Source organism: Mesoplodon mirus (genome assembly GCF_964341445.2).
Source record: "Mesoplodon mirus genome assembly, chromosome: 13".
Classification (NCBI taxonomy): domain Eukaryota; kingdom Metazoa; phylum Chordata; class Mammalia; order Artiodactyla; family Ziphiidae; genus Mesoplodon; species Mesoplodon mirus.
In genome coordinates this window covers 82,501,227-82,573,315 of record NC_138989.1, presented here as the reverse complement: position 1 = coordinate 82,573,315, position 72,089 = coordinate 82,501,227, and the positions used below count along the sequence as shown (strand labels likewise).

General features: G+C 40.9%; 1 protein-coding gene and 1 pseudogene across 5 annotated transcripts; one reads left to right on the top strand and one right to left on the bottom strand.

Moving 5' to 3' along the window:
• Positions 1-27,509: 27,509 nt before the first annotated feature.
• On the bottom strand, positions 27,510-62,044 carry SOCS6 (suppressor of cytokine signaling 6). 4 transcript variants are annotated; one of them, XM_082639989.1, is made up of 3 exons: positions 61,940-62,044; positions 56,773-56,961; positions 27,510-33,127 (listed from the first exon to the last, which is right to left on the bottom strand). In XM_082639989.1, the coding sequence occupies exon 3, from the start codon at positions 32,996-32,998 to the stop codon at positions 31,391-31,393; it is 1,608 nt and encodes a 535-aa protein (XP_082496115.1). In that variant the 5' UTR covers positions 32,999-33,127; positions 56,773-56,961; positions 61,940-62,044; the 3' UTR covers positions 27,510-31,390. The 4 variants fall into 4 exon arrangements, with proteins under 4 accessions (XP_082496115.1, XP_082496116.1, XP_082496117.1 ...); XM_082639990.1 differs by lacking the exon at positions 61,940-62,044 and adding an exon at positions 61,276-61,472; XM_082639991.1 differs by lacking the exons at positions 56,773-56,961; positions 61,940-62,044 and adding exons at positions 47,769-47,942; positions 48,680-48,867.
• A 1,114-nt stretch (positions 62,045-63,158) lies between these two features.
• On the top strand, positions 63,159-63,328 carry LOC309814843 (large ribosomal subunit protein eL39-like; annotated as a pseudogene). The gene has a single exon. The product of its transcript is annotated as a large ribosomal subunit protein eL39-like (transcript).
• The last annotated feature ends 8,761 nt before the right edge of the window (positions 63,329-72,089 follow it).

Genomic DNA, 72,089 nt, shown 5'->3' with positions numbered 1-72,089 from the left:
CACACCGTGCATTCACTTCAGCTGCTCTTCATTCGTCTATGCCTGTTCCAAAACCGGTCCATTTTCCTGGCCCAGGTCCCACTGCATCCTCCACAAAGCCTTCCAGATTATCACGGCCCAGTGACGGAACCCATCTTTGCCTAAATAAAGTATCCCTTGCTAGTGTAATTACTGCCTTTGATTTTACTTGTTATGGAATTATGTGTGGTTTGTCTAAAGAAACCACTAGCTCCTCTAAGACAGGCCCATGTTTATACTCCTTTGTATCTGGACTATACCTGGGACAAAGGGTGGAGGGAGGAGTGTATAGTATACGCAAAATTCCTCGCAGCACTTTCCTCAAGCATTTTTCTCATTGTTACCATTTAATGAACATAAGATGCTTTCAAGTATCTTTTAGGAAGGGTGTAGCTATCATAAAATGAGGTGGTGAAGATAACTCGGGTTTTGCCTGTTGTTCTTTTAATGCCTCACTTGCCATTATTATATGTAAAAAGCAAAACAGATAAGCTAATGTACATTAGCTGTTGCAATAAAATAAGTTTTTAAAAAGCACATGTGCTGTGTGCTTTATATGTTTTTTGTACCTTTTCGTTTTATATTTTCCTTGAGCAATAATATTCATCTCATGTATTTCACTTCCACTTATGGCTAATTACATATCCTGGTTCCTGTAATCCAAATAATGTTGCTAATATATTTTTTGTTTCTGATTCTCTGATAATTTTTAAAGAATTTTAGAGATTTTTATTGACCTAACAGCTCCTTGGTGTTCCACTTTAATAATAAATCCTCAGTTAGGGGCTTCATAAATGTCTAACTTCTTAGTTTTGTGATAGAATAGAAACTTCCAATTTAAAGGCTTTTAGTGTCATAATGGGGAAAACACACTGCATATCACTATTTACCTAAGGGCTACTAGGGGACCAAATCTCTGTATTACAGTAAGAATTTTGGAGGAAGTTTTTATTGTATTAAAGGCTATAACGCAAAAGATGCCGTAAGATTTCTTTCTGGTCTAGTTTTTTCCCAGAGTTGATGTTTGTAATCTATTATACGTGAGTACCTATAAACTCCATGAGAACAGGAGTCGTATTTCCTTGTTCAGTGTTTTATCTTGTTCAGTGTCCAACTTGGAGCCCGCTCATGGTAGGTGTGCAGTGAATATTTGTTGAGTCGCTGTCAGGCATTGGTAGGTGAGAGCCCGGAGGAGAGAGGAACAGGAAGGAGTGTGTGATTATCTGAAGCACCAGCTACTTGCATTTTACAGGAACCAATTACAAACTGTTTTGGCCATCACTGTCTAGAATGTACTTGTATAATTGTGTGAACTTTGAAAGCTGAATATCATATGTAAAATGACAAATCTTGAGCCTAAGCACCTAACAATTAACTGTGCAGAGGAGAAAACTCTGTGTGTGTGTGTGTGTGTGTGTGTGTGTGTCTTGTGTTTTTCATCACTAGCCAGAGAGGACTATATTTGTTTAGTATGAAGAAGTTTTATGATGTGCAAACTTTGCCCAGAGAGCAGAGTTAAAACCATGAAAGAGAAGCACCCTGAGAGCTGACCTGCTCTGTATAAGAAAGGAAGAAGAATGTGGATGAGTTGAAGAGAAAGATGAAAGGGAGAGGGAGAGAGGGAGAACTGGTCAACCTGTCGAGGCTGGAGGAAGTTTACATGAGAAATTCCAAACAGTGGGAAGGCTAAAAGGCTTTCTAAGTAATGTCTAATATTCAGCTTTAATCTCCATGCTTTCTGTGCCAGAAGCCTCCACATTCACCCCCAAGCCCTCCGTCATCTACTACAACAACAAAACTAGGGCCTCCCTGGTGGCGCAGCGGTTGAGAGTCCGCCTGCCGATGCAGGGGATACGGGTTCGTGCCCCGGTCTGGGAGGATCCCATATGCCGCGGAGCAGCTGGGCCCGTGAGCCATGGCCGCTGGGCCTGCGCGTCCGGAGCCTGTGCTCCGCAACGGGAGAGGCCACAACAGTGAGAGGCCCGCATACCGCAAAAAGAAAAAAAAAAAAAAAAAAAAACAACAACAAAACTGGCCTAACTTGGGGCTTGTATCCACATGGAAATGAAACATTGCATCCAGGAGGGCAGGGTCAAAAAATAAAACAAAGAATAAAGACAGAGGCCACGTTCTATGGGCAGCGGGGAAAGACTGAAGAACAAAGAGCCTGGGAGCCAGAGGGGTCTTGATATGAAACCTTCAGGACTTGGCAGAAAACTTGGGAAAGGCTGTTAACAAACTAAGATAGGGAGTCTCAGCTTGTTTATTAATATCACGAAGGCAGCAAGGTGACTTCAAATGACATCTGGGTTCCATTTCTTTGGCCCCCAGCTCTGAGGGCCTCCAAGTGTCACACACAGAGCCATGACGTTAGAAATGGAAGGTCAGCATCCCCTCATGCATATTATGAGGCCTGGACATTTAATACCAAAGTTTCTTTTGTCACCTCATGGAGTGTTTTGAAGTTCTGTGCAACTCTGAACAAATGTTTTCTGCTCCCCTTTTTATCCAGTTTGTTAGTGAATAAAATAGAAGGGCTTCTCCAGAGTCTTAGATCTTTCTATCATGATCCTCAATGTACTTAGCATTGACAATGGGCCAGACACTGTTCAAATTACAAGTAATGAACTAAAAACAGTGCTTGCTTAAATCCAGAGCAATAGTTCCAAAATCTGGCTTCTTTCAGAACTATCAGGTAAGTTTTATAAAAAGGAAGATTCACTTTGTTATAAAGCAGAAACTAACACACCATTGTAAAGCAATTATACTCCAATAAAGATGTTAAAAAAAAAAAAAAAGATCCCAAAGAACCCACTCTAGACCTACTATATCAATAATTTCCTTTATGACAACACAGATGGACCTTGAGGGCACTATGCTAAGTGTATTATGTCTGAGAGAGAAAGATAAATACTGTAAGATCTCACTTATATGTAGAATCTAAAAAACAAAACTAAAAAATAAACTAAAAAAAAAATCAATTTCACAGATACAGAGAACAGATTGGTGGTTGTCAGAAGAAGGCGCTGGGGTGCAAAATGGGGGAAGGGAGTCAAAAGGTACAAACTTCCAGTTATAAAATAAATAAGTCATGGGGATGTAATATACAGCAGGGTGACTATAGTTAATAATACTATATTGCATATATGAAAGTTGCTAAGTTAGTAAATCTTAAAAGATCTCTTCACAAGAAAAAGAAATTCTGTAACTATGTATGGGGATGAATGTTAACTAGACGTATTGTGGTGATAATTTCACAATACATACAAATATCGAATCATTATGTTGTACACCTAAAACTAATATAGTGTTGTATGTTAATTATACCTGAAAAAGGAATGACGGACTGAGACATGCCATAACATGAATGAACCTTGAAAACATTATGCCAAGTGAAAGAAGGCAATCACCAAAGGCCACATATTATGAGTCCACTTATATGGAGTATCCAGAACATATAGAGAAAGAAAGGAGATGAGTGGCTGCCAGGCTTGAGGGGAAGATGGATGGGAATACGGGGTTTCTGGGGATACAGGGTCTCTTTGGGGGCTGATGAAAAGGTTCTGAAATTAGACAGCAATGATTGCAGAACCTTGTGAATATACAAAAGCCACTGAATTGCTCATCTTAAAAGGGCAAATATTATGGCATGTGAACTATATCTCAATTCAAAATATATATTTAAAAAATTTTAACGGTATCACAAAAGAATAGTTCTGCCTATTGCATTACAAGGAGGAAAAAATTAAATGGGGGAAAGAAGGTTTTTGAATTATGAATTCCTGAATTTTTTTTTAGATTCACCAATTATTAATATTTAGCTTTATTTGCTTTGGCATTCACTGTCTCTCCATATATACATATTTTTTTCTCCTGAACCCCTTAAAGGTAAGGAGACATTGTGCCCTTTTCCCTGTAAATAGTGATTACTTCCTAAGAGCAAGAACATTTTCTTAGCAAACCACAGCACAGTGGTCTAAGTCAGAAATATAACATTGATACTGTTGACTGATCTACTGTCCATAGTCAAATTTTGCCACTTATTCCAGTAACATCCTTAATGGCTAATTTTTTCAGCCCAGGAACCAGTCTACAATCATGCGTTACACTTAGTTCTCATGTCACTTTGGTCTAAATATGAAATAATTCTTCAGTCTCTTTTGAACTCCTGAATTTTAAGGGAAAGGATTTTATCTTATCCATCAGTGTAAGGCCAGGAGCTATTATGCTTCTTAGCCTGTATACTACACCCTCTGCACAAGTTAAGATGTTTCCCATTATCAGGTAAGGAAAATTCAAACTCATCTAAATAATGAGGACTTATTGGCCCATTTGACTGAAAAGTGCAAATTTAGACTTCAGGTAAGGCTTGGTCATCAAGGATCCAATTTCTTTCTATATCTCATTTCTGCGCTTTGTACAACTTTGACCTCTGACCATATTTCTTCTTCCTCCTAAGATGGCACCTGGTAGTTTCTAGAGCTACAAGCTTCCTCATTTAAGTTCCTGGCAGCTTACTGAAAGTCCAGATGGTCTTTATCAGGCTGACTTAGGTCTTGCACCATAACAAAAGGAATCCCTGAATTCAGCAGGACAGTGTCAGAGAATAAAGGAAGGAGGCCCAGAGCAAGAAGCAAAGCTAAGTTCATTTTCTTCCTGAGAAGAAGAGAGCCTCTCACTCAGAAACCAACTAAAAGAAAAAGGGATAGACATGTAGGAATACAGAGGCATTTATTCCATATTAGCAGGGATTCTAGGCTTTGAGTGCTGATTATTTTAAGGAGGGAGGGAGGCTGAAAATTCCTCCTTTTGGTGGATAATTTTTTAAGTTTATGAGACAAAGTGCAGGCATGGTTTTCCAAGAGATCCCAAGTGAGATACTTGAGGCTCCATCCGGCTCTTGCAGCAGGCACTTTATGGGCAAGCATAGGGCTTGGCAATTATGTATTTTTTACAAAACAATGGTAAAATGGCATTTTTCACAGAACTAGAACAAAAAAATTCACAATTTGTATGGAAACACAAAAGACCCCGAATAGCCAAAGCAATCTTGAGAAAGAAAAACAGAGCTGGAGGAATCAGGCCCCCAGACTTCAGACTATACTACAAACCTGCAATAATCAAGACAGTATGGTACTGGCACAAAAACAGAAATACAGATCAGTGGAACAGGATAGAAAGCTCAGAGATAAACCCATGCACATATGGTCACCTTATCTATGATAAACGAGGCAAGAATATACAATGGAGAAAAGACAGCCTCTTCAATAAGTGGTGCTGGGAATACTGGACAGCTACATGTAAAAGAATGAAATTAGAATACTTCCTAACACCATACACAAAAATAAACTCAAAATGGATTAAAGACCTAAATGTAAGGCCAGACACTATTAAACTCTTAAGAGGAAAACATAGGCAGAACACTCTATGACATAAATCACAGCAAGATCCTTTTTGGCCCACCTCCTAGAGAAATGGAAATAAAAACAAAAATAAACAAATGGGACCTAATGAAACTTAAAAGCTTTTGCATAGCAAAGGAAACCATAAACAAGACGAAAAGACCACCCTCGGAATGGGAGAAAATATTTGCAAACGAAGTAACTGACAAAGGATTAATCTCCAAAATTTACAAGCAGCTCATGCAGCTCAATATCAAAAAAACAAACAACCCAATCCAAAAATGGGCAGAAGACCTAAATAGACATTTCTCCAAAGAAGATACACAGATCGCTAACAAACACATGAAAGGATGCTCAACATCACTAATCTAATTAGAGAAAGGCAAATCAAAACTACAATGAGGTATCACCTCACATTGGTCTGAATGGCCATCATCAAAAAATCTACAAACAACAAATGCTGGAGAGGGTGTGGAGAAAAGAGAACCCTCCTGCACTGTTGGTGGGAATGTAAATTGATACTGCCACTGTGGAGAACAGTATGGAGATTCCTTAAAAAACGAAAAATAGAACTAACATATGACCCAGCAATCCCACTACTGGGCATATACCCTGAGAAAACCATAATTCAAAAGAGTCATGTACCACAATGTTCATTGCAGCTCTATTTATAATAGCCAGGACATGGAAGCAACCTAAGTGTCCATCAACAGATGAACGGATAAAGAAGATATGGCACATATATACAATGGAATATTACTCAGCCATAAAAGGAAACGAAATTGAGTTATCTGCAGTGAGGTGGATGGACCTAGAGACTGTCACACAGAGTGAAGTAAGTCAGAAAGAGAAAAACAAATACCGTATGCTAACACATATATATGGAATCTAAAAAAAAAAAATGGTTCTGAAGAACCTAGGGGCAGGACAGGAATAAAGACGCAGACGTAGAGAATGGACTTGAGGACACAGGGAGGGCGAAGGGTAAGCTGGGTTGAAGCGAGAGAGTGGCATGGACATATATAGAGTACCAAATGTAAAATAGATAGCTAGTGGGAAGCAGCTGCATAGCACAGGGAGATCAGCTCTGTGCTTTGTGTCCCCCTAGAGGAGTGGGATAGGTAGGGTGGGAGGGAGACGCAAGAGGGAGGAGATATGGGGATATATGTATATGTATAGCTGAGTCACTTTGTTATACAGCAGAAACTAACACACCATCATAAAGGAATTATACTCCAATAAAGATGTTAAAAGAAAAAAAAAAAAAAAAAAACAATGGTAAGGAAATTCCCTGGCAGTCCAGTGGTAAGGACTCCATGCTTTCACTGCTGAGGGCTTGGGTTCCATCTCTGGTGGAGGAACTAAGATCCCTTGGCCAAAAACAAACAAACAAACAAACAAAAAATGGTAAGCACTTATTATTTGAAACCAGTGAGGGTCCATCCCTGGGTGTTGGGTGGGCTCAATACCACCAACGTGAATGAAGAGACGATTGTTGAAGAGGAAATCAGGTGCCCAGTACTCTCTGAATTCACTCACTGAATGAATAAGAAAGACAACAAGACAGTAAGGATGACCTTGACAGCTGTGCACAAAGGAAGACAAGTACACAAAGGTAGGACTGGGGTTGTGTAGGGATCCCTAGACCTCTTGGAGACGGTTTTCTGGACAAGAGACAACCAAAAAATGTGCCAATGTTACCTTAAGTAATTTATCCACTCAGGTTCCTCCCCACCCTTTCTACATTTACAGATTTGCAAGTTAAAAAAATTTATTGAAATGCCGTCAGGCAGTGAGATATTTCTTTATTTGCTAACGGGGGTAATTGGGAGTTTATTTTCATCAGATTCTTTGTGTTGGCAACAGCATAAGAAACCCCAGAGCAAGAGACTTTCTGAAGGAAAATTGCAGAGTAAATTCCAAATGACTGAAAGTTCACCAGCAAAAGGGGCATAAACAACCAACATTTTCTCTCTTCATTCTGTAAAGCTATCTTGCTTCCTGTTCCTAAAATGTTTCCAAATTTAAAACTGATTTCTCAATCATTGAATTTTTTAAAGCACGTGGGCAAACACATTGAGTTAACAAGTGTGTACTCAGATAGTAAGAGAAGGCCACTCAGCAAACTTCGGGATTCACGCTTCAGAGTCAAAGAGAATGTAGCCTGTCTCTGCTGTCCATTGGCTACGTGACCTGGAACACACTGCTTAAACTCTCTGTCTTGTCCCCTTAAAATAACTGGGACAATATCTCCCTAATAGGGTTGCACTGGAGACCGATGGAAATAATGCCCATAAACCACTTAGGCCAGTGCCTAGAAAAATCACTCAGTATTTGCTATGTTATAATTATCATAATTCATGGGAAATCTGTTCCAAACACCTGAAATGCAACTATTTACTTAAATGTTATTTAATATCCCTCATGTGACTCTAAAATGTAGACATCTGAGAAATGAGGTAGCGCTTTCCTCATCCATCAGTTGCAAAAACTGAGGATAGAAGACAACATACCAATAAATCTGTAGCAAAATCAAAATTTCCTCCTGTCAATCATCCGTACAAGTGAAAACGGCCAATGCACAGAGACATTAACCCTCAGAACCAGAAGAGGATGCATTGACTAACCCCGTGTTTATCTGATAGAACTACCCAGGCCTAGGCAGTCAAGTAGGGCAAAAATCGGCCAAATAACTATTTAATGATCTAATTAATTAAAATAGATCTCATGGCCTCCTCATAAAAGTAATAATAATAACAAGCTTATATATATGTATATATATATATGTGATATTTCCAGGTATTGTTCTAAGTACTTTCCATATATTGATTCATTTTCATATAGTGACTCTTTCCATATGTTGGCACAATACATGACTTTCCATATATTGACCCCATCTATTGACTCATGGTCTTCACGACAGCTCTGACAGACGGGGACACCGTGGAACTGAGCAGTGCAGCGACCAGCAGGGGCAAGGTTGGGATGCACACCCTGGCCACGTGCCTCAGTGTCTGCATCCTACCATTACACTCTATGCCCTACACAGCCCAATATGTGCGGCAGCCATATTTAAATTTTAAATTAACCTAATTATGCCAAGGGGGAGGGATGGATTGGGAGTTTGGAATTAGCAGATACAAACTATTATATATAGAATGGATAAACAACAAGGTCCTACTGTATACCACCGGGAACTATATTCAACATCCTCTGATACACTATAATGGAAAAGAACATGAAAAGGAATGTATTTATATGTATAACTGAATCACTGTGCTGTACAGCAGAAATTAACACAACATGTAAAACACCTATGCTTCAATAAAATAAATTTTTAAAAATAAATTAATTAATTAACCTAATTAAAATTAAATAATATTACAAATTCAGTTCTTCAATGGGGCTAGCCACAGTTCAAGTGCTCAACAGCCACACGTGGCTCATGGCTTCCATTGGACAGAGCAGATGGAGAACATTTCCATCATCACAGATACTTCTCTTACAGCCCTGTGCTCCTGACCATGACACTGCACTGCGGCGTGGACTCCAGCAGTCCGTCCGCTCTACCCACCCATCGTAATGGTTACACTTGAATTCAAAACATATTTAGGTTATCTCATTCTCTTATTGAGAAAACAGCTTACTCAGGGCCTACATTTCACACGGCTACTCAATATAACACATCCAAGGGTGCAAAGCAACCTTCTGAGACAATAATTTTGCATCCGTGTAATCCAAAACTTAAGCTCAGATAGGACTCAAGAAAAACAAGTCACACGCAGAGGGTGAGGTGGAGTGCTGTTGCTGCGAATCTTGCAGTGGAATCACATTGCACCATGTCTGTACTTGTCTGTTCCTAACCGAAGTCAAGAGCCCCCAAAGCAGAAATGACTGATGACCATCAGTTGTTTTCCATCAACATCTTTTCTTTCTACTCTTCTTTCCTTCTCTCATCCTCCTACTTCATTTCTGCTTTTCTTCTAACTCCCTCTGAAAGTACCACAGTCTTTTCAGGATCCAAGTCTTTCACAATGTATTATGAGAATTAGGGAATGTGTTCTTCCTTTAAAACCCCTCCTCCTTCTCTTTCTCCACCTCCTCTTCTTGCTTTTCACTGATAGCAGCTGCCATAACAGCGAACCTATTATATGCCAGAGCACTGTGCAATGCACCTTATTCTATTATCTCATTTAACCTCAGAACAGCCTCATCTGGTAGGATTACAAAATCTATTTACAGAGAGAAAACCAAGGTGTAACCTACCCAGGCCGCATAATAAGAGGTGAAGTCTGGATGTGGATTCAGGTCTGCATGCCTCCAAGGATTGTGCTCTTTATTGATGTAGTAGGCTGTCCTCGGCATCCTCAAAACAGGATCACCTGGAATAGTGGAAAGAGCTTTTTACTAAGGGAATAAAAAAACCTTGGTTTTGAGCCTATTCCAGAATAAATTCAACTGTTATTGTGGGGAAATTACTTAATGTCTCTGGATTTCAGTTTCTTATTTGTCAGATGAGGAGCTGAGGGAGAGGATTTTTGAAGCCCCTTCCAGCTCAAAACTAGAATCCTATTCTACCGATATAAATATATTTTAATTTTTCTCCTAAGTATATGACTTTTACCACATTTTAACTGATGACAACTAGTATTTACTGGTTGTCACTATGCGCCAGGCATTTTACACACAGTATCTCATTTCATCTTTATCACAACCTTGAGAGGTAATTTCATTGTGGATTAAATTAATTCCATGGTACAGAAATTGAGACTCAGGGCAGCTAAGTAACTTGCCCCAACTATGAAGGATGGAGGCTGAACCCAAACTCAAGGCATCTGGCTCTGTACTCAAAGGCTGCACTGACTCTCAGTTGTACGCACAAGTCCTCCCCTGGCCATATGCTAGACTTTTCACAGCACACAGATATCTAGCAGTAGAGAATAAGAGTACAGAAATATATTAACTCTCCAGACAAAATTCAGAACAGAGGAAAAACCAAGCAAACATATTTTGATGACAAGCCTCTTACCAGTCTGTGATGCAGGAGGCATATTCAACTTTTACCTGCCTCATTCCTCCTACAGAATAAACTTTCATTTGTGAATTAAGCTGACTTTCATGGAATCTTCAAAAAAATCATATGAAGAACACTGTACTAGCTCCATTAAGCTTAAAATCTCATATAGTTTTTTAAAATTGGCATTTCTCCCCACACGTTTAATAATAATCTTTTTTCAGTGTGGGTAAATCCTGGCTCAATAATACTATCGAGGGCTTCCCTGGTGGCGCAGTGGTTGAGAGTCTGCCTGCCGATGCAGGGGACACGGGTTTGTGCCCCGGTCCGGGAAGATCCCACATGCCGCGGAGCGGCTGGGCCCGTGAGCCATGGCCGCTGAGCCTGCGCGTCCGGAGCCTGTGCTCCGCAGCGGGAGAGGCCACAACAGTGAGAGGCCCGGGTACTGCAAAAGATAATAATAATAATAATACTATCGACAAATGAACCTGTAGCACTCTAACTGCCTAAAGTTGGTGGACACTAAAAGCCTCATACGGGATCTGAGCCCCTCCCATGTTTGGGAAAAAACAGTGGTTTATAAGGGCAATTAAGACATTTCTGGAACCATCGCTCAACATTCTCTTGGGACTAGGATCTCTACTCACCTAAGTATGTAAGGCTATAAACTGTTTTCTTTTTAGCTTAATCAAATGTGTCATAGGAAAATCCCTCTTGTGGAGCAAATATATGGATAGATATGTGATGAAGCAAATATAGTAACATTTTAATTATGGAATCTAGGTGGTGGCAATATGGACACGTACCGTACAACTCTTTCAACTTTTATATTTGAAAATTTTACAATTAAATGTGGGGAGAAAAGTCCCTCTTATAAAATATGTATTGTATATTCTACAAATACTTATTGACTCCCTACTGTATACCAGGCACTGGTATATGCTGAACAAGAGGCTTAGGGTTTAATGCAACAGTCCTGCAGCACTGGCTTAGGCTAGACTTGGAGCCCAAAGCCAAGGACCAGATATTCTTTCAGTTGAAACAGGAAAACCCCCATGGCCTACCCAGCCTGAGAAGGCCCCAGTTATGTGCCTGCTGACTGTGACCCAATCAAAGACTGTCACATACATTTGCAAGTCAATCAGAAAACTCCTGGCCCACAGCACACTCCTACCACCTCCATACCACTTCCCCAAATCCCACCCTAAAGGGAAAAAAATCCCTCCCAAATTGGACATGGACCAAAAGCTGTTTGAATTTCCTCCTTTTGCTCTATAAAACTATCCTTTCAAATCCCTTTGTGTCTCCAGCAAAAGGAGTGAAATAATAGCTGACTCCCTCACTACAGGAAACTCTGAATAAACAGACTTTGATGAAGTCTACAGTGGTCTTCAACCATTTGATAGTCCTCAACTACCATCATCGATATGCTTCGTTAAAATCAGTTGTGACAACCCTCTAAAAACCCATAGGGCACCCGTATTTGTTTCCCCCTGTGTTTCCACTCTCCTTGGATTGCAGTCTGCTGTTAAGAGAGATGGTGACATAGTTACAGGTCACTTGCCCAGAGTGGCACATAACCCAAGGTAACTCCTTGAGAGCCTGTCACTTGAGAAGGTCATCTGCCTCTTGGGGAAACTTGTTGAAAATAGCTGAGTATTCATCAGTGTGCTCCTAAATGCTTTGCCCTCCCCAAAGTAAAGCATAAGGAAGTGTCAACACTGAGGGCTGCCTGTGGGCTGCATATTTACTTTGTGAAACAGTGGCTTGAATAATCATGACTGAGTCACTCTAGGAGACTCAATAAAAAGCATGGCATTGGTCCACATGTTTTGATTCAATATCTCCCATCCCATCTGACCAAACACTCAAATAACTCACTCCTGATGTCTCTTCTCATGATTTCAAACCAAAGTGATTAAGCTCTCCTCCTTGAAACGCTCACAGTTATAAGCCCTGGAAAGAAGGCATGAAGGAAAGGAAGACAGGGAGGGAGGGAGGGAGGAAGGAAAGAAGGAAGAAGATAGCCCTGTTTTACCATCTCTCCGAACATGGAGAGGAATATGATCAAAGTTCCTTGCAAGGATATATCCTCAACATTTTAATTTTAAAGATGCCAGTCACAAGGGCAAATAACACCATTTGTTTCTTTCTGTTTTATACTGCATCACATTTTTCAGAATTATTGCTGTGCTTCATAAATAGTTCCCCTCCAAATTTTTTGAGAGACTTACTATCGCTCACTTCTGAATCAACAAAGCCTAACGCAAAAGGGAAGACCTAGCAGTGTAATACCCAGTCAGTGCAATAGTCCTTTTTGTCATTTTATCCAATAGGATTCTGGAGTTTCACTGTTAGTATGATAGTTTGAAATCTGATAGGAGCCATCCACCTAAGACAATCAACACCCTTCGGACACGCTCTTCAGAACTGGCTGACTTGTGAAATGATGTGTGTGTGTCTGTAGATGTCTTCACAAAGAACTAGGTGAGGTCCTCTGAGATTCCTACAGGTGGGAAATTAGAAAAGTGACTTCTAGATTCTTCTAAAGAGGTTTCTATTAGTATAATGTTCTGATTAGTATCATGGCTGCAAAAGGCTAACCCCATGAGTCCATCGGCTTGGAACGCCTGTCACACTTTAGGTCCCTAGGGAAAGATCCCCACTTATGATGCAGTCAGGCTGTGCATGCAGCAGCCTCCGGCTCCGTTTAAATACACTGTTGACCTACTGCCTGACACTGGTGGCAGCGTTCCCACAGACCCAGCTGGCCAGCCAGGTCAGCACAGCACAAAATGAGCCACCTTGGGACCCAGCAGCTGCTCCTCAGCCTTTAGCTCAGATCCTCTGCAGGTCGGGCAGGGTTGAGGGGGCCCTGGTTCCAAAGGGGAGGCCAGGTGCCCAGGCGCCATACAGGGGGCCCAGAAGTGACCGGATGAGGCCCAGACCCATCTGACAACTGAATGAATTTGCCCCTCCAAGATTCACTTTATCATCCAAATGAACCTTCACTTCCTCACCAAAATTGGGAATATATGTAAAACGACACACATAAAACTAGAAAACAAACTTCCACTCTGCACAGAAGTAAACACGCATAGGAAGGCTACTATTGCTTACTTGAAAAAGAAAAGAAAATGGTAGCTTCATTTTTGACATCTAATCGTTTCGACTTACGTTAGCTATGGCAATAGAGATTGAGAATAATGACCAACAAACGAAACACAGATACCATAACCTGCCTGACTCTGATGGGTGTGGTGTCCACCGCGAGTTGCTGAGGCAATATCACTTCCCTGTTTCATCCTCATTTAGAGAATTTCAATTCTGACAGGAATGGCACTGGGCCCAGAGAACAAAACAGTCATCAGACCCTATTGCAGCTGAAGGTCACTGTGGGACACAGTTCAGGGCAAGAAGATGTACATTTACTAGGGTGTCTGGAAATGTTCCAAGTCCTGATCTAGCCACTTATTCTTCCTCATTCATCTTCCTTCTTTGTTTCTGGAATGCTAACATGATTCTTAGATGCTCAGCCATTATGCATGAAGGACAGTGAAGTAAAAGGGTGAAATGAGCCCGGCCGCAGAACAGCTGCACTGGACCCTGAAATGACCACCTCCATACTTTTTGCAAGAAAAATGAAACTCCTTATTTGTTTAAGCAGTATCAAAGTTCCTGCCCCTCTCAGCTAAATCTATCCCAAGTAAAGAGTGTGGATCAAGAAACACCAACATTTCCCAAAATTCTTTGGGTTTTATTCACACCAAGTGGTTCTCTTTATTTTCAGATCAAGGAGATCACCTTCAGAAAGATGTGCTCATTGTCTCCAACCTGACCTCACTAGGAGGAAGACAGGTTTGGGGTCCTGGCATTTTGGCAATTAAGGTGAAACTAAAGGAGAGTCCAACTCCATCACACTTCTCTTCCAAGGTGAGCTACTGAAGTCAATATTTTATTGAATACAATAAAAACAAAGAGAAATGTCCAGGATAATGATGCCCATGTATGTTTCCTACATTCCTATCAATGGGAAGCTATTCTAGAATTAACACATAGAGTTGACTGTATTGTATACTGCCTAACGACAAGGTCATCCTATGCATTCTCCGACTATTTAGGGCAAACAAAATACAAATTTCAATGTAAAAGTATGGAATTCAGAGAAACAATGATTTAAAAGGAGAGAGCCATGAATTTCAGATGAATTCCAGCTGTCAGTAGATATATATCAAACATGTTTTGGACAGAAAACTTATTGTGCTGGTACCTTTGGTCATTCAGAGCCTAGAAATGAAATTGTTCACGCTTAGTTCCTAGATTTCAAACTGCTACCCCTTTAATTGTTCATCCTCATTTATAAAATCAGTAGGATTAATGGTCATCTGTCTCCTTCCAAGGCAGTTATGAGAAACAGATCAATGCCAGTACAACTTTCCCCCTCAATTCTTCAGCTTGCACAGATTTGTGGTGCTTTACTAGGTAAACTTCAAAGTGATTTAAATGGACCTGTTCCATCCACTCATGTACAGGAGCCGATTACCTTTCAAAAATACTGTAACAAAGTTCGGAACCCCATTCTTCCATGCTCGATGGGAAGTGTCAGCTGCCTCGGTGTTAAGTTTGTCAGAGTCCATTTCCAAGAGTGAGGGAGGCTGTTGGCAGACACTGCTGTCCGTAAATGGAGTAGAAGGGAAAGAAAGAAAAGGAGCTTGTTAGTTGCAACACACACTTTGGTTGGCGATTCCTCATCCTTTCTCCTTGCCCACCTCCTAATGTAGATGCTAAAAAAGCGAGATCCTTCCTTTTCTAGCCACTTTTGTAGCTCAGAGAGGCCATGAGACTCCCTTCTGCCCAAAGAGATGTAAGGTAGAGGGACTTCTGGGAAAGACTTTTGTTCCTGGATAAAAGGAAACAGGTACGTGAGAGGAGCTGCCTCTTGCCACCTTGACAGCTCTCCTCCTCCTGCCCTCATACACGGCCACATAAAGACTTGCTGTCTGTAGGTGTGGCAATCACCTGGTGACCATGAAGCCTGACACCTAAGGATAAAAACTTAATAGGCTACAGATGTTGAAGCATAGGAAAGAAAGAACATGGGACCCCCATGATACTAAGTCACAAACCAATCTGGAAACACCTCCCTCTAAATATTTTATTAAGTTTGCAATAAATGTCCTTTTTTAATAGGACACCTAAAAGAACAATACTGACTCGGATTCAGCATTGGGACCTACAAAATTATAGGGGTTCTAAAAACATAACACAAAAATAACTCAAGAACTGGCAACAGTTACGGCCGAATCCATGAATAATCAATTTAAACAGCTTGTTAGTTCATGGAAATATTTACCTGGTAGAGGAAGAACCAGCTGGAACAATTCCAGGGTTCCTGAGCCTCCATGGCAATTTAGAATGAGTGCCAGACTTCTCTGGAAGGAATTTCACCACTCCCTCTTCATTGACAACGTGCTTATTTACCCTACAGGCACAGGTATAAAGATCAAGGAAATCATGAGAATCATTTCTTAGATTTATATAGCAAATTATCTCTTGATAATTTTGTTTTTAATAATAATTAATCTTTGCAATATCCTTGTGTGGGGGAGAAGGGATAAAGAATAATTACTGCCATTTTAGAGGGAAAAGATACAAAGAACAGGAAGTTAAGTGATCACCCATACATCACAGTCAACATGTAGCCCCACGTAAAGACAGCCAGTAGGCCAGCAGAGATTAGATTCCAGTTATCTTAAATCCCAGGCCTCTGTCCCTCAGGCACTCTTTCCTGATGACAGCAGATGATCCAAATGAATCACTCAGTTCCTTACACCTCCCAGAAACTAGGACAGGATTCAGAGGGGACACAGACAAAAAGGCAAGTCAAACCAGCTCATTGAAATCATTGTAATTAAGGCACCATAGTCATTTTTTGTCTCCTAATCATTTGGAATAAAAAAAAGAAAAAACAATATAAGGAAAGCACTGATACAAAGTAATGCTTAAAAGTCACAGATATTTGCAAATATTGTCTACAAAATAAGCAAAAATAGAGCAACTAGTAGTAGCAGAGAGGGAAGAGATAGTTTAGATATATATTAAGCACTATTTGAGAGGTAACTGAGGTTAAGTGAGCATTGTGTTTTCATGTGTTAATAAGGCATGCCACAACTCTTTCAAAATAATGTGAGGTGGCTGGGAATAAAGTCTACATGAACCATAGGGCCTTCAGAATATCAATAGTACTGCCTGAGTGCAAACCCTTGCCTTGTCACATACTAGCCACGTGATTTAACTGCTCACTGCCTTAAGCTAACTGATCGAGTTTACTGTGGGAGCAGTAAGAGCACCAACCTCAAAGCATTCTTACCTCATCTAAGTTAATTTATCTGAGGAAGCTCAGAGAACACCAAGCAGGATAAATGCCAAAAAAACTACACCTAGGTATATCATTTTCAAATTACAGAAAATCACAGATTAAGAAAAACCAAGGAAGTCCTGAAAGCAGCCAGAAGGGAAAAACACCTCACCTACAGGGAAACAAAGATAAGAATTACATCTAACTTCTCCTCAGAAACCATGCAAACAAGGAGAAAGTGGAGTGAAATATTTAAAGGGTTTAGAGGAAAAAACCTCACCAACCCAGAATTCTGTACCCTATGAAATTATCCTTTAAAAGTAAAGGAGAAACAAAGTACTTCTCAGACAAACAGATATTGAGAGAATTTGTTGTCAGCAGACTATCCTTATAAGAAATGTTAAAAGAAGTTCTTTAGAGAGAAGGAATATGATATAGGTCAAAAACTTGTACCTACATAAAGAAAGGAAGAGCATGGAAGAAGGAAGAACTGGCTGTTTTGTCACAGTTGCTTAGACTGATTCATGAAACTTTTAAGAGGAATTTTCAAGGTGAATTAATGTGCCACTCAAGATCAGTCTTACGTCTTTAGGTTCGATTATTTTAATGCTGGTGATAATCACATGCATGAGCCTCCCTACCGTGATCCAGCAGGTCTGGGGTGAGGTCTGGCCATGGGACTTACAGCTCCCCAGGTAACTGTGCTGTGCAGCCAGAGCTGGGGGCCATGGCCCTCAACCATTTTTGGAAACTGGCAGGACCTACATGCCATCTTAGGCAGTAAACCTTACCCAGATCTTTGCAACACCAAAGGCTGTTCCCAACTTCTAGGGGCTGCCCATATTCCTAGAGTCATGGCCCCCTCCCTTCATCTTCAAAGCCAGAAATGATTGGTCAGGCCCCTCTCATGTCTTGCATCTCTCCCACATCCACTGTGGTCACATCTCTCTCCCTCTCTCTCTTTCTCTCTCCTCCCTCTGACTTCAGCCAGGAACAGTTCTCTGTTGTCAGAGGTTCATATGATTAGACTGGATCCACTTAGATAATCAAGGATAATGTCCCAATCTCAAAACCCTTAATTGAAACACATCTGCAGGGACTTCCCTGGTGGTCCAGTGGGTAAGACTCCATGCTCCCAAAGCAGGGGGCCCGGGTTCGATCCCTGGTCGGGGAACCAGATCCTGCATGCATGCCGCAACTAAGAGTTGCATACCACAACTAAGAAGTCTGCACTTGCAACTAAAGATCCCGCATGTTGCAATGAAGATCCCACGTGCCGCAACTAAGACTAGGTACAACCTAAATAAATAAATAAATAAATAAATAAATAAATAAATAAATAAATAAACAGAGCTTTCCCCAAAGCATAAAAAAAAAAGGAAGAAAGAAAAGAAAAGAAACACATCTGGAAAGTCCCTCTTGTCATGTTACTTAACATATTCACATGTCCTGGGGATTCGGACCTGGACATCTTTGGGGCATCTACCTATCACACTCACTACTCCCCATCCCAATTCCAAAGTCTTTTTAAAATTATTTTACTAGTGTATATTATTATTTCTGAATTTCTTGTTTGAGCCTTAACAGATAAAGATTTCACTCTTTTATGTGCCCAAACATTCACATACATACACCCTCCTCCTATCCCCATTCTACAAATTTCCCAATTAGTTAACCAAATATTCTCTCCAATTTTTGGTTAAGTCATTATCCAGGTGTTTACATTATTATAAGCATGCAAATATTTTTATAACTAAAATAGATATTATGCTATGATTACTTTTTCTTTTTTACATATATGTCATTTCTTTCATTCACTTAATTTTCCATGTATCAATCATCTTTGAGGTTCTCATCAAAATTGGGAATCATTTCTCAGTACATTCAAACACAGCAGAAAATCTAGTAATTTTTTTTCTTTTCTTGAAAATACCTCTCCTTGCCCTTATGCCCTTTCATTTAAACTTAGATTGATTGTTCTCGAATCTATTATAGCTAATGACCTGGAGATATTCTTTTGGTATCACTTCCAGGATTCCCTTCACATTTCTCTTATGTTGATGATTAACTGTCCCTTTTACTCCCTCTTTTTTGTTGGAGCACATGCTCCAGTACCTCTCTGAGAAAAGGTGCATGATTTTGTTTAGCTTGCATGTCTTAAAATATTTTTATTCTACCCTCATATTTATTTAGTGTTTGCACTCTATATAGTATACTGGGTTGTAAATCTTCCTCCCTGTCTCCAAAATGACATTGAGATTTGAGAGACAATCATGTGGAGAGTGGTCTATATGGCATCTTGTAGTTATGGAGTAACAGAGAAGGACAGTTTTGAAGGAGTTACCCAGAATGACACCTCCACCACAGCATGCTCTCAAGATCAGTTTTAGAAAACAACAGACATAGTACTTGACAATCTGGGAAATGACTCCCTGAAATATCTATGCTTCCATATTTTAAAATAGTTTTCATGTACTTAACCTCTAGACTTTTATATACTTAACCCCATTTGAGGACTACTGTTTTAAAGAATTAACTCTTTCTGGAAATGTGGGACCCAAAATGTAGGGAGAAATAAAAACCCTAGCTTTCTCTCTCCTTATTTTTTACTTTTCACCCTTTATTTACTTTTTATAGAAACAAAGAGCTTTAGCTATTTCTTTCTCCTGTAACACCTCCTGCTTCCACCTAATAGAACAGTAGGAAAAGTGGTTCAATGGCCTCTTTGTGATTCTGATGTTCAATAACCTAAATTTCTCTAGATTCTAGAATACTCAAATATAATCATCAATGATTACAATTTTCCTTTCTTATTTTTCATTTTAAAATTTATGTTGGAAACATATATGGTCCTGTTTGCAAGATATGAAATTTTAAGATTTATATGTACATTATAGATAGAAAAGATTCATGATATTTAAGGATTTTAAGATAAAGATGATTTTAAGGATTCAAGATAATGAAGAAAAGAAAGACTACAATAATTTTCTAATCACCCTTCTCTTTATTGTGAACAATTTTGGCATACATGTCTACTAAAGAAAATTATTATTAATTTTAGTAAAATTTTAATGAAAGTCATCATGTCCTACATGCTGAATATTATGGCAATGTTATAACCTTAATTTCTGGGTTTTTATAATCTCTTTGTGGAGCCCAGACAGCTATACAGAGAACAGTTAAGCAGTCTATGATTAATTGCTAAAATAAGAGCTATGAACATATAATATCTGATTCAGTATGATGTAAGACCTAGACTATTAGGAAATTTGCTCCAGAACTTTATGCTGTAATTTATTTAGATGAAAAAAAAATTTACTAATCTGTAAATTGCTGAGAAATGCAACTGAAAAATTTATACTAAAATTCAAACAGATTACCTTAATATATATTCAACCTCTGGGTCTAAGCATATTCATTTCTACCACAAGCTCTGAATAGGAACAAACATTATGATACTAAAACTGAATTTTTAGCCTAAGGCTAACATGGAAATGAAAACTGAGAAACATAAGTACAGTACATTTATTTCTTTTACCCAGAGTTTTACTAAGAGTTTTGAGTTATTTGAACATTTAGACCTCTTACACTTCAACTTCCTCTGAAAACAATAGAAATATATTCCCACCCTGTTACAGTTTTATCACCCAGTTCCTATAGAGAAATCCTTTCAACTGAAGCAGTTTAACAAAAAGGTTAAATCCAAGATGCTATCAATTAATGATGAAGGTTAGCAATTTAGTAGTTGATAAATGTTACATCTTTAATGTACTTAGATGAACTCTTTCGTACCCTTGAGCTAATAACTCATATTAATTAAATTATTAATTTAGTTAAACACAGAATTAACATTTAATCTTCTCATCCCACGGCAAATGTATCTTCCCATCACATGGCAAATGCACATAGCTTGAAAAGGCACAAATGAATAGAAATAATATAAATGTGTAAGTATTTCAATATGTAAAGAGGAAAAAAAATCAATATCTGGTTCAAATTGTTCTAAAAACTCAAGTTCAGACTTCCCTTTCTAGTTGGCATTTGCCAAATTTCTGGATTCCACCAATTGTCTTTAAGTTCTAAACAGTGAAAAACTACTTCCTCAGAAGCAGACCAAAAAAAGAAAGAAAATGAAATCACTTTTAAAGCAATCAAGACCAACCATCAACCATCATTACTGGGGAAATAAGTAGTCAGGATTTGAGTGAGACCTTTAAGGGATAAATATAAACTTCTACATACCACGCCTTAGCTATGCTTCTCAACTGAAGGCTCTAAAAATTACATGGTTTCCAATAAATGAATTACATTCGTATTTTTTCCATAATCAAAGGATATAGATCAAAGTTTGGTTTCTCAACCTTGTTACTTCTTGAAGAAGCATTCTCATGTGAAAATGCATCGCCTGAAATCAAGAAACCAGTTCAGAAAGTGATCAAAGCCGTGAAAAAATCATTTTGAAAGTTACTGAGGGACATACAAATACACTTTATCGAGAGCCCCGAGGTCACAGCAGAGAAAAGTATTGATGTATATTTTTGCCTTGTGCTTTGTCATATTTTTTTCATTAAAATGGCTTCGCTTGGAGACCTATAAGGAAAGGCAGTGCTGTACCAAAAGAAGAAAAAGAGGGTGTAGATTTTAACCTTTCATGGAATCATTTCAGAAACTGAGATTTCCTTTTATGTTTAATCTTTTCACATGGAGGAAATATTTTTAAAATGAATCTCTACCTCTCCCCCAAAATCAATTCTCATTTTCAAAAGGGAATTTTGTTAGATAATGTACATCATGCACAAGTCAATACAGAATGAATAAAAATGCTGTTTCTGGAAAGGCAAAAAGGCTGAGTTAGGGTTAGAAGACACCAGGGATGGGGGTGGCAAGAGCAGAGTAAAAGCAAATTAATCCCAGGATGTTTTCCATCCAGAGCAAATTCATCTACTGACGATGAAAGGCGGAAAAAGTTCTCTTGGTTATGGATTGGGTTTGTCTAGAACTTTTAAACAACCAAAAACACCATTATAGGTCATATAGGTCACGAGAACTATCATTATAACCAAATATCTAACTAAATGGGAAAGAAATTAATTTCTGCCAGTTAGGCAATACTAAGTTCTTAACCTTGTTATAATAAAAGCTGTCCCTTTAAACAGTTCAGTAAGACAAAGACTTTTCTTTATTTCCATAGATGGGTCAAAAGGTGCATGCAATACCTGATGTTCTATGGAGTAAATGCTTTGGGCACAGCAGAGTCTTCATACCATGGCACACTATTTGTTAGGAAAAAAAAGAAAATGAGAAATGTAGGGAATGCAGGAAATTTCATGCCCAGGGAATCTTGTATCTACTCTGCAATTCATATATCTGAAAATTATTAACTATCAATGGGCTTCCCAGGTGGCACACTGGTTAAAAATCCACCTGCCAATGCAGGGGACACGGGTTCGAGCCCTGGTCTGGGAAGATCCCACATGCCATGAAGCAACTAAGTCTGTGTGCCACAACTACTGAGCCTGCGCTCTAAAGCCCAAAAGCCACAACTACTGAAGCCCATGTGCCACAACTACTGAAGCCCACGCACCTAGAGCCCATGCTCTGCAACAAGAGAAGCCACCACAATGAGAAGTCCGTGTACCACATCGAAGAGTAGCCCCCGCTCATCGCAACTAGAGAAAGCCTGCGCGCAGCAATGAAGACCCAATGCAGCAAAAAATAAATAAATAAATTTATTTTAAAAAAATTATTAGCTATCAAAAGATTAAAGTTATTTTTAATTAAGATACTTTAGAATTTTTAAAGTGTTTTAGATTAGGCAATATTTATTAAAGTTAAAATGTAGCAAAACCAGTAGTAAGATTCTGATAACCTCCTCTCTGTTCTCATCTTAATGAGGTGACTTTATTCTGAGAGGATTTTCACATTTTCTTTGATCTCTATCAAAACTCAGTGTAGCTGAAAGCAACCTAAGTATCCATTGACAGATGAATGGATAAAGAAGATGTGGCACATATATACAATGGAATATTACTCAGCCGTAAAAAGAAATGACATTGAGTTAAAAGAAATGAAATTGAGTTACCTGCAGTGAGGTGGATGGACCTAGAGTCTGTCATACAGAGTGAAGTAAGTCAGAAAGAGAAAAACACATACCATATGCCAACACATATATATGGAATCTAAAAAAAAAAAAGGTTCGGACGAACCTAGGGGCAGGACAGGAATAAAGATGCAGATGTAGAAAGTGGACTTGAGGACACGGGGAGGGGGAAGGGTAAGCTGGGACGAAGTGAGAGAGTGACATGGGCATACATACACTACCAAATGTAAAATAGATAGCTAGTGGGAAGCAGCTGCATCGCACGGGGAGATCAGCTCGGTGCTTTGTGACCACCTAGACAGGTGGGATAGGGAAGGGGGGAGGGAGACGCAAGAGGGAGGGGATATGGGGATATATGTATACATATAGCTGATTCACTTTGTTATACAGCAGAAACTAACACACTGTAAAGCAATTATACTCCAATAAAGATGTTTAAAAAAAAAAACCACCTCAGTGTAGGGACTTCCCTGGTGGTCCAGTGGTTAAGACTCCACACACCCAATGCAGGGGGCCTGGGTTCAGTCCCTGGTCAGGGAACTAGATCCCACATGCTGCAGCAAAGATCCCGCATGCCACAACTGAGACCCGGCGCAGCCTAATAAATAAATGATGGGCTTAACAATAACCTGGAGATTGCAGATGTAAGGATTAATTAATTTAAAGCTCCATCAAGAGAAATTATACAATCTGAAGCACTGAGAGAAATATGGTTGAGCAAATAAAGAGCCTCAATGATATTTCGGAAAATATCAAGCAGTCTAACACACATGAAATTGGAATCCTACAGGGAGAGGACAGCAAGAAAGGGACAGAAAGTATTTAAATAAATAATTTAACAAAAATTTCCTAAAGTTGGTGAAAAACATGACTTAGAGATCCAAGAAGCACAATAAATCCTGAGCAGGATAAATACAAAGAGAAACAGACAACTCAGTACCTCGTAATCAGACTACAGAAAAATAAAGATACAGAGAAAAATCAAAAAGATAAAATAAAAAATAATAAAGAGAAAGAGAAAAATCTTAAAAGCTGCTGGGGGTGAGAGGATTACACAAAATTGACAGAGGATCAATAATACAAATGACGGCTAATTTCTCATCAGCAACACTGGGGCCCTGAAGACAATGGAATGGTATTTTTAAAGTGCATAAGGAGAAAAATACAGTCAGCCCAGAATTCTATATCTAGTGGAAATATCTTTCAAAAAAGGGGTAAAATAAAGGTATTTCAGTTAAACAAAAAATGAGAGAATTAATTGCTCTCAGACTTGCACTATGAGAAACAGTAAAATTCATTTAAATAGAATTTAGCTACTTTCAGTTTCACCTAATTATCTAAACTTTTCAGTCTAATCATATGTGCTGATAGAGTTTAGGACAACGATTCCAAGTCTATAATGAAAAGAGTATTTGTTTTAATGGTACTGACTGAGCTGTGTATAATATAAATCACTATTTCCCAGAAGTATGGAGGGGAATTTCCCTTAGATTGATCATAATTATCATATGAACACAGGTGGTTAATTTTTCTACTCATTTAGGTATGGGCAGAGAAGCTGAACATAGGGTGGAAGTATAGTTAGAACTTCTTTTGGAAGGAAGTTCTTGCTCAGGGTGTGGAAAAGAGTTGGCCAAGCATGGGTATAGGAAATGAAAGAGAAAGGGTGGAGTCTTTTTTCTGCTATAAAGCAAAAAAACATGGCTCCTAGTACAACAGGGCACAGTGAATGTCTCAGCAATCTGATCAAATTCATTAGCAAAAAAAAAAAACAGAATTAACACTTTTCCTCATGCACCAAACGTGGAGAAGTCCTCCGAAGAGTTCAATTTCACTGAATCTTGTTCCTATATTAGTACATTAGGTAGTTTTAAGAAAACTGACGAGGCCATACAAGGGAAAGCAGTGGTCCCCTTCCTCAGCAATAGAATATGAAGCCCCCCAGATACTCCACCAGTTAGGCCTCCGTAAGTTGTTTAAACTACAGAGTAGTCCCCTAGAGAAGATAGTAGGTCACTCACTTGCTTCTGCTACAGTTCTTTCCCTTGACAATCACAGATAGAAACGCTCTAAATAATAGAAAACCCTGAAGAAAGGCACATGGGATGAGGACATAGATTTCAGAGCCCGATCGTATGAGTTTAAAACTGGGTTCTTTGTGGCCTTGGGGAAGTTTACCTCTGCCTCAGTTTCCTTTTTATGACCCTCAGGTGCCTGCCTTGCATAGGGCTCTTATGAGGATATGAAATATATGTTAGGTATTAGCAGTAAATATATTTGCCCAACGTGTTTGCTATTATAATTAAGAAGTGAAAGGTGTAAAATCCAGCTCTCTGGTTTCATCTGTCGATTCTACTAAGTAGACTCCCGGAGAACCCCCGGTTTTTGCAGGGAAATGGATTCTTCTGCATTTAAAGATATACATCTATTGGTTTTCCAGGCAAGTGTCACACGGAATAGTCACTGTTAGCCTGGTAATACTTAGGGCCAAATGGCGCCCACCAGTTGCCAGCCACAAGAGAACAGTGTGTCAAGGACTACAGTGAGGAGAAGTGGGCTGTGACAAAGGCATTAGGTGAGCAGGTGGCTTCAGAGTGACAGTTCTCAATGGAGAGGACCAGAGACACCACTTCTTAAAGCTGTTGGGGTGGAACGGCGCCAGAGGCCAGATTATTTACACAAAGGAAGGGAGGTTCTCGTTAATGGGATCCTAGGATGGAATTCCATATATTTAAGAGAACATTATACAACTTCACTTGTGACCTAGGCTGGTGTTATCAAAAGCTAGTGTCTATTAGACTTACAGAACAAAGTGAGAGACCAGAAAAAGCTAGCTTCCTAAAAGAATCTGTGCTTCCTAAAACTTCCTTGGTGTGGCTCATGATCAAAAAGACTCTTCTTTGGGGGTCCAACTTAAGATGGACCCTTTATTTGTAAGCAAGTTACCAAGGACAGAATTTGCTGGCCCAAAATGACCTCTAGGCAAAGGCAACTGGCCCTGTTCATAAACCCTGTCAAAATAATCCCAGCTCTGGCCAGCTTCTCCTTGGCTTTTACAGTCTGAAGGAGCCTTTCCCAAGAGGACCCTCCTCCAACACTTCTGGAAGAGGTGGTGAGGCTGCCTGGTATTAAGTAGGGAAAATGCAATTTAAAACAAAACTCCAGGAGTCTGGCTACAAAATTCAGCTGTGCTCAGAAAGGGATGCTTAATGCAGACACCCACTCCTACTGTGTTCTTTGTCATTGTCAGGCCCTGGTGTTAACAGGAGGCCCTGGACTCTGGCAAGGAGGCTGGGGGAAGGGGGACGGGGATGGTGGGAACAAAGAAGCTGAGGCAGAAACATCCATTCGCAAGACAAGTCATGCAAAAAGAGCAGGAAGAACAAACACTAGTCAATTTTTTTAAAAAGATGTTTCAGAAGGTTGGGAAGCCCTTAAAACTGGAGACTGGAATACGAATAGGCTACAAGAATTAAAGGAAATTTTTTTTAAAATAATGAAGTTTAAATGAAGCTAAAGAGTTGAAAGAAAAAAAGAACACTAGATTGGAGGTTAAAATAGCAGACAATAAGGACTAAATTGAAGTGAAATAAAGGTTAAAATATTTTTGATTCAGAAAGCTGAAGGTCTAGTAAAAGAATAAGTAAAATCTGTGAGGTTAAAAAAAAAAAAAGAATTTAAAGGTGAGGTGGCAGGGAGTATGGTCAGCAGGATAATCAATTAGGACACTGAGGTGGAGCCAGTGCTCTCAGTACGTCATCTCATACTGGACAGCAAGTCTTGCTCTCTTGTTGAATGAGCAGGCATCTGTTTATTCGGCTAGGGTGTAAGTTTGTGAAGTCTATACTTCTACATAGTTCTTAAGGTCTGACCATTCCCTTTCCTTAATTTCATATTTCATTAGCACCTCCATCAGCAAAGTCTGACATTAGAATCAATGTTGTCAACTGATACCAGCTCTGGAAAATGTGGTTAGAACGTGACGTTATTTGGAGTCTACGGAAGTCAAAATTTGTGATATATTCCGAACAAGGTCATTTAAAAATGTATCTTTTGATCAGCTATGATAAAAGACTTGTTAAAAGGTAATAGAACAACAAAACGCAGAACATTTAACCCAATGTGGCGTTTAAGAACTTTAAAAGCATATAATGAAATTCAGCAGCTATGAGAAATCATTCTTGCCTATGAAGGGATTTCTAAATGACTTCTACACAAAGCACTATTTTGATAACCTGGTTCTATTTCTATGAAAATACCATTAAGTAATAAGGGACATATTTTTTCAAATGTCACAATCCAAACATTTTACCATTAGGCCTAACATTCTTTTAATGAGGTTTTATTACTGTGTTAATTTTAGTCTTTGCTTTGCAAATGTTCTGCCAACTCACTCCAGCTTTTGTATTGAAGGCTCTAGGATATCAGCAACATTGGCTGATTCCTAATTTGTTTGATGTCTCCTATGTCACCATTTCACTTTTGCTGTTTTACTAAAATTTGTTGGTACCTACCCTCCAGTAACTGCCCAGTTTATGGGACATCCAGAAATTATCTAGTTAACCCTATACTAATTAAAATCCAACTCTGCATCTGGTTATTAAATAGACTGCAAGGCAGACCTTGTGAACGAAATTTTTATTTACACACTGTATCTAGAAGCAGATACATAAATTCTTTATACGATTAATTTCCAAAAATGTGCAAGAAATTACTCTAATTTGTTTACAAACCAAAACACGTATTAAAATCAATGGACTTTGGATAATTCATTCTGTGGTGTTCTCAGTACAAATGGTACACACCTGATTCGAAACATACAGAAAAGTGTAAACTACAGCAATCTGGATTGCAAGTATTAATTCCATGGCACTCCAACGACTATAAAATTTCCTTAACCCAACATGTATACTTATTACAAAATTCTATAAGAATTTTTCATCATCTCTGGATGTAGAGTTTGGATCACTTTTCAGAAATGGCAGCTACACATTCGCCATGTTATAACTGATTGTTTATAAAAAATCTTTACAGGATTAAAAAAGTATTAAAAGAATCCGAATTTGTGATTACTAGCGTACCAATACTTTATTCTAGAATTTTAAAGTTATTTACGGAACTGGCGACTGTTCCTTATTAGAGTTTTCAACAAAACTGTCTATTGCTGGTAGCATGATTTCATTTTCAAATTAAGACTTCGCATTCGATGAAAAGCCATGAAGATTTAAAATACATTACTTTGAATCATTCATAAGCAAGTATCTCTCATATACAACGTGAAATGTACAATGATCAAAATTGGCATTTCTGAAAGCATTGTTAAGAAAGATATTCAGGCTGGTAGCACTAGCAGAGACATTGCATATAACCTACTTAAGATTTCAGTAACTTTTATCCTGTTTCAGTAATACTGGCTCAGAAATTATCATGTGTATATACTTGCGTTTTATTTCCTATATGCCAGTGATTTAGCCTTTTGGAACATGATTTTCTTTAACAGCAAGATGGATGCCCTGTGTAGCTGGTTTCCTTAAAAACTATTTTTAGTTCTATGATCTTTTCCTGTGATATTTTTTGACCTTCCAAAATTTTCACATTATTGCACCAGAGAACAGTTTTCCTTAGAAAGAGCAAGAGACTTTTTCAAGTACTTTCTATGCTTTCTTATTATTTGTAAAATTGCATAATAGTGTCCTAGTAACACTAGAAATAGCTTCTGGCCTCCATCATGTTTCTGTGATGAGATATTTGATAAAAAGCAACTCTTGATTCATTTATTATGGCAGAAAGATACAGCTTTCTTCTTTTCTTTTTCTTGCCTTGAGCTCAGATTTTCAGAAACATATATTTAAGAAATCACTTACAGGTAGTGCCCATGTCATCTAAGCTACCATTCAACAGAATCCAGAAATTCACCCAAATGCTACCTAGACAAAACTACAGGATGATTTCTCTTTTTCCCCTTTCCAATTTTAACCAGACTGTTTTACTACCCTACAAAGCCAGTCTTTCACATTATGTTGTACTGCCTATATGCCAAATGGTTCTCTTTAAACAAAAGCAGAAAATATTGCAACGCTCCTTTCTCTGTTTGTAAATAACTTCTTGGCAAATATTTTTATTTTTACTGATACACTATCAGACCCTAGCAATTTGAAATCAGATTAGAATAGGGCGTTTTACTTAAAAGTATTTTATATTATGAACATAAAAAAGCACATTAAAGATTGGCTTTCTGAATTAGAACAGTATCAAGACTTGCCCTCCATAAAAACACAAAATACAATTTTAAAACCATTTATATGGAAATCAGAATGATCGTAACTTGAAACCAAATGGCTAGATCTTAAACACATGGTATCATGAAGAAGGCGTGGGGAACAGGCTATGCCCACATTAAGACGGGGTTCAGGGCAGTCCAAAGACCTCTGTGCACCATGATCTCACAAAGAGTACATGTAAATGCTTCTAGAAACATGGAGAAGCCATCTCAACATTTATTATTAATACACAGTGACTCTGTGACAATACCTGCCATCTAATATAGATGCACAGGGACTTTTAACTCACCCTAGATATATTTTAAATTGTTTAAAAATAAATAGTTTTGCAAAAAAATAGTTTAAATGTCTTGCATTAATTTGATAACAAGTTTACAACTCTGTAATAGTTCTTAATCCAAATAGCTTACAATGAACACTTAAGTTATATTATTACAGTATACTCCATATTCCATCTTATTAGGTGAAAACATATCAGAAAATGAAAGAGGAGTCTTTGTAACAAGGTACAATCAAACATTCCACCAAAATTAAGTACCTTTTCCCCTTTAAGTCGAAATATCATAACAGATATGATGGCATTGTGCCTTTTCTTGGTAATTCTCAGTTGACTCTAAAAAACAAAGAGAGAAAAAAAATGGGGATCCTGCTTATGTCTGAATGACAACGCTATTAAATTTGATCTGAGACCTTTACTCTTGTTTTTAAATGAGGGTAAGAAATAGGAAAACCGAGGGACAAAGGAAGAAATGTCTTAAATTACGTTTCATCTGAGAGGGAAACATTTCCTTTAAAGTTATGTAGCTAGAAACACCTTCTGGATGGAGCAATTCCGAAATACTAATGAACCATGCAGTAAATAAACACTGCCATTTCAAAATAACTAAAAAGTATTGGAGGTAACATACTCCACCCTAATGATGTCAACTTACTAAGGACTTAAAAAGAAATAAATAGAAAACCTATTTTTAAAGGTCAGTATATATGGTAGGCAAACACTTCCATACACCTGATTGGGTTTTAATATTTTTCTTACATGGTGCTCCACAATCTCCACTATTTTTCAACTAAAGTCACTGGGTTTTTTTGGTTTTTTGTTTTTGTTTTTTTGGTGGGGGGAAGGAAGGGTCAAATCTAGCACATCTTAATAGTGACTGCATGAAAGAAAAATATAAGCCCAACTTTAAAACAATGTTTTCTTTCTATTCAAATCAATTTAAAACTTTATATAAACTTTATGTTGCAAGAGGATCTAGTCCATTTATGAAAATCATTTCTACATCAAGTTCACCCAAGAAAATGTTGACTAAGCTAAAGAAATCACAGATAAAACATTTTACCAAAGGAAAGTATAGATAACAATAAAACTGCTTAACACCGGAAACTATGATCATCTAGTATTTCTTTAATAGTTCTAGTTCCATTAGGTCTTTATATGTTATGCCAATTTGTACCAGAGTTTAATGACAGAAAAGGCAACAATTTCTAAATTGGTGGTATACATTTCTTTACAATTCTGTAAGGCCATTTATTAAAACAGACAAACCACAAGATGAAAATGAAGGCAACAGAAAAGTCCAACTTCTCACAACCAAAATAACAGCACAACCTTAAAAATAATTTAGAAATGAATGTTGTAAAAGATATGTAGCAGATCTCTGTTCCATTACCCAAGATTATGTCAGTTCATAATTCTAAATAATTCCTTCTAAAGTATGAAATTAAAAATCATTTTCAGTGTAGGTGTGAATTCTGTGATTTATCACACGGCTATGTTTACTCAACACTATCTTTGAAAACGGGCCATTGAAAGAGACATAACAATGTTCATTCTATAAGTTTCATTTAACTTTACTTAGGATTGAATACACATGAAATGTGCTTTTAATGCATAAAAATCACAGTGGATAGCAGCAAAGGACTGGGGGCGGGGTGGGTAAGGAGAATCTGATAATTCACATTGTGATTATTCTGCACACTGATGGAAGATAGTTCACTCTTCTAAAACCTCAAGACTTCCCTTTTTAAAGAACCAAAGTAAACCCAAGACACCTTGCCGACACTTCCCCACCCCTAAACGAACTGGTTACTCTTTTACACATAAAACGGAAACAGTATGGCAGCAAAAGATTCTGATAGCAATGGAAAGTCTGTAAACTGTATTTCAATCTCTTTTTCTTCCTCCCCAAGTGCAAGACGCAGGGTTCTCATAGCCTCTCAGTAGTGCTTCTCCTGTAAATAATCCTTCATTTTGTTTGGCAGAGGCAGCTTCTGAATCAGGTCTATTCTGGTGTACTGACGGATGACGAACCGGCACAGGTACTGCAGGGAGCGCACCTGCATGAAGCGCGACACGGGGTTGGTCAGCCTGACGGGGTAGGTGGCCGAGCCCGGCAGGCGAGACCTGGAGTAACAGAAGGCCCCGTTCTCGGAGTCCCTGACCGAGTGCTCGATCAGGTCCACGATAGATGTGTGTCCTTCCACGTCCGGCTGTTCATAAAAGCTAAACCTACCATTTGAATGTTCGATTCTAGTGTGAAGGGTCTTGCCATGCGAGCGAAAGCTCAAGCTTAAAAGGTAACGGTCGTCAGAACTGTCCCGAACGAGGAAAGAACCATCCGGCACGTTGGCCAGCTTCCCTTCTGCCTCCCAGCGAGTGATGGGGCCCCAGTACCATCCCTGTTTCGCAAGTTTCTTCAGCTCCTCTGTAAGGCTTGTCACGACCATGGGACCACTACTCTGCACCGAGTCATAAACTCTGGCAACCCCGGGGGCAGAGTTAGGATCGAAATTCAAGTGACAGCGCATACTTTCGGCCACGTGGGCGTCGGAGCTGGCGAGCCCGCCGAAGTTCCTTTGGATCTGATTCGTCTGCAGGGGAGGTAGCAACGGTGAGAGTGGCGGGGCGTCCTCGGGACTCGCCCTCGGGCTCTGCAGCACGACTCCCGTGGTGCCGATCAGCAAGCCGTTCACCGACTGGTCCACAAAGATCTCTGGGGCCACCACGAGGTCCGGGTCTACCTGATTCTCGTCTTCGGGGAAGGAGCCCCCTCCCACTGGAGGAGGGACCGTGGAGACTTCCATGGGGGAGGAGCCGTCCAGACAATAGCCGCGCGGTCCTTCCAGAGGGTACATCCCCTCCTCCAAAGGCACAGTGTACTGGATGTAGTCCTGAGGCACGAGTCCGATAACGACAGGCACATGTTCTTCCAGGTGGAGATGTAGGTCCCCATCCTGAGACTCGGAACTCTTGAGCGAGTTCGTCTGTTCTTGGCAGGCGGTGTCGGCCTGGAGGTCGTGGAAGTCCTTGCGCACGCCATTCAGGGCCGGGCCCGGGCCGGGCGAGTGGACCAGGGCCTTGACCCTCACCTCCATCTTGATGCACGTCTCCTCCGACGTGGTGGGGCGCAGGGGCCACGGCGTGGGGCTGTAGTGGTGGCTGCGCAGGGAGGTGGACCTCATGGGCCTCTGTGCCCTCACGTCCTTGAAGACGATGGGGGCCGAGGAGGAGGAGAAGGTGTCCTCGTCCGCGGAGCCCCCGGAGGGCGCGCCACCCTTGCCCTTCGGCTTCTGTTTCGCAGAGAGCCGTCTTTTCAACGTACCCATTAGGCTTTCACTTTTTGATCTACTCTTTCCGCCTTTTTCATCTTCACTGTTGAGATCACAGCTGGCTATATCCTTCCCATAGCAGCTACCAAATAAGGAATCCTCTTTTCCAAAGTCGCTGGCTAGTGATGGTTGTTGTACAACCATAAAATCCGCTTCTTCTTTACTTTTATTCAAGTTGAAAGATTTCCGGAAGGTTTTAAGACTAATCTTCTTCATTCTGACTAGTTACCTAATCCAAGGGAATCAATTTCTCTCTGGAATATTATCCTCGAACATCTGGAGAGGCTGCACGCAATGCTGCATCTATGTATTTTTCCCGCTTCATTTACCCTTTGGAGCCATTTTCTAAAAAAATGCAAAAAATAAAAAAATGTTAAAAGGTCACATTAAAAAATATTTCCACAAAACGTTTTATTTTAGTCACTTTTAACCCTTTAGCTTCTCAACAAGGATGCCTGAGTATGTTTATAAGAAGGTAAGCTCCATTAAGACAGATACTTTTTCCATTTCACATAGCACAACGCATCACTGCCTACTACATAATCAGCACGTGACAAGTACTTGATAATGCTTAAAGAGCAAAGCCGACTCTACCTCTCTCCTTTCTGCACCTTACTTTGATTTTACCCTAATTATGGTTCGTGCTCCTCACTTCCTAACACAGCTCTAACAGAGCCACTCATCTCCCTCACACTGATCCTCCACACCATCCCCGGCCTCTCCAGCCACCAGCCTGTGTCCTGCAGACGGCCAGCACTCAACAAAGAAGGCCCCACGTCCATAACAAGCCTAATCGATTCTACAACAAACTATACGTATTTTTAAATATTCAAACATCTGTAAACATGAATTAAAGCAGTTCCATAATCTGTGATGAGTTATCTAGGAAAAGCCTAGAAATGTCCTTCTATAGCTATGAGTTCAGCGAGAACAGGGCCCATCCACCTTCGCGTTGCCAGTACCCTGCACAGCCGAGTACGCCCCGAGAGGGGTACTTGGAGCTTCAACACTTTCCCCTGCAGGGAACACTCCTAACAACTAGATAAGTACAATTCATCATAGTAGTAGAAACTGCATGTATTTGTCTTAACAGGTAGAAATTGGTGACCTGAAGACTAATAAAAGCCTCCCTGTGTTAAGTGATAATTTTCTGGCTCACTAGCAATGAACCCAATTTTGTCCACCAAAAAACTGGGCATCAGTTCACACAGATATTAAGAAAACCTAACTACCAATATCCATAAAACCAAAGGCTGTGAAAACCAGACAAAACAAACATGTTTTGCCGCAACAACAGGGACGTTGCAAAGGAAGTAACGTTTACAATAATAACCAAAAATCAGCAAATTCTCGATAAACGAGATCAATGGATCAGTATCCAAAATGGCTTGTATCTGGTCTGTCTGGAGCGTCACCCCACCGCCTCCCAAACCCAGGCATGTAAATCTATTTAAAGCTCGACGTAGAGGGTCAGGCCCAGCTGACTTTCTAGGAATGATATAAAATGTTAATTCAGATTTCTAACTATTAGAGAAGTGCAAATCAAAACTACATTGAGGTACCACCTCATATCTGTCACAACGGCCAACAGTAAAAAGTCTACAAATAAAAACTGCCGGAGAGGGTGTGGAGAAAAGGGAAACCCTCCTGCACTGTTGGTGGGAATGTAAGTTGGTGCAGCCACTGTGGAGAACAGTATGGAGGGTCCTCAAAAAACTAAAACTAGAATGACCATATGACCCAGCAATCCCACTCCTCGGCACATATCCAGACAAAACTCTCATTCAAAAAGACACATGCACCCCTATGTTCATAGCAGCACTATTCACAACAGCCAAGACATGGAAGCAACCTAAATGTCCATGAACAGATGAATGGATAAAGATGTGTTACATAGATACAATGGAATAGTACTCAGCCATAAAAAGCACGAAATAATGTCATCTACAGCAACATGGATGCAACTTGAAATTATCATACTAAGTAAAGTAAGTCACAAAGAGAAAGACAAATACCATATGATATCACTTATATGTGGAATATAAAATATGACACAAATGAACCTATCTAAGAAACAGAAACAGAAACAGACTCATGAACACAGAGAACAGACTTGTGGTTGCCAAGGAGGAGAGAGTTGCGGGAGGGATGGAGTGGGAGGCTGGGATTAGCAGATGCAAACCATTATATATAGAATGGATAAACAACAAGGTCCTGCTATATAGCATAGGGAACTATATTTAATATCTTATGGTAAACCATAATGGAAAAAAAATTAAAGAATGTATATATGTATAACTGAATCACTTTGCTGTGCAGCAGAAATTAAAGCATTGTAAATCAGCTGTATTTCAATATAAAAAGGAAAGAAAAAAAAAGTTAGTTCAGTTTCAATCTTAATTATGAAGTCTTGTTTTTCTACCGCTGTGCCTGGTTTATACTATTTTCCTCCTCCTGATAAATGTTCTCTTCTTCTTTCCTAATCCACCTTTCAGGGAATTCCTTAAAAAATATACTTCCTCCTTAAATATTCTCTGATCACCCAGCCAGAAAGGAGTTCCCTCCCTTTTCTGGACTCCAAATACTCAACCTGTACCTCTTTAATAGTATGTCACACAGTGACTTAGAACTGCTTGTATTCTATTCATGTCTTATCTCTCCAACCAGATTGTAGTACTAAAAAATAGAGACCATGTCTTATTCATTTTTTATATTCCTAACCAGGAACTATCATTAGATACTTAATATACACTGCTTAAACTCTTTGATACCAAATAAATATTCCTTAGCTGTCAAGTAAATGGATAGAAAAATCCACACTGTGCAAAACTGGCTAAATCTCCTCTTATCAAAATAAAGCACTCCATATGGCTGATTCGCCTTGTTGTGCAACAGAAACTAACACAGTATTGTGAAGCAATTATACTCCAATAAAGATCTAATAAAAAAATAAAAAAATAAAGCACTCGGGCTTCCCTGGTGGCGCAGTGGTTGAGAGTCCGCCTGCCGATGCAGGGGACACGGGTTCGTGCCCCAGTCTGGGAAGATCCCACATGCTGCAGAGCGGCTGGGCCCGTGAGCCATGGCCGCTGAGCCTGCGCGTCCGGAGCCTGTGCTCCGCAACGGGAGAGGCCACAACAGTGAGAGGCCCGTGTACTGCAAAAAATAAATAAATAAATAAATAATAATAATAAAAATAAAGCACTCTATCTCCTATAAGAATCAAGTCATTAGTACAAACGATCAAGGATTGGCAATTCCACATAAAAAAAGCCACACAGAAAAACACGTGTCTATCTGTTAGCAAGCTCTACCATACGGTAACGGGTGTCCACTCCCATACTTCACATGGTATGTGTTCAGACATGTGAAAACTACTGAAGAAATTCCACCAAATAAATACTAGTAAAGAGAAGGCAGTAAATACACTAAATAACATCCCCTCCCCCAATACTTAGTATCATGTAGTTGTATAAGTACATCTAAAAATAAAAAGTATCTTTGATCTCACAAGTTGAGGCTGGGTGAAAAGTAGCATAACAATGGCATTACCTATATAAGTACTATGCTGTCATGAGGATCCAAAAGAAACATAAGGTTGTCCTCAGTCTCAAAATATTACAGTAGGTGCTACAGACTGTCCTTTCTGCTCGTAAGCTGCTTTTCATGAAGTCCTCTACTGCCCTTTCCCCCTCCCGTTTGTAAGATACTCTACTGGATCCAAGAGGAGTTAAGATGTGTGATTCAAAACTAAGAGATGAAATCTGTGAGCTCCAAGATGGGAGAAAGAAAACGACAGGAACACCAATATGTATAAAATAGACAACTAGTAAGAACCTGCTGTATAAAAAATAAAATAAAATTCAAAAAAAGAAAAAAAAAAACGATAGGAAGAGACCGGACAGACACAATCTGATAGAGTATCTTTAAGCAGTCAACTATGGACATGACCAATGATTAAAAGCCCTAAGTCAGACTAGACTGTAAATAAAGACACAGGGGAGGGCACAGTGATTCCTGATGCTGCTTCCTAGCTGCACCCTAACCTGCTGCATGCTAGGGTGTGGGTAAAATTCACGAGTGGGTCTTAGTGGCTCTGCCAATCCCCTGAACTCACAGACCAAATACTCTATGTTCCTTTCTCTACCTGTCACTTTCCTCACACCCTCAACTGTCACTTTCCTCACACCCTCAAAGAAGTCCTGACCTACAAAAAAGGTCTTCTGTCTTCAGAGAAAACTTTGTAAGTGGGAAGAATGCACCTTAGTGGTAACAGAGCCAGTGGCCCTAAGGTCCCGGTGCTCACCATTTCCTGGGAGAGGCTGCTTGGGCAGTGCAGACACAAACCAAGTAAAGCAAGGAGGACATGATCGTTGGTAACTGTGACAGATACCATGAAGGAAAGGGAGGCTATCAGAGAACACCAGGGTTCCTACTTTAGGCTCCATAAACACATAAGACACGTATCCAAGGCCTCTCTGACAGCCAAATATTTAGGCTAAGGCTGGAATGATGAGAAGGAGCCAGTCATGCAAAGGAAGGCTGAGTGAACAACTTTCTAGATTGAGGGAAGAGCACGTGCAAAGGTCCTGAGGTGGGAAACTGCAGATGCAAAACTGAGAAGCCCAGTGTGCCCAGAGTCCCAGGCGTGAAGGAAGAGTGGGCACAAGACAGGCGCGGCAAGGCACCTGGGTCTGGTTCGAAGTGCCATGAGAAGAACTAAAAGGTTTCAAATACGAACATGGTCTAGAGTATATATGCACTTCCCAGTTCTAAGACCACACATCACCCTCTCCAACACAGACACAAACCCATCGGGAGTGTAACTTTGTTGACAAAACAAACCAAAAAAGCCCACAAAGAACCCAGGGGTCTCAAACTGCCTCATCTGAAAAACAGATGAACAGTTTCTGAATAAAATGTAAGATGTTAAGTCATTTGGAGCCATTTGGAGATCTAGGGGAGGACTATCCAAGTTCTCCTAACAGGCCACATGCCTCTTAAATTTTTCTAACAATGGATGGGTGGGGAGAGTTCAAGTTCAACATAAAGCACTGGAGAGACTCAAACATGAGTCAACTGCATATAAAGGTTTTATTCATAGCTAGTTTCCATTTGCAAGCAATTCTTCATAATGCCCCAATTTTGTGATATAATTTTAGTGAATTACATTCAATTTCAATTCTGGTAGGAAATAGTTGTAGTTGCAAACCCTTCAGGGTCCACCAGTTATGGATATACCAGTCATTAGAAACGTGTGTGTGTGTGTGTGTGTGTGTGTGTAGGTGTGTAGACACAGTTAATGCAGCTAGGAACACATACAGACTCATCCCGAGGTTGCATGGAAAACATCTGCAGCACGTGCCCAAGCTTCAAGGATTCATAACTAGGTAAGTTCTGAAAAGTAGGTTCAGAAGACGAAGAAAGATTCAGAACATGAAGTGGAAAGGAGGCCTGAATAAGAAAGAACACACTGGGCTTCCCTGGTGGCGCAGTGGTTGCGGGTCCGCCTGCCGATGCAGGGGACACGGGTTCGTGCCCCGGTCTGGGAGGATCCCACATGGCGCGGAGCGGCTGGGCCCTTGAGCCATGGCCGCTGAGCCTGCGCGTCCGGAGCCTGTGCTCCGCAATGGGAGAGGCCACAGGTGAGAGGCCCGCGTACCGCAAAAAAAAAAAAAAAAAAGAAAGAACATACTGCAGGATCCAGGCAGCCTATAAGAAGGCAACAGCCTAATCTCCTGCCCACATACACTCTGGTCTTCCTCGAATCCAACTGCCAAACTGCAGGAAGAGTAAAACCCGAAAGAGCTTTCCATCTCACCCAGTGAAAAACAGAAGTCTTTACAGCGGGCTGTAAGGCCGCACGTGATGTCGCGCTCCCATTCCTACACCAGTCTTCCCCGGCCCTCTCCACTCGCCTCCTGGTGCTCTGAGGATACTACAAACATGCTGCCATTTAGGGCCTGGGTGCTGGCTGCAAACATTACACAACCAACTCCTCCCCCGCCACTTCTTTCAAGTCTTCACGACTGTCACTTTCTCACCGAGACCTGCCCTGATCACGCCATTTAGGCTGCAACACAAACCCTCTTACCATGCTCATTCATTTTCCCTGGCAGACAACACAACTGTCTTGGTAGGTTCTCTGTCACTCTCCCCCCTCTTTAAAGAACATAAGCTTTACAAAAGTAGGGATATTAACTCTGCCTTATTCACTGATGTGTCCCAAGCATCCAGGAACACAGCACGGGCACAGGAGGTGCCCAGTAACTATGAGTCAGTAAACTGTAGACATGCAAACCTAATCAGGTATGGCGAACAGATCCCCTGCCCACCTTCACCTTCCTCACTCCCCACCTCAAGCAATAATTCACCATCATTCAGGAAAAAGTTACAACACTCCTTAACATGGTCAATAAAGTTCTACACAATCTGGCTATTTTTGATGATTTCTGCTCCATTCATATTCACCGTATTTTCACTCAACACAGAACTTTTTAACATACTGCTCCTTTGATTTGAACTGTGTTTTGTTTTCTTTTTTTCCATTCTCCTCCTTGACTAATTCCTTCACACGTCGTCAGCTCATTAGTCAGTTCCTCAGGGAACATGCCTTACTCTTCCTGATTATGTGAAATCCCCCAATTACATGATCTCAGAATACTGCATACCTCCCTGGCCTACGATTTTTATCTGGGATGTATGCTTACATCTGTTTGTATGATTATTTGATTAATACCTATCACCCCATCAGACTATGATTGACACAAAAGCAGAGACTATGTCCATTTTTTTCCCAGCATGTTATCACAGCACCTAGCTTGTATCTGGCCCAAAGAAGGCACTCAATAAATATCTGCTGAATAAACAACAAAGTAAAATGAATGAGAACACTGGTCCACAATGACAGGCGACTTGATGCTGATGTATATAACTGCCTCAAGAGCAGATTCGGTAACTGCCTCTGACGTGGTAAGTATTACATTTAAATTACCCTTAGTAGATCTGGGGTTCAAATGGTTCTGCTTCCCACTATCACATCCATTTCATAGAAAACAAGACTGACAACCACAGTAAAAGTACTTGGTAATTATCTACTTGATAATTATTCCTTTTTCAACTACCAACCCATATGCAACTTAATATAACATTCAATAAACAAAATTCAATCCTAAACATTAGAAACTACAAAAAGTTCTAGTAGACCATATGGTCTTTTATCTCTTCCCTTCATTTTCTAGGCAAAGATTACTCTGGAATTTTTAAGAGTATCTGTTTTTCTGTTTGCACTTCTAAAAATATATGCCATCTTTTTATAGGATTACCATCTGTCTCATCATGCCGAAGTAAATGTTCTGAATTAGTTTCACTGCTTTTCTAATTGTAAAATTTTAAGTTTACACATATATTTGAAAATGTGTACAAAGGTTCAAGGGGAAGTTTTAGACATGAATGCTTTATCCATACAGGCAGAAGATAACATCTTCAAATAACTTCACAACCTCTTTTTTAAGGAATGATTGGAGGTAGTCATGCTTGCCACTGTGAAATGAAAAAACTTAAAGGACAACATCAAAACAACTACCTAACCTTCAACAAACAAAACAGCATTATTGCCATTTTAAAAGTGAGGAAACTGAGTCTCAGAGGGATTAGAACTTGCCCAAATAAGTTAAATAACTTGCCACTAGGAAAACTAGCAGATCCAGAATGTGAACCTGGCTGCTGACGCCAAAGCTCACGTTTCCCCTACAACAAGCTGCCCTGCTGGTCGTGCTAGTGCTTAAGGCAGCGGTTCCCAAACTTTCCTGTCTTGGGACCTTTTTGTCCTTTTAAACATTATTGAAGGCCACAAAAAGCTCTGTCTTTGTGGGTTATATCTACTGAAATCGTTTCTTAAAAGTTAGTTGCCCTGGGCTTCCGTGGTAGCACAGTGGTTAAGAATCCACCTGCCAATGCAGAGGACACAGGTTCGAGCCCTGGTCCGGGAAGATCCCACATGTCACGGAGCAACTAAGCCCGTGCGCCACAACTACTGAGCCTGCGAGCCACAATCACTGAAGCCCGCGCACCTAGAGCCCGTGCTCCGCAAGAGAAGCCACCTCAATGAGAAGCCCGCGCACCACAACGAAGAGTAGCCACCACTGGCAGCAACTAGAGAAAGCCCACGCGCAGCAACAAAGACCCAACACAGCAAAAAAAAAAAGTTAGTTACCCTGGGAAATCTGAAACCATATCAAGAATTTTTTTACTCTATTATATTTAATCCCTATTAGAAATTAGATTTAATAAAAATATTTATTAATTCATTTTTAAATGACAATTTACTCATTACATGTTAACATAAATAACTTTTCAAGAAAAATAAATACATTTTCCCAAACAATAAAAATTCAGTGAGAGAAGTAGTACTGTTTTACGTTATTGTAAATCTTTTCTCTGTCTGACAAGACAACTGCACTCGTCTGTGTTTGCATTCAATCTGTTACAACATGTTGTTTCAGTTAAAGTGTAAGAAGAAAATCCAACCTCCTACAGATAGAGAACTGGAAAGGGGAGGATATTTTATTTAATAACCTTTTCATATAACTGAGGATAGTCTTCTTGTGATACTAGAACAAAATCAAGTGCTAGTTTCTTAAAAGTTAGTAGTGCTAAGAAATCTACAGCCATATCAAGAATTTTTTTACTCTACTACATTTAAATCCATTGGTCTCGGTGACATTTTGAATGAATCTTTTATGCATGCATGATTTTTTAACATCATGTATTAGTTATTTCATTATACAATATCAAAAAATTACATTTAATATCACCACTGATCTCATCAGAAAAGTCTGTAAGTACTGGGAAGCAGTTAAGCAAACAGTGGTAGATAGAAGGTTTCCACAGTTCTAATTTTTGCTTGAATTTAATGTGGGCAACGATATTGTCCGTGAAGAGGAAGGCTTTACTTTGACCATTTATGAGAAAATATCGACTGAACACTCAAGCTGATTAACCACAGTTTGTCTGTCAATTGTTCTTTTAGGTAAAAGTGGCGTGTCATGAAAGAGCAGCTAGTTCAGTAAGTAACTCAAACAATGGCCCAAGGCTTAGCTCAAGACACCTTCATTAGTATGTGGTGCACGTGCTTCCTACGCACTTCCATTTCATCATAAGGATTTTGAAAAGGTGTGTACTCAAGGTCAAAATGTAATAAAATTCATAATTTATAGCTTCATCAATGACATTCTTAAATGTAACTGGAATTTTCTTCTTACTGCAAGTGCTTGGAGGTGAAGAACATATGACTACTATGAAAGTTTAATACTATTACACAGTTAGTACCATTGCCTCGCCCGTGGTAAGGCACCATCAATTTTATCCACAGTGCTTTTGCACCCTCGGCAAAAATGGCGATACAGTGAAAAAGGCAAATGTTTCAGCATTATTATGAAAGGGGATCCACAAACCATACCTTGAGAACTGACAGCTTAAACTATCTGTGAAGACAGTTTAAAAGAACAAAGAGAGAGACTTTTAATGTAAGCAAAGCATCCACATTAAAAATCAGCAAGAGAGCAGGTTCACTGTTGTAACCATCTCTCTGCATTTCAATTTCCAGCCAGTTTCTGAGCGTGACATGGCTGATGCCCTTCCAGGTCAGCTCCTTGGATTCTACTCCACTGCTTCTGAATCTGTCAGGTCACTACCTGCCATTACCTTTATAAAAAAGGAAACATAAAAAAGAGATACTAAAGCCTTTCCATAAAGGGAGAAGTAGAAATGAGGGAAAGAAACAGACCATATAAAAAAGGAAAATAAGGTCAATGGCCAACATAACAGGAGATGGAATTTAGGTCCCAATGTTTGTTATGCCAATAAATATGAATGGGATACACCCAACTATAAAAAGAAAAAGACTTTCAGATCTGGTTTTTTTAAATCCAATCATATGTTACATATAAACAACACACTAAAACCAACTGCCTCATAAAGTTTCAAAACATCATAAAATTTCTATCAGCCACCTCCTTCCGATTCTCCTCTTCTTCAGCATTCCTGTGATTTTCTTATTCTATCAGCTGAATTATATCTACTGTATTCTATTTGAGATCAGGAACACTATCACTTGGTCACTTGTTAGACCCCAGTAACTGAAATAGTTCCTGGGCATTGCTGATGCTCATCCAAACTTTTCTGAACTTAGAGTCTTTTTTTTTTTTTTTTAAGTTCTTTCTACAAAAAAAAATCCATTTGTAAACACTAAATAAATGCAGATGGCTAAAAAAATTTTCTGTGGAATTAGGTCTAAGCAAAACCACTCTAAAGGACTATGAAAATGTTACTTCAAAAAATATCTCGGCCTTTGTACGAAGGTTGCTTTGCAAGTGTGATTATAATTTTACTTAAAAGAAGGGACAAACTGGAAATCATAGATGATGCATTATGGAAGGCTGGAGATGATATAATTCAAACTGATAGAGTTTTTAGTCACTGATTATTTAAAGAAAAGACACTGGTCCTACACTTGGAAATGAATGAGAGTGCATATTTACTTCTTTTAATTTAAAATAAAATGTTTAAAAGTACATGAGTGTATGTTTCAGTGCAGTTTTTCCATTAACTGATAAATACCAATCCTAATTATTTTGGGGAAAAACCCTCTAATAGAAAAGAATGAAAAAAGGCATAAGCTAAAAACAACTGGCTGTCATAATCAAGAAAAAAGGGAAAATGTATTTACACAAAATTAGAAATTGAAAGAGCAATAACTATGGATCTATGAGAAATCAAAATATGTAAGAGTACTTTGAAATGCTATGAAAATTAACCTGAAACTCAGATGAAATGGATAATTTTATGGCAAATATATCTTACCAAAATTTGTATCAGAAGAGGGAGGAATCCAAAAGAGGCTAATAGTTGTCAAAGAACCTGAGAAAGTTATCCAAGAACTACCATGGCCCTCTCTTCCCTTGGGGAGAGAAAGTGACAAGTCACTATAGATATATGTCCAATACTCACTAAGCTACTCTTCAGGGCATAGTGAGGAAAAAAAAAAAGGCTCCCAAATTTATTCTTGAAGTCAAAAGAACATTGATACCGAAACTGGACAAAGACAACAAATTCTAAAAAACCAAAACACCAATCTCACTTATGAATACCGAAACAGAAATCTTAAACATCAGCAAACATTCAGAGTAGTGGGGGGAAACAATTCAACTAGATAAGGTACATCCCAGGATGGCTGGCATGGCTGTATATTTGCAAATTATTAGTATAATTTATCATAGATTGAAGAAGCAAAATCATATGAGCATAGCTATAAAGAACAAAAAAGATCTGAAAAAATAACATCAATTTCTGACTTCCCCCCAAAATAGTCTTTGTAAAATAGAAATATATGGACATTTAACACGATACATATAACAAAATTATGAGCCATAATGAATAATGAAGAAATGCTGAAAGCCAGCAACAAGGATGCCAATTATCAATACTTTAATTAGCATTATTTTTAACATATTAGCCAATTAATTAGACAAGAGTAAGAAATAAGTATAAATATTGGAAAGGAGGAGACAAATTGTCATTATTTACAAGTGACATGATTGAATGAATATCTGGAAATACAACAGATGCAGCTGAGGAACTATTAGGGGGGAAAGAAGAAAACTCAGTTAAGTAACTGCTTACAAAATATATATGTAAAAATCACTAGTAATTCTATATTTTTTAAAAGCTGGTAAGAAAATATAATAAAAGACTAGATTCTACTTATAACAGTTTTTAAAAAGATGAAATTAATTTTTTAAATGTCCAGAACTTCATGAAAAACTCTAAAACTTCTCAGAGGATCATAAGAGATCTAAATATATAGAAAGACTTATCTTGTTCTTCAATAAAACAATTCAATTCTGTCAAAATATTAATTCAAGATCCCATGAAAACATCAATGATGTCCTTGCAAGAAACCTGACAAAATGATATTGAAGTTAACTCTGACATATAAACAATGAAAAGAGTAAGGAAAATCCTAAAGGACAAATGAAGGAGGATGAGCTGCACTGGATGTGAGAACACATTGTGAGCGCTTAAACCTGGAGGGACAAAGACTAGGAAGTCAAGAAACAGACCAGACACATAGGAAAGGCTCTGTAACTAAGACAGGTTGAACTACCGGAGGAAAGGTGGGTTATTAAAGAAACGATGAGAGTAGGTTGGAAAACCATTTAGGAGTGGTGGGGAAAGCAAGAGTCTGACTTTATTTCTTATGTAAAAATAAATTCCGGAAGGATCAAATATGTAAACAAAATAAGTAAATAAATGAAAGTTGAAGGAAACTCTTAAAAAACTTGCACCGCAAGAAAGACTTTCTAGGCACAACATAAAACCTTGACTCCATAAAGAAAAAGATCGACAAAGGTAACAATGCAAAATGTATAAATTTCTGGATAGCCAAGAAATGGCATAAAGCCAAAAAACAAACTGGAGGAAAACTGCCAACACATATGACCAAGGATTAATTTCTGTCACATAGACCACGCTCTTAGAAATCAGTAAGAGAAAGGCACACAATCCTATAAGCAAACGGGCAAAATATACAAAGGAACAGTTCACACAAAGAAGAACGATGGGAGAAAAGTCAAGAAAACAAGTGAGAGAGAAATCAGGCGAGCAAGAGAGGGAGAAGATGAATTCCAGTGGCCAATCAACACCCTAGAAGATTCTCAACTCATTCACCACAAAGAAATTAGAGGAATTTGGGCGTGATGGGAACTGTTCTACAATGAGATTGTGATGGTGGTTACAGGACGGAATGCATTTGTATAAACTCAACAGACTGTACACGATAAAGGGTGAGTTTCACTGTACGTAAACTGTATATCAACCTTAAAAATTCACTGAAAAGGAAATTCAAAGCCAAACAAGATAGTATCTTTCACCCATGAGTTTGAAAAAACTAAATAACAACGTTGGCAAAGGTATGGGAAACTAGCTCTGATAACTAATCGTTGAAGTGCAAATTGGTACAACTTGTGGAGGATTATTTGAAAATATTTATCAAAATTTTAAAATTCACGTATGCTCTGACCAATAATTATGCTATTAGGAATTTGTCTTTTGGATCTGTATTCATGCCGGAAACAGGAACATATGGAAAACGATGTTTGCTACAGAATTAAAAAAAAAAAAAAACTAATATTACTTGATCATTTACCTAGTAATGGCCTACTATTGGTAAGTATAGGCCGCATATTGGCCTGATATTGGGTTAAGCCTTTGGAATACACTGTGTCTCGTTTAATCCCGATGACCCAGCGAGTTCGGTACTGGGCACAAGTAGAGCACAGTGGGAAGCACTCCTCTGAAACCGGAATGCACGAGTTCACGTATATACAAGGTCCACCTTTTACCGGTGCGTTATCTTAGAAATAACAGTATCAGTCATGCAAGTTAGTTGTGAGATGTAAATGTGTTCATAAATGTGATGTCCTTAAAAAATGCTGACCACACGGTAAGCTATACGGGTGCTTGCAGCTAAAGGCAGTCGTAACAATAGTAACATTCCCATTGCGTAAATGGGGACGCTGAGGCAGAGATCATGGCACTTGCCTAAGATCACAGAACTGATTCTACAGAACGAGTCCACTTAATCACTACACAAGACTTTTGCTGCATAATTCATTTTGGTAAAAATGTGGAATTAATCTACATATCAGGGAGCAACAATAAAAATACACATCAAAAATCAGTGGACTAGTTTATTATAATCCATCAATACGATGGAATATTATATAAAGAAAGGGGTCTAAGATATATTGTTGGAAAAAGGCAAGTTACAAAATAAAGTGCAAATATGATGCCATTTGTGTATTTACTTGTACGCCTAAATATGTATAGTAAATGTCTCAAAGAATATCCAGGTTCTCAGGGATTACACTTGTACTGAATAGGGAATGGGACCAGGAAGCCCTACATGCAAGACATACATTTTCTACAGTAGATCTTCCTGTAGCAATGGAGCAGGTTTCACTTTACTACAGAACAATGACCACCCTCTCCCCGTACAAAAGAAAACCTGCGGCCTGTGTAAAGGAATGTGTGTCTGTGTGTTTCAGCCACCTGTGTCATGAGAAGCAGGACTCTGATGCCCTCAGGGTCAAAGGTAAGGCCTCAACAGCTTTCCTTAATCATCCGTCTCTCTAAACCTGCTTAAACTGTTCCCAGTTTTCCCCAGCTTCTAATCTCCTGATCCGTCTTCCCCTTTGCACCTTGCCTTGTCTCATTCCATATACTGCACTCTCTTCTTTCAGTCTTTTGCTTCCTATTCACAACCCAGACTCTCCCAGCAGCTCTGATCCCTATGAAGACCAGGAATGAACACCTGATCCAGCCAAATCCCTGACATCAAACAACCTCGGTACCACTGAGTTCACTCCATACAAGCGGTTCTCATCATTCACTACAATTTCTGTATGTTTCCTTAACTATGCCCACCTCTTTGCCTCCCTCTCCTACAGTATTTATCACTCCAGCTCACGTACTTGTCCTGACACTGATAAAACACTGCACTTCCTTGAACAGTATAAGGAGATAGCTGCAAACCACAGTAAAAACACAGGGATGAAAGATAAAGCCCTTACCCTCCAGGCCCTTAGATTCTAGTAGAGAATTTAAGTAAGCAAGCATTTGCAGTAGGGTTGTAAAAGGAACACATTTAGGATGCAACCATCATTCAGAGAGACCTAACTCGCACCAGGAGGAAGAGGGGAGGTGTCCTGTCACTACGGCTACTACCACCACCACAAGCCCCACCCACCAGGAGGTTACTATGCACTAAAATGCACACTAATCTCCTTGAATCCTCACAAGAACTCTGTTTGGAAGGTCCTATCTCTATCTCCATCTTCTGGAAGAGTAAATGAAACCTTAGAATGTTTAACAGTTGGCCCAAAGTCACAAAGGAAGTTGCCAAGCAATAGACACAAGAGCTGACCGTTGGCAGTTTCCTGTCACGTGTCACTTTATCTGACTGTGTTAACACAACATGGAGCCTGGGAGGACAGAGCCTTGTGGTTCTGAGCAGAGACTCTGCAGCCATCCTGACGGAGTTCAAATCACAGCCACCACTGCCCAATGATCTTGGGCATCCATGCCTCCGTTTCCCCATCTGAAAATAGGAATTAAAAAGTATGTATCAAGGGGGATCCACTTCTGCCATGATGGAAAGGGAAGCTAATAAATCCTCTGTAAAAAGCAACTGTAAAGCTGGGCCAAACTGTCAAAAGCAACCATTTCAGCATTTTGGAGATAAATTAACAGCATACAACTGAGAAGCTTATTCATAAAAACCAGTGAACATTGGGACTTCATTAAAATTACAGACTTTTTGTGTTGCAAAATGAATCATTAAGAGGAAAGAAAAGCCACAGACTGGGAGGAAATATTTGCATACCATGTATCTGATAAAGGACTTGCACCCAGAACAAATATATAAAGAACTCTTTAAGACTGAATGAAAGACAAATAACCTGTTTTTAAATGGGCAAAAGACTTAAATAAGACCTTTTACCAAAGACATACAAATGGCCAGTAAGCACATGAAAAGGTGTCCTCACACTACTGGTCGTGAGGACAATGTAAATGAAAACCACAGTGAGATACCACCACCCACCACCAGAAGGACAAGACCCAGCCTTAGCAAGAATATAGAGAAACTGGAACCCTCCTACATCACTGGTGGCAACGTAAAATGAGCTGGCTTTTAAACATTTTTCTTTTTTCCTTATTACAGGAAAGAATGATTAAAATGCTTGACTAGATATACAGAAAACAAAGACTTATGAAAAGGCAGGTAATTTCAGACCCCTAGGAGTCACTCCATATCAGTTTATACAGATCACCTACTTTCTTTTTTCTAGAGCTGTATTGTGTATTGACGTTTTATTCTTTTTGTGGTGTCTTGAAGAACTTAAGTTTCTCACTGTATTTTAGTCGAATCTGTAAGTCTTCCCTCATTGTAGGCCGCTTCTATTGTCTTAAGAAATTCTTCCAACAATGAAAGCATGTATCTCCTGTTATTTCCTATTAAAAAGTATTAAAAGTTCTGCCTTTCACACGTAAGCCCTTGGTTAATACTTGGTCAGCACTGACGTATGTGTGAGGTCGGGATTAATTTGCATTTTTCCACAGGGATAACCAATTGGCTCAACACAGTCACAGAAAAATATTGACCCTCATAAGAATCAAAGAAATGCGAATTAAAATAGTAGTGATTTTTCACAAGTCAAATCAGCAAAGATTTTCCTAAATGCTGATATTCCCTACTTAAAAATGTCTTAATATAGTTGTAAAAAATCACTTAGCTATATGCAACTCTTAAAAATATTCATACTCTTTGACCCAATAATGCTATTTTTATAAATCTTGAATATGAAAACAAAACATAACAATGTCCCCTGCATTATTATGTGGTGAAAAATAAATTTAAATTTAAAAAACCAGAAACATTCTAATTTCCAACATTATGAGAACCGTAAACAAAATTCTTAAACATCTACACAATGGAACTTTAGGGAACCACTAAAATTGATATTTATACAGTTAAAAATAACATGGGGGAAAAGTTCATATTGTTCATTTGTTAAGGGCAAAAACACAGGAAACAAAATCTTATGTAAAGTGTGGCCTCGATTATGTAGAAAGAATAGGGAGGAAAATCAGACCAGAAAGAAATACAGCATAACTGTCAACTGGATCATGGAAGACTTTGTAAATATTATTTTCAATACCTTATTTTCAAAATATTCTATAATAAACATGGAGTGTTTTTATAAGAATAAAGTCTGTAAATTTGTTTGTTCTTAAGGTACTTTTTAAAAGGGAATGGCTGAGTAGATCCATCAGGTAGGTCAGAGCAGAACGCAAGGTCTTTTCTTGGCTTTCGCACATGGCGTGACCACCAAACAGAAAAGTAAATCAATAGATAAGAATATTGCATTATTTTTGTTTTATTACAAACTAGACAGCCCCCTCCTCCTCAGCCCACTTAAAATAACTTTTTGTAACTCTGACGTTACTTTTTGTTTGGTGTATGAAATATTCAAAGTTTAAATGCTAAGAGTTAATAAGCCCACCAGCTCTTCAATGACCCTCTTCCCTCCCTACTTCAGCTTATATCCCATGATTAATCACCATCATTCCCCAGCTCATACCTTCAATTCCCTTCCCCCATTCTCACTCTGAAAAACTCCCCTGGCAAAACCACAACACCCGTTAAATCAGCCTCTCCCTGCGCCACGCCTGCACCCTTACAGGGAACGTGGCTGGAGAAACACGTGACCACTCTGGCTGGTCTCACTTTGTAGTCATCACCATGAACCTCAGATGGAGCCTTAATGCTGCCTGGAAATCAAACCACATTCCCCTGGTCCATTCACCTCTCACTTTCCTTGCAGACCATGTCACGTCTTTCCTCGTACCTCCAACACCTACTCCCCCATCTTCAAGCTCAGCGGATAGCCCAGTGTCCTATTTCAGAGAGAAAATTAAGAACTTCAGAAGAAAACTGCAGACTCCAACACCACATCAACCCATATCCATCCTTTGATTATATACATCCACGCACCTTTCTACAGGGCCCCCTCCACTGGTGTGCTTGGTCTCCTTCCCCGTCCAAAAATTTCCCTCTACTGGATCACTCCTAAAAATGTCACTTCTCACAGATGCAAAAAAACTTGTCCTGACCCCACTTTCCCCACAATCTATGGTTCTACCTCTTTAATCCCCCCTGCAGCAAAACGCCTTGGGAAAATCATGCATACTTAAGATCTACAATTCCCTTTCTCCCATTTTCTCCTAAACCCAAGCCAGAGACCTACTCCACCACCATTACACAGAAACTGCTTTTGCCAAGGTCACTCATGACGTCTCCACTGCAAATCCGGCACCGGCTCTCAGTCCTGATCTTACACACTCTACCAGCAGCATCTGACACAGCTGGTCACCCCTCAGATGCTCAGCCTCTAATCTCTTAACGTTGGGGCACCCTGCACTCAAACCCTGGTCATTGCTTCTCTATCTACACTCACGTCCCCCAGCAACGTCACTCATTCTCATGCATGGAATAACGATGCGTCATCGACTCCCAAACTTTTATCTCTTTATTTAGCCCAGTTATAGTCAACTCCCCTCTTGACTTTGCTGCTGCGCTGTCTTACAGATACCTGAGACTTAGCATGTTCAAAACTAAACTCTGGATTTTTCCCATCCCACCCCCAAACCTGCTCTACCTGCAGTTTTTCCCACTTTCATTTATGGTTACTCCATTCTTCCAACTGCTCAGATCAAAACCTTCAGAATCACCCATGGCTTTTCTTTCTCTCACTCCACATCCAATAGCTCAGGGGTTCCCAACCCCCGGGCCTCGGACTGATACGGGTTCTCAGCCTCTTAGGAACAGGGCCGCACAGCAGGAGGTGAGCGGTGGGCGAGCGAGCGAAGCTTCATCTGCCACTGCCCATCATCATCGCTCGCGTCACCGCCTGAACCATAACACCTCCCACACTGGCCAGCCCCAGCCCCGCATCCGTGGAAAAACTGCCTTCCATGAAGCCGGTCCCTGGTGCCAAAAACGTTGGGGACCGCTGCAATAGGTCACAAAATCTCAATTCCTATCTTCAAAATATAGGCAAAGTCCAATCACTTTGGGGTCCAATCTCCACACCGGACCAAGCTGCTGTCCTACCTTGCCTGCATTACGGCAACGGCCTCCTAATTAGCTTCCTGCTTTCCCCTCTGTCCCCGCTCCCACCCCAGTCTTCTCTCAACACTGCACTGGTGCTCAGGGAACTGGCCCCAGATGCCTGTCACTATCCTGAGTAACAAAGTCCTTTATCTCTGACCCAGGAGTCTCATGTCTTCTGGCAGCAACCATGAAACTGTTTCTGGCTAATCTGATAGCTTGCAAGGAGGGTAAAATCTCCAACTCCTCACTAAATAACTGAAATGTAGTAAATGTAACAGAATTGCTTTCACTTCTTTTAGATCCTCTGGATCTTCACACAATAAGCTTTATTTTAAAAAGCAATATGGTGACTTCCCTGGTGGCACAGTGGTTAAGCTTCCGCCTGCCAATTCAGGGGACACGGGTTCGAGCCCTGGTCCGGGAAGATCCCACATGCCGCAGAGCAACTAAGCCCGTGCGCCACAACTACTGAGCCTGCGCTCTAGAGCCCACGAGCCACAACTACTGAGCCCACGAGCCACAACTACTGAAGCCTGTGTGCCTAGAGCCCATGCTCTGCAACAAGAGAAGCCACCACAACTAGAGAAAGCCCATGCGCAGCAACAGACCCAAAACAGCCAAAAATAAATTTAAAATAAATATATTTTTTAAAAAAGCAATATGAATATTTGCATGGCTACAAAGGCAGACATTTAAATATAATCAAATTAAGAAAAGTAGACTTAAAGTTGCCATATAATTTAAAATTAAGAATGAATTTATAGGGCTTCCCTGGTGGCGCAGTGGTTGGGAGTCCGCCTGCCGATGCAGGGAACACGGGTTTGTGCCCCGGTCTGGGGGGATCCCACATGCCGCGGAGCGGCTGGGCCCGTGAGCCATGGCTGCTGAGCCTGCGCGTCCGGAGCCTGTGCTTCGCAACGGGAGAGGCCACAGCAATGAGAGGCCCACATACCGCAAAAAAAAAAAAAAAAAAAAAAAAAAAAAGAATGAATTTATAATTACAGCAAAAGCTCTAATAAATTTTCTTTTTTTAACATCTTTATTGGAGTATAATTGCTTTACAATGGTGTGTTAGCTTCTGCTGTACAACAAAGTGAATCAGCTATACATATACATATATCCCCATATCCCCTCCCTCTTGCGTCTCCCTCCCACCCTCCCTATCCCACCCCTCCAGGTGGTCACAAAGCACCTAGCTGATCTCCCTGTGCTATGCAGCTGCTTCCCACTAGCTATCTATTTTACATTTGGTAGTGTGTGTATGCCCATGTCACTCTCTCACTTCGTCCCAGCTTACCCTTCCCCCTCCCCATGTCCTCAAGCCCACGTTCTACATCTGCGTCTTTATTCCTGTCCTGCCCCTAGTTTCATCAAAACCACTTTTTTTTTTAGATTCCATATATATGTGTTAGCAATATAGTATGTGTTTTTCTCTTTCTGACTTACTTCACTCTGTATGACAGACTCTAGGCCTAATAAATTTTCAAGTGATTCAAATCCCACTTTGTGGGCTATATACAAAAATACAGTGTAGCACTAAGTTTTCTATGTGACACTGAGTCTCAGATTCCCCATATAAAATAAAGAGGCTGATCTCTAAAACACATCAAGCTCTAAAATTATCTGATTCCATGAAAACAAAAATATGCAGACTTAGAAATTTAACCTGTAGAGAACTTTTGTGAGCACTTCTAAGTATCTTTTTCTATAACTGTGTTCAACACATTGCTATTAAATTGAATATAAAACAAATGTTCATAAATTCAATCATTTAAACTGTTAATGGAGCTGGCTTATAAGATTTGATTAATGAAATAAACTCACTCTCAATTTTTTGATTCAGATTTTAACATGTTGTATTTAAACAGTAGTACACCTATTACCAATTCATTACTGTCTTTATGTATATACATGCTAATTTTTTAAATGTACACATTTTTACACCTTTCCATGAACTTACCAACGTTTTAGCTAAAAACATAGTAAATCCCTAGTCTCACCACTTCCACCGCCTATAAGAAAGTATTAAACTATTGGTTAAACTATGAAGTAGGTAAGATCCTTTGAGAATTTTTTGACATACTGTTGACCATTAAGTAGGGCCCAAATATCTGTTTACTGTTTATTTTTATTCTGGGACAGGGGTGCTGTACCAAATAGTATAATGATGGAGTTCCTTCTCTACTTTTCTTTCTTCAAAATGTGTTCATACATAAAGTCTCTTAAATATAATGAACTACTAAAGCAAAAATTTTTAACTCCTAATGGCAACATGCACATAAAAATAATTGAAAAGTAAAGCAATTGCTTTGACCGCTTTCAGCCTTTAGGTCTTAACACAAAGCTCCAATTTAAAATGAAATGTGTCAATTATGGGTTCATATGCTTTTGCATAGAATATGTAAGAGTTTTCATTCAATCTGCATTAGAGAATAAGAGATTTTAGTTAAACTAATCTTTTCCTCATTTTATATAAGTATACCTAATAAAGAAGAGCAGATTTGGGGTACAAAAAGTAATCCACAAAAGATTTATTAAATGTATATTAAGAGTGAATATAAACCACATTCACTGATCATTAGCGATAAAGGGCATCCTGCAGAGCAATAATTATTCAAATGAATGATTCAGCCCCTATTAAGCAAATATAAAAATCTTACAAAATGGAAAGGTTATACACACTGTAAAATGGTAACTTAATTGTCAAAAGTAATCATTTATTATAGACTGCCAAACAGGGGATCTCTTGACGCTTTTAAAATGATCCAACTTAAAAATAATTCATGTTACCCACCATAGATCAGCAAGCATTTCATAAATTAAGTTGCACAACGTTCAGTGACATAGGTGTGGCTTCATGACAGCACTAACTGAAAACACACTGAAAACCTTTATTTAAAGAAAAATTAGATTTGGGTTTCCCCCAAAGTAAAAGACTTTAATATTCACTGATCCTAGCAAAACAAAAAAACTATTAAAAAGAAAAAAACTTTGGATGAGCTTCTAATGAAACATATACTTTTCTACCTCCATACACATGCACACAAAAACACAAGGACAATGAAAACTGGAAAACAAATGACAACAGAGTTAACTGGCTTAAACAAATGAGAGAAAGGTGAAATCTAAGCCTATTGGAAGGGAAGGCAACAGAAACAAGCCTAAGAAAAAATATCGCAAATCTGAAACAAGAGTCAGATGCTATTTATTAAAAAGTGGGGGTAGAACAGTTAGAAAACAAAAACTCCTATAAACCAAAATAAAAATTCAACAGAAGGAAAACTGAAAAATCCTCCCCCCAAAAAAGAACCAGAAAATTAACTGACTTAAATATTTGAGAAAAGGCTAAAAAAAAATTAATATATCAATCCAGGAGGTCCAATATCCAACAAGAAAAGAGCTTTAGTCAGGAAAAGAAAGAAAATGAAGGGGAAAGCATTACAGAAGAAAATTTTAAATTTTCCCCTGAACTGAAGAACACAAGTTTACACACTGAAGAATCCATGGAATGCTCAGTACACCCAAAGAAGAAGAAAAAATAATCAGGCACATCATGGTGAAATTTTAAAATTTAGACAGTAACAGAAAGATACTATAAAGCTTCCAGAAAGAGAAAAAATTTACATACAAATGACTGGGAAAGAGATGGCAACTGACACAGTGATAACACTGAAAGCTGGAAGTTAGTGGAGCAATGTCTCCGAAATTCCAGGAGGAAGTCTGCTTCCAATGCGGCACACATTTATAGTCAACAACTCTTCTGAGCACATCCACGTTTCCCCGCCCCCCTGCAGGGCCACGTGACTGGCTCCGGCCAATGGACTGTGAGCACAAGTGACATGCGTCACTTCTGGGCCAAATATTTAGTGCCAGCGTGTGACCTGTCAGCTCTCTTTTGCACCTGCTGTGGCAACCAGGAGTCATGGGATGATATGCTGGGGAACTGCAGGAAGATGCCAGAGGAGCGCCAGGCCCACAGCAGAGTTGGTGAAACCAAGCAATAAGCATTTATTTACACACTGAGATTTCAGAGTTAATCTGCCATTGCAGCATAACCTATTCTATGCTGACTAAAACAGTAACCTAGAATTCTATACAGTCAGGCTATAAAGCAAATATTTAGAACATAGACATTTTATGACATGCAAGGTCTCAAACACGCACACACATGTACGCACGCACACACACGCACGCACACACACACACACACACACCCCATCACCTTACTAGGAAGCTACTAGGAGGTTAAGCTCCATCACATCAAGGAAGTAAACCAAGAAATCGAAAACAGGTAACCCTACTTAGGAGAGGAGAGAAAAGAATCTCTAGGTTGATGGCATAGCTCGTACTGCTCAGCCTGTTTGGGATACTGTCCTTGCCATCTACAGCTCTTCCCAAACACCCTCCAAGAGTCAGCTCAACTGTGACATCCTCCATGAAGACAGAAATCCAAATTTCCTGGCTACCAGTAGTAAATGAAAACATCTTGCATCAATAGCAAGAAAAGAGTTGCATTCTCAAATCTGCCAGCAATGTGGTTTGTGACTCGGGCAAATTACGTAACCACTCTTAGTCTCAATTTCCTCATCATCTGCATAAGGATGAGGTTATCAGAAGGTTCCTTCTAATTCTACAAGGCAGTAATTCTGCCAATGTACAAAACCACTAAATCCTGATACAATTCTATGTTTGGTACATGCTTACATATTCTGACAGTCAGTGATATTTGGTAATAATGTTATTCCTTAAATATATATATATATATTTTTTTACTTTAAAAGCAATGTCAACAGACAAAAATGACTATTGTCAGAGGGATGATATTTCCTTTAAAACCCAAACTCAGGTTTAATAACAAACACCTTCATTATTATAAACATCTAAACAAAAGGAAAATCATATGAAATAACAAGTCTACCAGTAAGAATTCATCTTACTTTAAAAGTGTGTTAACCCTGTTGCTTCCACCACCCAGTGTGTCATTGGTGTGGCCAGAATAATGTCTATCACTCTAAGTACAATAGCAAGCAGCACCGAGTAATAGGTGATCTAGAGCACATGCTGAATACATCTTTTCTAAATAGTTCTAAAGAGTAACATTAAAGTCTTAAAATTGTTTTTGATAGAAATTTTATCTAATAGGAGTCATATATTCCTCTGCCTTCTTAAAAGAAACACTTTAAACACAAGTGTGTACATTAAATATAATCTCATGCTGTATATAGACAGATGCCTCTTCAATGATCAAATTTACCTGTTGGAAGATTCCAGGACGGCATAGTGACGCTTGCAGGGTTTATTGATGCTCAGGAAACTTCGTCTCCCAGGCCTTCAGAGAGATGTGGTCTTTTCTTCTTTCCTTCTTCTCTACTACTCAAGAGTCGGCTCCCAAGGACAATGGGATAGCCACCGCTCCCCAAACATAGTCTCCAAGTGTGATGCCCTTTTAATAATTTTAAGAAAAAATTTCAGTGTGATGGCTGTTGAGAGTGATAAGACAATATTAAAACAATCAGTAGGAGAACAAGCGCCCAGGGCCTTGCAGGTGGCCACATGCAGAACCTTTCTGTTCTAGATTTCCCACCAACTGACCACAGCGACCCAGGGCCAGTCAACCCACCGCTGCTTACACTGCACCCATGTGTAATCCTCACAATTCTAGTAGCTGCACCCGTAATACTTCTGTAGACCCCCATTCTCCTTCCTCTTTTATGTCCATTTTTCTCGTCTCTTTGGTCTCACACCCCTTCCCCAAACGGGGCTTCCTCAACAAGAAAAACCAAGTCTTATGCAGATATTGCTGATTAACCAGAATACTCCTTTTAACTAATCACAGTACATTTTAAACTAATTACTACTGTTAGCACCTGTTACAGGCCAGGCACTGAACTCATACATTTACATGCATTATCTCAATTACTACACCAATGTTGAGGAAGGCGCCATGATTATTTTACAGATAAGACAAATAAGACTTTGATTTTATTTTAAAAACCTATCCTACAAAATCACAGTGCTGAAATTCAAACTTCGATCTGCAACCCTATGAGAGACTGCCTTCACCAGCTGCAGTCAGTCAACCAGGTCTCTGGCTTGTCTAATTCCTAACGAGTTCTTCCTTCCTGCTTAATTCTGAGGATGCCAGAGGTTCCAGACAACTGAAGTTTTACCTTGCTAAGCTCTGTAAAGCAGCATCAAGGGAAATGTGCTCTGGGGCCATTACTCTCCTCACACTCAACTGTGCTTCCAGAAGCAACAAGAGGCCTGTGCATCTTCACAACCAGCCAGTGGGGCATGTGAGTGAATTCAGACACACGCTGCAGTTCTACAAGAAGATGTAGTTCTCCCTGTGTGGGGATTTGGAGCCATGTAGTTTCAAGAACTTTGTCCTTATCAGTGCTATGATTTATTCAGCTGAGCAGATCAACTCAGCCAGGGATAAATAAAAAACACAAAAAAACCAACGGATGTCTAAGATCCAGCCAGCACATCTCTGCCTTTAACGTGCAGACAACCGTGTAAAAGCTACAAGCGCTTTCTGTACACCAAATCCCCACTCAGTGGCCAGGCTCCATGCCATGTGTGAGGGAGACAAAGGAGAAAGACCACAGCCCACGCCCTCCACGAGGAACTCAGTAATGAATGTTGAATCAGAAACATACGAATTGATAAAATGGGATTACTGAAGGAGCTGGAAGGACGGGTGGTTAGGGAAGGCTTCTCTGAGAATGAACCAACCACAGGGGGAGCCATTGAAGAGCAGTCTAGGAAAACTGTCAAAGGGGAGGAGGCCAGAAGCAGCTTGGAATGTTGAGGAACAGAAAGGCTAGACCACACCTTTGTGCTAAGGCAGAGAGAGGGTTGTTCAAAATGCGCTGAAGAACCAGGCAGAAGTCTTGTGGTCGATGGTAAAGAGTTTGGATTTTACTTTAAACAAAATGTACATGTATTCACAGTAACTCTGACAGATTATCCCCACCTTAGTGCCACATGAGGAATAAGACTCAGAGGGGTTAAATAATGGGTTCAAGGTCACAAATCTAGGAATGTACACTCTTCCCTAAAGATCTAACACCTCTGAAACGTCCTCTGTGTGCAAAGGGAGAATGGAAGTCTTAAATGACTTTATCTAAGTCTGTCTATTCTTCAAACATTAACAAGACCAACGGCCACCCAAAACAAACGTCACAACAAAGTAAAACGTAATGTTTGTATGAATCATCAAAGATGACTCTGATGTTGGTTTAAGGTAAAATGTGCCCTCAGTCCAAAAGCCTTCCCTACTTACTAGCTAAACCAACCTGTTGTGCAGCATAATAAATTAACCATAAAAATATTAATGACAATTTCACTCTCAATACACTTGAAAACATGTCCCACTGCTGTTACTCTCTTTCTCTACCTGGACAACTCTTTCAATCAAGGTAGTCATACAAGAAAGTTTCCCCTTTTTATGACACATATGAATATTATAAATTTCTCCCTTGCAAAAGCAATAATTTTACAAAATTACCCAGGCGCCACAGATGTGTCATTTCCAAAAGTGGAAGAGGTCAGGGATGAGGACAGAGAACTGAAATAGACAATCTTCATTTCCCATAAAATGCAACAAGCAGAAAACAGCAAAAGGTAATCTGTTTAACTCTAGGTCATTTACCTACCTACCCTTATTAAGTATCAAAATAGATGCATACACACCCATTCGTTATTCGAGATTATAAATAACGTGGGGTATTTGACCTCATACTTCAGTATATTTGTGTGTTTATGTGTGTGTGCACCGATCCATTTTGCATGACTGCGTTTTTTTTTGTTGTTTTTTTTTTTTGCGGTACGCGGGCCTCTCTCTGTTGTGGCCTCTCCCGTTGCGGAGCACAGGCGCTCTGGAGGCGCAGGCTCAGCGGCCATGGCTCATGGGCTCAGCCGCTCCGCGGCATGTGGGATCTTCCCAGACCGGGGCACGAACCCATGTCCCCTGCATCGGCAGGCGGACTCTCAACCACTGCACCACCAGGGAAGCCCATGACTGCGTATTTTTAAGCTAGTGATAACAGTAACTGCCACAAATTCAGAAATAGGCATAACAGTTCCCTTTTCTGGAGTATGGTTTGACTTTTAAATAAGATCACACAGGCACTTCTATGAGCAAAATAAAAGATAATGTTAGTAACACGAAGTTTCCTGAAAACTGACCACAATGGAGAAAACTACCAGAGTTTTCTCTGAAGAGTGACATTACCCAACAAGACAGGCTTAAGAAGATGCTTTCTTCTGTTCCCTAAGAAGAGGGCCATTAAAGGAGCACACAGGGACTTCCCTGGTTGCACTGTGGTTAAGGGTCTGTGCTCCCAGTGCAGGGGGCCCGGGTTCAATCCCTGGTCAGGGAACTAGATCCCGCATGCATGCCGCAACTAAGAATTCGCATGTTGCCACTAAGGAGCCCGTGCTGCAACTAAGACCTGGTGCAACCAAATACATAAATAAATTTTAAAAAAAAAATTTTTTTAAAGGAGCACTCAGGACCATGAGATGAGTAGGAATCCATTCAGTACCGCTGAGTTTCCCTCCCAGGTCATGGCACAGCCCAGGTTGGCTGCAGCCCAGGTCAGTGGCACCCAAACCCTTTCTCTGCCACTCCCTGCAAGGTGCTATGGGGAGGGTGCCAGGTGACACCAGGAGTGTGCCCCTGGATCCTGCAGAGGCCGCGTTTAAGGCCTGCCCATCTTCCCACTAAAAGAAGGGCAAGGCGCAGTGCCATGTACTTCCCATCAATTCAGGAGGTATTTAAAGATCATAAAAAAAAAAAAAAAAAGGAAAAAATGTTTCAGAAGAGATGAAGGGAGCTCTAAAAAGGGTTCAGGTGAATAATCTGGGTGATCGTACCCAGACCAGTGGAAAGCACTTGCCAAGTCACAGGTGAGTTCTTCTAAGTGTCCTAGTTAAGCCCAAGGTCAGTGGGCCAGCTTCCCCAAAGGCAACAAGGAAACATTAGGGACAATGTCGGAACCAGAGGGCTGAGGCCACATATTCTGCTCTGTATATTCTGGAATGGCTTCCGAAACTTACCATATCCATGCTAACTGATGCGACACTGAGAAATAAATAAGAAAGCATGGGGAACGGATCACAGGCTATGTTTTCGGGTTTTCTCTGTGAAACTTGATAAACAACCACCGTTCATGTTTCTAAACAAAACTGATTCCCCACAGCACTAAACAGTCCACTTCAAATTCATTCATTCAAGTAAGCTAAGTAGATTTTATGTTATGATATTTGTTAGGTTAACAAAAAAAGTCAGGATAAATGTACACCTACTATGGTTGAGAAAACCTCAGACATTTCATCTTGAAGTAGATAGCAGTTTACTTTTGCTTGAATACACTTATATCTTTATTCCAAGGAACACGGTCCACGAAGCACATATTCGGAAACCATTCACATTATAACTGTGATTACTACGTTCTCTGTCCTCATACCCAGTAAAGCGGCATATCGCCTTTTCCGGGGTAGACGTTCAAGAAACATCTGCTGAACTGAATTCAACATTAATATATTTCATTACCGGAAGCCTGAGCTCTGCCACATATTCCCACCTGGCCCTGAATTCCAAAAAGTACGGATGGCAACCCAAAATTCCACATTCCGACTAAATGTTAAGGTGGCCTACAGACGACCGCACACATTCCAAGTTCTGCGCCAGGACCTGCCCCCGAGAAATGTCAGTAGTTCTGACCCAGAATGAACCACAAAGGTGTACCTGAAGTTGTCAACACCTGAAGCAAATTGAAAATCAAGGCCCGTCTCCGGGCCAGCTTGACATCTCCAGTCCCCACGCCCGCGGGAGCCCTCGAGGGTCCGGCGGCGCCTCCACGCGCGGAACAGACCAGGGTCTCCGCCCGACGCGACCCCCCGGGGAACGGCACGGGCGCGGCCTGCGGCCCCCAGCCCGCCCTGCGGCCGCCGGCCTCCAGCCCGGGGGTCCGAGCGCGGCCGAGGGGCTGCGGAGCGCGCAGGCCCCGCGCCGCCGCCCCAGGCCTTGCCGAGCCCCGGCCTCTCCCCGGCGGACTGCGGGCAACAAAGGCGGCGGCCCGGGCCCGGCGCGCGCGGCGGACGAGAGGCCGAGGGGTACGGCCGGCGCGCGGCGGAAGCAGGCCTCGGCCCTCCCCGGCCCGGCTTCCCGGACGCCGCTCCCCGCCGGCCCGGCCCCCGCCCGCGGACCCGCGGAGGCGCACAGGGCCTCACGCCGCCGGGACCCTCGCCGCTCCCCGTCGGGCGGCCTCCCCGACCCCCTCCGCGCCGGAGCCGCCCCGCCGGCCGGAGGAGAAGGGGCACCGCCGCGGCCGGTTCCCCGGGCCGCCGAGGAGAGGGGGCGGGAAGCCGAGCCTGGACCCAGCCTCCAACTCGGCTCCGCAGACGCTCACCCGGCGGCCGCCCGCTCCGCTTCCTCGCCCAGCGTCGGCGCGACTGCCGCGCTCGGCCCTCCTTCCCGCAACTCCTCCTCCCGCCTCCTTCCTCCTCCTCCTCCTCCTCCTCCTCCTCCTCCTCCTCCTCCAGGAGGGGCGCGCCGGGCGCCGGCCCGAGCTGGAGCCGCAGCCGAGGAGCCGAGCCGGCCGCTTCGCGCCCACCACTCGGCCCGCGGCGCCGGCGGGCGTCGGCGCGGGGGGCGGGTCGGCGGGGGCGGGGGTAGGGGCGCGCGGGGCGGGGCCGGGGGCGCCGCGGGGCCGGGGGGCCGGTCCCCCGCTGGAGTCGGAGTCCCGGCATCTGCCTGCCGGGCGCGCCCCGCCCGCGCCCGCTGGCCCGGCGGTCTGTCCGGTGCTGCCTCTGCCTTTGCAGCCTCCCCTCCTCGGCGGCCGGGCCGACGCGGAAAGGAAGACGTCCTCGGCCCTCGGCCGCCGGCCCTGCCCTTGTCCCTGCGGTCAGGCGGCGGCCTCCACGCGGCCGAGGTCCGCTCACCTGGCGCGGTGACCCGGGCCCGGTCCCCGCGGGGAGGGAGGGACGGGCGAGCACGCGCGCCCGAGCAGGGCCAGGGAGGGAAGCCCTTCCCCACACCTTGTCTAGCTTAACGGTAGAATGTGCTTATTAAAAGAAAACCTATTCCTTGTTTCAAGCCATCTGCTTTTCCATTTAGTCCTTGTTAGTGGGGTTTTATGCAGGAATAGTTCACTATTGTTTGCACCGCCGAATTCCAAGGTAGTGTGACATAAAGTTGCGTGTTGGTGACTTGACTCATTTCTTTGGAAATTGGCTGACCCGTCCCAACATATAGCAATAACAGCAAATTGGATTTTTGCCAATGAGAAGCAACAGGAACATTTTTATTTCTCTTTTCATCAAAGAAAAGTGATTAAAGTATCATTAAAATCTAACTTAGGGCTTCCCTGGTGGCGCAGTGGTTGAGAGTCCGCCTGCCGATGCAGGGGACACGGATTCGTACCCCGGTCCGGGAAGATCCCACATGCCGCGAAGCGGCTGGGCCCGTGAGCCATGGCCGCTGAGCCTGCGCGTCCGGAGCCTGTGCTCCACAATGGGAGAGGCCACAACAGTGAGAGGCCCGCGTACCACAAAAAAAAAAAAAAAAATCTAACTTAAGCTCTTTTCTCTTGTCCGCCATCCTATGTGCGGTTGAATTTGGTCCTCGCCATGTCTTCCCACAAGACTTCAGGATCAAGCGATTCCTGGCCAAGAAACAAAAGCAGAATCGTCCCATTCTCCAGTGGATTCCAATGAAAACTGGTAATAAAATCAGGTACAACTCCAATACAAGGCATTGGAGAAGAACCAAGCTGGGTCTGTAAGGAGCCTCACATATGAAGTGGCACACATTTACGCTATCAAGGTCAATTGCTTCTTACCATATCAGGTCACTAGTGTCTGGAACAGCTGCCTGGGTTTGATGGGAGAAATGGAATGGCTCTCTCCTCTTTTCTTGATCTTTCCTCACCACTGCTATGTAGCTCAGTAATAAATATGTGAAACCTTTTGTTGGAAAAAAAAATCTAACTTAATAATTGTTGGCTTTACAACTTGTATTTCTTGAATAGTATGGACCTTTTAAGGAGGAAACAAGGCTAGGGAAAAAAGTCTTAAAGTTGTTCCAAGGTGAATTTGTAGCTGAATTATACCGCAGTTAAGCTGTTAGCTTTAAAAAAGTGCAAGTAATTGATCTTAATTCCTATAAATGTTGAATATATAATTCTCATCTAAACACACAATGATTAATAATTTAAAAATTGGATTGTCAGGTGACTCAATTGGTTTGTATGACTGAATAGTATATATAAGGTTGATGTCATTTGTTATATGTGATTCACCAGGCCTTCTGTCATCTTCAGTTCTTAGTTGAATTTATTACTCAACCCCTACCATTATTGTTACCCTAATTTAGATACAACTCAATTCTCAAATATCTAATCACAGTTAATGTTGACTGAAATAGAATGGTCAAAGAGCTCAGTGATAATCGTTAAGTGGTAATTAGAAAAGAAGCAAACTTTTCAACCCACCCCTCTTGTGGTAAGCCGTTCAGAAGGAAAAGACATGGGACAGACTGGAGTATCAAGGGGCTGGTGTCTCCTTATATGATCTAAAGAAGGCCAGCTGGGGGCCATCAGCAGGACTTGATAAGCACTAAGCTAGCAGTGGACTGAGCTGACCCTTCCAGGAGACAGGATCAAGACACGGGCTTCTGAGTCTGGCAGAGCTGGTCTGGCGTCTCAGCTTTGACAATTCATATGGTTATGTGACCTTAAGTTTCTCAGTTGTAACTTCAATGTCTTTGAAGAGGGGGGTGGGAGTGGGGGAGGGGTTTTTTGATATTTTGATATTAAGTATATTAAATAGTTGTGAAGATTACTTGAGATAATGCACAAAACCTGGTCCATAATGATTGTTATTACTAGGTAATGTATATTTTACAGGCAAGGCATTTAAATATTTTTTGGTGTATATTATCTACTTTATTTTAACAATAATCTATTTGTAAGGTCAGTATTATCATCATCCCCACATTACAGGTGAGGAAACTGTGGCTTCTTGTGTATAAGTAGTAAATAACTTTATCAAAGTCACACAGCCACTATGCGGCAGAGCTGGCATTCAGACTTAGATCTCTCTGACTCCACAATATGAGCTCTTAACCACTAAATTGAAATTATAGTGAGAACTATATGAATAATATAACAACTTTAGTGTAGAGATACTAGTGGCTAAATATACCATTAAAATCTCCATGCTTGGCTGAATTCCAATACTTTGGCTACAGACAACACTGTCTGATAGATACACTTGCTGAAAGATAGTGGGTTTCCCTGGTGGCACAGTGGTTAAGAATCCGCCTGCCAATGCAGGGGACATGGGTTCAAGCCCTGGTCCGGGAAAATCCCACATGCCGCGGAGCAACTAAGCCCGTGCGCCACAACTACTGAGCCTGAGCTCTAGAACCCACGAGCCACAGCTCCTGAAACCTGTGCACCTAGAGCCTGTGTTCCGCAACAAGAGAAGCCACCGCAATGAGAAGCCCGGGCACCACAATGAAGAGTAGTCCCTGCTCGCTGCAAGTAGAGAAAGCCCTCGTGCAGCAACAAAGACCTAATGCAGCCAAAAATAAAATAAATTAATTTAAAAAAAAAGATGGTGATGTCAAAGGGTCCTATTGAAAGCCTATCCCCTTAACAGGGGCAGAAGAGTGTAGTTCTACCTCTTCCTCCTAAAGTCATAACTGGTAGAGTCAGAAAGAACTTTCTGGATCATCCTCAGCATCCTCATTTGATGGAGGAGGAAATAGATTCAGAAATCATCTGACTTGCCCAAGCAACAAAGTTAAAAATAGTTGAGTCATGACTTGAACTGCCATCTCCCAATTTCAAGTCTGGTTTGATTTCTAGTATTAAACGTCTTCCTTCTTCCAGAATAGGGCAGAAGAGGAGCTCAGACTGCAGAAAATTGGGTGGAAGCAGGAGGGGATACGGCAGGCAGCCTTCCAGCCTTGTCCTGATATTTCACGTACATCCTCGCTAAAAGCCCCCTCTAGGCCCCTGCGGGAAAGCTGTCCACGTAAGCAACACTCCGCACTCTCAACACCCCTCTCACCTTCCCACTGCCATTCTGCTCCCTCCTGCCTTCCTGCCTTTAAGGATCAGGAGAAGTCCTCCACTCATTCGAGTTTCCCTGTTTGGTACTTGTACTGGATTGAAGAGTATCCTTCCTGGAATCTCAGAGTGTGACCTGTTTGAAAGTGGGGTCTTCACAAATGTAGTTAAGTTGGTCATAGTGGAGTAGGGTGGGCCCTTCGTCCAATTTGATTGTTGTCTTTATAAGAGGAGAACAGACACAAGAGACAGGCATGTAGAGGGCAGACCGTATAAAGACAATCAGGGAGACCCCCAGGAAGGCAGAGATGGCAGTGATGTGCCCACAAGCCAAGGATTGCCAGCACTGCTGCCAACACCTGGAGGTGGAACAGGCAAGGAAAGATCCTCCCCTACAGCCTTCAGGGAGAGCATGGCCCTACACACACCCTGATGTTGTACTTCTAGCCTCCAGGACCAGGAAAGGAGATATTTCTATTGGGTTAAACACCCAGCATGTGATGCTTTGTTGTGGCAGCCACAGGGAACTAGTGCAGGAGTCCTAGGCCTGCCCACCCCTGTGTCCCCACCCCTCCCCCCCTCCCATCCACCCACCCGGAGGGCCTGTTCTCTGGAATGAAGTCACTGAAGTCTCCTCCCAATCAAATCTCCTCCTTATAGAGCTCCCCAATTACTAGAGTCACCATGGTTCCAGTTTGCCCAGGACAGTACCAGGTTATAACCATTGTTCCGGCACAAATGTGAATAATGCCACCTTTCATCCCAAAGTTGCTCCTGTTCAGAAAATAAATTCTGCGTTCACTCTGCCTTCCCCATAAAGTACAAAAGAGTGACTCAGTTACTTGGCATTCAAAGAGAGAGTTGGACCCAACCCATTTCTCCAGCCCCGCAGTCCACCGCTTCCTCATATTACACTTTGCCCGGCCAAGCTGGGTAAGTCCATCTCCAGACAGTCCCTACCCTGTGCCTTAACGTGTGCTTTGCTCTCTGCCTAGAATGTTCTTCCATCTCACCCCCCCCACCCGCCACACACACCCTCTGATTATTTCTATATATTGAAAACCTTACTCCTCATCAGTTGATGTTCAGGTCCACCCCGTCAGAAACGATGTCAGGCTATATAGAAACCCCACCTTGGGTTTTACAGCACAGGTCATACTCTACGCTGAATTGCAACAATTCTTCTCTCTTCTCCTTTGAATGCAGATGCTTTGACTTATTCATCTTCGTATTATGCTACTAGTACCTTGAATGAGATTTTTTCATATAATAGGGACTCAAGACATCTTTGATAAATAAATATGAGTATTTCATTCCTCTCTCCATCCATCTGAGAATAGTCCTTAAAGGTGCACTTTAAGGACTTCCCTGGTGGGGCAGTGGTTAAGAATCCCCCTGCCAATGCAGGGGACACGGGTTCGAGCCCTGGTCCAGGAAGATCCCACATGCTGGGGAGCAGCTAAGCCTGTGTGCCACACTACTGAGCCCATGCGCCTAGAACCCGTGCTCTGCAACAAAGACAAGCCACCGCAATGAGAAGCCTGTGCACCGCACCAAAGAGTAGCCCCCGCTGGCCGAAACTAGAGAAAGCCCGCGTGCAGCGACGAAGACCCAACGCAGCCCAAAATTAATTAATTATTTAATTATTTTGTTTTAAAAAAGATCCACTTTAAGATATAGGGGTGGCTGGTTTGTCCTTTGGGAAGTGACAAATACCTGATCTCCAGAGCATAATTATGTGGGCAAAAAAATGTTGCCCACCATCAAGCCTTCCGCCACAGCTGCAGCCCTGACGGTGCCCCCTGAGGGGAATTCAGGTTGGAGAAAAACAAGGTATTGCCCCTAGATAGTTAAGATGCATATCAAAGGAATAATTTCAATGCATCCAGCCACTTGCATCTTCCCATACACAGAAAGGCACTAAAATCAGTATGTTGGGATGTCTGGGTGTTCCGGTGTGATTAGCAGTAATCTTTCGAGGTTCAACTACAGGTTTTTGCAGCAAAAACTCCTATATATCCTGGCTCCTCCCTTAACTCTTTGCTGCAGTTCCTCAGAGCTAATTGAGAGGCTGAACCTCAGGCTACAGTCCTCAGTAGGCCACCGAATAAAACGTAATTCTCAACTTTTAGGTTGTGCAATTTTCTTCAGTCGACAGTTATTAAGGGAAAATGTCAGGGCTATTTCAATCAGCAGCTAGATTCTGCTCGCTGGGGACACGCTGACAGCAAAGGAATGGTGCCTCCCTCTCAGAACAAGGGATTCTGAGGGTTTTTAAGACCTGGCAGAAGGTACTTGGGTACGTGTTTCTTTGATGAGAAAGGTAGCACTTCAGCAAAACATCATTCCTACATGGTAAGAGTCCCTCGTAGGCTCAGCTTCCCATTATTCTCCATTTCGGATCAGAGATTCCTACTTGTAGACAATTAAAAGAAATACCTCACTCATGCCTGCCCTTTCCACTTCCAGGATCCAGAGCCCCGCTGACTGCTTAGGGGGTCTTTCACTCTGTAAGGTAACCCTGTTGATTTAGTGCAAAAAAAAATCTAGCAAATAGCCATTATTATGAGGAGTTGATGGCGTGCATAGGTCCTAAAGTAGAGAATAACACGATAGACACCCCCACCCTCACAATTAACCCAACAATGGAAGAAGGAATCAGAATTCTTCCCTAATGGACAGAGAGTCAGAACTCCTATGGCCAAGTTCAGGGCGGTCTTAAAATACCATCACTACTTTCCCTCGCTTTGAGACTTCTAGCTGGGTAGAATCCCATTTCTTAAAGAACCCTTCTCTAAAGCAAGATAACTCTGCATTCAATAGCTAGAAATCCAACATAGGATTTTACAGAAAAGTAAACTTCTACCCATGTTTGTGATTCTAAAGCATTAGGAAGACCTGACAATCTGTAAAAAAAGAAAAAAAATACTGTACCTTCTATGGCATGGATTAAAATTCTATATTAGAGCTTTGTTCCTTTAGATTTGGAGTTATTAAAGAACAAATATTGGGAATTCCCTGGTGGTGCAGCGGTTAGACACTTCACCGAAAAAAAAAAAAAAGCACAAATAGCTCCCTAGAAGCAATAGCACTTTTAGACGTCATCAGTTGTTTATTACTCTGTGACCTATATATTGCTATCACATTGTTACTTGATTCTTGCATCATTTTTAACTTTTCATATCTGTGTTTCCCCATTCACCTATAGTTTATATTGAACTAATTTTACTGTCTTCAATTAACAGCAGACATATTTAAAAAGTGTGAGATTTCTCCTAGGGCAAGAAAAAATATCTGTTATTCAAATGCCTTGTCACAAAACAATAATGAACATATCTGTAATTGGTAATGCATACATTTCTTATCCTGAGTCACATCTCAGCACTGGCTGGCAAAGAACTTGACACCAGAAGGCACTCTTTTTGAAACGGTACATGCCATAGAAGTGTTTCCAGTGAATGGCTTTCCAACAGGATCCATTTTCATGCCCCCTTGACCTTGAGTTTTGGTGGAGATTGGGAACCATAGGTGCTAAATACCCTGACATTAAGGGCTAATCTATGCCAGACTAGCAAAAGGAGTGGCTTCAAAACCTGTTTTGCCTGAATTTGCCAACCTACCTAACTTCAGGGTACAGAAGAGAAGAGGCTGTGTGTCCCATCCTCCAATGAGGGAGGGAAGGAGTTGTTTCCTCTCCATTTTAAGCCAAGTAATGGAAAGCTTCAAGAGAACTAGAGCGTTTGACCTGTGCCCTTGGAATTTGAGCTGTGGAGGACCTGGTGTCAGACTCTCACAGGAAAATGCTGAAGAGTATAGCCTGACCAGAGCTGCCCTGACCCAGCAGCAGAAAGAAGAGACAAGACCACCCCCCAACCAAGCATGGCAGGCCAAGGACAAGGGAGCCACCCGTGGGCTTTGTGGACCTGTAGATGCGAACTGGAACCAGGAAATTCCCGAAGGACTTCTTCCTGTCCTAAAGGGTATTAAAGAAGAAAGTACTCTGACACTTGTTAACATGGTAAAGAAGACTTTATTTTGGTAGGGTCAAGACTATAGCAATAGGGGAAAGTGATGGGGCTTAACTCTGGAAACAGTAAAGACAGCCAGGGATTTATAGGGATTTATTTATAACAAGCAGGGTGAAGGGGGTCAGTGGATGGAAAATTACTAAGAGGAATCATGAAGGGCAGAGGGATTCTTGCTAAACCATCGCCATCTTGTGAGGAGGCTCAAGCAACCCGAGGAGAAGAAGCCCAAGTTGGGCAGGCACAGAGGCCTCCTGCCCAAAACAAGGACCACATGAGCGAGCTTTATTGGGAACCCTAGTCCCAGACAAGCCTTTGAATGACTGCAGCCCAGCCCACACCTTGACTGCAACTTCATAAGAGACCCCAAACCAGAATCACCCAGCTAAGCTGTTTCTGAATCCTTGACCCAAAGAAACTGGGATAATATGGTTTAGCACCCTTTCTTAACCATTATATACAATCTCTCTGCCACTGAAAGAAAGTGAAGTGTGATGTTCACCATGTGGATGAATAGGATTTCTAAGTGGCCAATAGGTACCTGAATATCCCAATGATACTATTGTATTATATGATTTTTTTCAGAATTTTAAATAAACTTTCATTTTTTCGCGGTACGTGGGCCTCTCACTGTTGTGGCCTCTCCCGTTGCGGAGCACAGGCTCCAGACGCGCAGGCTCAGCGGCCATGGCTCACGGCCCCAGCGGCTCCGCAGCATGTGGGATCTTCCTGGACCGGGGCACGAACCCGTGTCCCCCGCATCGGCAGGCAGACTCTCAATCACTGAGCCAACAGGGAAGCCCAAATAAACTTTATTTTTTAGAGAAGAAAATACTGATTATTTTTTAACCATCAAGGCTTTGCATGTATTTGAACATATTCAGAAGCTGATAATGACTGAATATTTTATAATAAATATTCTTCTGTGCTCTTTTCATTGAAAAAAATTTTTGTGGAGGGAATATATTTCTTTTACCCTGATTTACCTCCCTTCTTCATTCATATGCACCTGGGTTATAAAATTTAATTTGTAATAGACTGGATGTTTAATTTAAGTAACCCAATGAAATATGAACATTTTAAGAAAATAGCATTCAACATCCACTCGTGAGGGTTCAAAATATATAAACTGCTTACTTAACTGCATGTTCTCATTTAAAAAAAAGAAAAGAAAAAAGGCACACCCTGACCATGTTCTCGTTCTAATCTGTCTCCGTTTTCTCTTTACTCTTGACATCAGGATTATCCCCTTGCCGTTCCCATGGTAACCATATTTTGTAGGGAAGAAATGATGCAACAATTATACGAAAAAACCAGGTTTCAATGTCATCTCACTGCTAAACTTTTGATCATGAGGAGTTGGGAATAACTGGAAAGGAGTGTTAACGTGTAGTTCTATATCAATAATGATCACGACAAGGTAAATGCTAAGTCAGCCACCTGTGCACTTCTTTCCTCTCTCCCTTTCTTACTCTGGTGGTCATGATGAAAAAGTATGACTTCAAATGAAACCCAGAAGTAGAAAAGGCCGTGCACTCACTTAAGAAAAGCACTTGGCAAAAAATTCTTCATTACGTAAAGAACTACGTAAATGTCTAGCAATAAATACCTATTTGAACATTATATTTTCATTAGCATACAGTGTGTACTTTATGATAGCAAACTAACGTCTGTTAAAAAAGAGTCAATGACGGACTTCCCCGGTGGTCCAGTGGTAAAGAATCCACCTTCTAATGCAGGGGATGCAGGTTTGATCTCTGATCTGGAAACCAAGATCCCACATGCCATGGGGCAATTAAGCCTGCGCGCCACAACTGCTGAGCCTGCACACCTCAACTAGAGAGTCCGAGTGCCGCAACAAAGAGCCTGTGCACCGCAACAAAGATCCCACCTGCCGCAACTAACACCCGACTTAGCCAATAAATAAATAAATAAATAAATAAATAAATAATAAAAATAGTCAATAAATAATTTTGACAGATCTCTGGGAATAGTTTCCTCACAGACTCTCCCTTTAAAATACTGCTGAGTGTGTGTAAACTCAGGAAAAATCTGGCACCTCCAGGATTTAACTTGAAAAGAGAAAGCAACAGAAGACCTGGGGAGCTATTAAGGAAACATCAGTGTGACTCAGACTTCCTTCTGTCACTGACTATTTTCAGGTTCAGTTTTGTTTGAACCAATCCTCCTGGGATGGTGCAGCAAACAATAGCAGTCCAACTACTTAGCGCTCCTTTCCAGAGGACTCACTGGAGCCCTGACAGGTCATGGCCACAGAGACATCGCTCAACTTAGTTGCTGCTAAGCTTGAGAGGGAGCGGGATAAAGATTTTATTCCCAGCAAGTGGCTGGCGTGTATTTAAGTCTTTATTTCTCGCTGGTGCAGAGAAATAGGCTTAACTTTTGGACACACTGAGGCCAGGCCAGACACACACAGCGGAAAGTTGAGGGAGCCAATG

Coding starts and splice junctions, on each gene's coding strand:
- SOCS6 (XM_082639989.1), bottom strand. CDS start 32,998: ATGAAGAAGATTAGTCTTAAAACCTTCCGGAAATCTTTCAACTTGAAT.